The following is a 72,089-nucleotide window of genomic DNA, read 5'->3' as shown; positions in this document are numbered from 1 at the left end:
TCACCTGTTTAGATTCTTCTGTCCCTTACAGATTAAACTCCCTTATCACCACCACCTCCCAAAGGCCTCTGCTAACTCCGCTAGGTTGGAATAGGTGTCCTTCCAACCTGCCATTATAGCATCCTAGGGAAAAGCTCTGTGGTAGCATACTGCACTATGATAATAATATCTTTACATGCTTGTCCCCACTTATAGAAAGTAAACCCATGTAAGGCAGGAATCTTATTTGCCTTTTAATTGCATTTAATAAATACTTTTGGAGGAAAGGAAGATAAAAAAAATCAAATACATTTCCTTTCCTTCACTTCCCCTTTCCTCTTCTTCCTTTCTTTTCTGAACAATTCAGACCATTATTATGTGGGGCAGAACAAGACTGGCATCAAGGTGTAAAACCCAAGCAGGGTGAGGAAGATATCCAGGTAGGAGGGCTCCAAGCCTGAGAGTCAGTGAGGTGAGGAAAGCATTCATGTGAGGGGTTGACTTGGGGCAGGAAGTCGGAAGCCAAGTGGAGTGACACAGGGGTCCCTGCAGGAAGTACACAGTATCAGAGCCACAGCAGAGAAAAGAAGGAGTCCATAGACTGTGGTAGCTCAGTGTGAAGTCAGAGCCCAAAGAGAGTGGAGAGAGCATCCACTGAACTCAGGGCATCAGAGCTCTAGCTGGGAGAGGGGGTGGCCACATGGAGTGGAGTGGCACCCTGGATGGGGTTTCAGAGCCCAGCAGACTGAGGAGGGCATCCCTGCAGAGGGTCTGAGCCTGAGTGGAGTGATGAGGGCATCTATGCAAGAGTGGAGACCCAATGTGGGGATCAGAGTACCTAAGCCAGTGAGGAGGACAAAAGGGGTGACAGTCAGAAGCAGGAGTCTGAGCCTACACAGACAGAGGAAGGGCTTATAGGCCGGGGGCGTGATGTGAGGTGTGTCTGAGCACTGTGAGAAAGGCACTTGCACGGGTGTTAAGGAGACTCTGGCCAGGCCCCTTCAGTGTTGGACACTAAGACCTGGCCTGGGGTGTTGGAACACGGGTTGTGGTGTGAGGCATCCACACAGGAAACAATGACACTGGTTACATACTGGGGGGTTGAACAAGCAAGTAATCCTGAACAAGGACATAGTAATGATAATGGGAGTCAAGTTTCTTACTATGGAGGAAGAGAAACAAGTACAGAAGGGGCCAAAACGAAAATGAATCCTGAGGAATTTTGTTTTGGAATCTAAATTCATCTGCAAGAGCAAATGGGCAAGTATAGTTAAAATTGTTCTAAATTTAAAAATAACATGAAGAATTGATTAATAGCAGCGGTCCCCAACCTTTTTGGCACCAGGGACTGGTTTCGTGGAAGACAATTTTCCACAGAGCGGGATAGCGGGAGGGTGGGGGTAGGGGTGGTTCAGGCAGTAATGCGAGTGATGGGAAGAGGCAGGTGAAGCTTCGCTCACTTGCCTGCCACTCACCTCCTGCTGTGCAGCCTGGTTCCGAACAGGCTGCGGACCAGTACCGGTCCATGGCCCAGGGGTTGGGGATCCCTGATTAATAGCATATTTTAAATATATTGATTATAGTATATTTTAAATAATATTAAAATGTAGATATTATATAGTGTATTAGTCTTAGTATATTTAAACTTTTGATATAAAGCTTCAAAAGTATCAGTGGAGAGAGAGGATAATTCACTAAAGGTGGTAGATCCAAACCCTGGGAGACCTAGGGTGGCTCCACCTTCTTCCCGCTGCCCCTCCTCTCTGGCCACACTCCCTGCCCCCATGGTACAGGATAGGTATATAAAGTGGGTCCCCTCACCACCTCTTGCTGCAGCATTCTCCTCATCCAGGAGAACACCTTCTGATAAGGTACTTAAACCCATTCATCTGGCTTCATGTCCAGTTGTCCCACAGGATGCTCACACATGGCTGCCATTCCTATAAAGCACAGGAGTACAGGCTGACTCCTGCAGCCTCCTGTCTCTGCTCATTGTCTCTCCCCAGTTCTCCTGTTCAAACAGGACAGGGAGTAAATCAGCCAGTCAGCTGCAAGCCAACTGTCCTTGCAGAATCCCCATTCTCTACAAGCAATTCACTTGGGAGCCAAATATAACCTTCCTCTCTCTCGCCCTGCCTTCCTCTCTCCGTAGAGTTCTCTTATATAAACCAGAGGAGCCTATAGTTAGAAGAAGGGGCTAATATATGGTTGGGAGGTGCAGATCTGGTTTGAGTCCTGGAGGGATTGTCTCACTCCAGCTCTCTTTAGAATATGAGATACTGGCTGTCCAATGTGTCCTTGGTTTTGTCCCCTAGTCAAGAGCAACAGAAAAAACCCCACTCAAAATCCTAATACATACACTAATGCAAAGGAAAATGTCACATGAAACTGGTGACCATGGTTAAAATCTAGTAGGGGACTGACTGTCACAGGAAACCATAAAAAAAGGGAACTTACAAGGGTACGTCTGAATCTTTTCCAAGACTATATTCACATATTATTTGTGTAATTTAAAATAAATCAAAAGCAATGAAAAATTTAAAAACTAATTATTAACAGCCAAAAAAAACCATAATAGTGAATATAAATCACAATGGGCTTTGTCACCATAAAATCAATGAAGAAAATTAAAAGATGAATAATTTGCTCATATAAAGTAAATAAATTTATATATGCTTATCTCATATAAATAGATTTATTAAAACCCTAATGGTTAAATGAGCTAGAAACATGAGTTAACTATTCATAAAAGACAAAAAATAATTGTCTATCTAAGTTTGAAAATAAACCAATATCTATTGCTTGCCTCGGGGTATTGGATTACTGGCGGGGTTTCTTCCCTTCTTTTTTCTTATAAAATTTGTACAATAAATATTTATCTCTTTATAATCAAGAGAAAAAAACTTTTAAAAAGCCCCTCTCATGCTATTCCCCCCCCCCAGAAAGTATATATGTGTATATATACCAAATATAAATTTTTGGTAAGAGAGTCCCAGTACTAGTGAAGTAAACAGAGAGCAGTATAGAAACTAAGAGCCCAATATGTAAACCTAATGATTTATCCTTTTCCCAGAGAAGCAAATATTTTAAAACAGTTTTAATCCATCTGATGGATTATAATTGATTTTATACTTTTAAAAAAGTCACTAAATCTTTATTACAGCAGTCTTACAAGAAACATCAACACATACAAAGAAATTTAAAAGTTGTTGAGTTAAACAGTAAGTATGGTTTTTTTATAATTTTACAACTTTCTATAAACTATTTCCTATAGCTTCTTAGTGAGAAAGAAAATTGTTTTCCTCTGGCCTTCAACAACTCTGACACTTAATATACCTTGTTTTTCGCTTTGAAACTTTATGTGCTTTTTCTGCCCTCACTTAATTTCTATATGAGGGGATCAGCTACTAAAACCAAAAATATCAGAAATTCCAAAATTAAAATGTTAATTTGTTTATAGAGTAAGTATAATGAAATCTCAATACATTCATTACAGTCATGAAACATGAATAACTTTACAGAGTATATTTCCCCAAGAATAAGTGAACTATAATTTTTTTTAACTTCTATAATGTACTTTCTTTTAAAAAGAAAAATGCACTAAGCTTGTAGAGCTAGTCTTGTGTCTAAAATTAACCCATGAATTAACTAGCCAAATACAAGAGTATGGCCTATATCCATGTAGAGAATTTTCTTCAAAAAGCTAACCCATAAAGAAATCAAACACCAAGACACTTGCATCAGTCGGGCCAGCTCCCTGCTCTAACCAAGGAAAGCTGAAAATGGAAGCAAGAAGCAGTGATCAAACACAAGACATGGGAGCACTCCTATGAATACTAATGAAGAATCCTGACTTACTCCCAAAAGCATTCTCTGACAATTCAAAGGCATGAAACCTGCCCATCAGTTCAATCTTTCTATCCCTGCAGCTGGTAAAACCCTATCAACTGAAAAAGGAACCATAAATTGTATATTTCTTGAAGCAAAGATAGAATCAAAGGAAGCAATGTAGTTTTATGATACCATTTTAATAGTGTGAACCAATCTTGAGTTATCCTTTTTAATTAAATCAAAAAGAACCAAGATGGTTTTAACCTAACATGAAGTTAAATACTAGGTAACAGATATACTGACACATTTATTTTTTAAAGAGTGGGAAATTTTACTATTTTTTCCACATTTGAAAGTATTGCTTTCATTATTCAAGTGTGGACTCAACTTCATCAAAACTGAAGAGGTTAAACAGGGTAGTATTAAGCAAACTCTTCTTAGTGAACTGAGGAATACCTCATCCAATTCTACTTAGAGCCTGTTAAAGAGGAGTTAGAATTTTAGCAAGCTAAAAATTTGTCACGTAGAAAATAGCAAGCAGTTCTCCCCAGAGACCTGTGGGCACTGGACACTTACTTAATGCGAGTGCGCATCGTGCCCCTGATCGCAGTGGGAAGGCTCACAGACATGACACGTTCAGTGCCAAAGCAAGGGCTCTAATTAGCGAAGGGTTCCGTCTGACAGTCAAGGGCTTAACCTTCATTGGGAAATAATGAGCCAGACGATGTTTGAAGCCTCCATGTAAGATTTAGAGAAGAATGGGGGTGCTGAGAACTGCCTTAAATGTGCTAAACTGACAGGCACAGGTGACCAAACAATGAACAGCACACTTGACAAAGAAGGAGAAAATATTTGGTATATACTGGCGACCTCCAGAGCAGCATTCCTCTTTTGTCCCTGAATTAAGATGAAACAATTTAATAGGCCATATTATTTGGTTGAGTTACTTTAAAGAAAATAGAAGACTTGGTGGAGGAGACATATTTTCTGAAAACGTTTCTCAGATACCAACTTTTATGTAAGGGAACATCTGGGAACTTCTCTGAAGATCAGAGACAAATCTCAGTTTAAAGGCTAAAAGTTCATTAGCAAACACAAACACTCAGTGGTTAGAATTACCTAGAATGACGTTCAAGCCAAGGACCCAAACTCTAAGTAAATGAGAACATATCCTTCTTATCTTCTAATCTAAAAAATTACTACTGCTCCCAAAAGTTTCTTGCATACATGATTTTTAAAATTCTTTTCCATTATAGTTTATTACAGGATACTGAGTATAGTTCCCTGTGCCATACAGTAGGACCTTGTTGTCTATTTTATTTATTTTTTTTAATTTTTAAATAAATTTATTTATTTTTGCCTGCATTGGGTCTTCGTTGCTGTGCGTAGGCTTTCTCTAGTTGTGGCGAATGGGAGCTTACTCTGCGTTGCGGTGCGTGGGCTTCTCATTGCGGTGGCTTCTCTTGTTGTGGAGCATGGGCTCTAGGCATGTGGGCTTCAGTAGTTGTGGCACATGGGCTCAGTAGTTGTGGCTCACGGGCTCTAGAGCGCAGGTCCAGTAGTTTTGGCACATGGGCTTAGTTGCTCCGCGGCATGTGGGATCTTCCCAGACCAGGGCTCGAACCCGTGTCCCCTGCATTGGCAGGTGGTTTCTTAACCACTGTGCCAGTAGGAAAGTCCTGTCTGTCTATTTTATATATAGTAGTTTGTATCTGCTCATCCCAAACTCCTAATTTATCCGTCCCCAACTCCCTTTCCCCTTTGATAATCATAAATTTGTTTTCTATGTCTGTGAGTCTGTTTCCGTTTCATAAATAAGTTCATTTGTGTCATATTTTAGATTCCACATATAAGTGGTATCATATGGTATTTGTCTTCCTCTTTCTGACTTACTTACTTAGGCATACGTGATTTTTTACTCTTAACTGCACAAACTCTTAAAAGAGTAAAAAAAAAAAAATTTACTCTTTTTATTTAATGTAACTGAATCTGGGGGAAAAGTACTCATGTTTGACTGTTCACCAAAACAATACGCATTCTTTGATAAACTAAGTAAATAACTATTAAATTAATCACTGGTTTTTCCTACTTTACCCACTCAATTTGTTATACCTAAATTAGCTAAGCCTTTTAGGATATTTATAAACTGATATATATATTTATAAATTCATATATATGTGTATATATATTCACAAACACACACACATATATATATATACAAGCTACATTATCTGGAAGAAAGCTACTAAATTTGAAAATCAACTGCTTGTAGAGAGTAAATATAAACATTGTAGAGCAACACAAGGTTTCAATTACATATTGAAGGTATAAATGTGTCTATATATATACATATATACTAATGTTTTACAAATTCTAGTAATGCTGAGTTGTCTTCCAGTATTTGTTTAGAAGGTATAAAAACTCATGGCTCAATAGAAAATGCTAATTGAGTTTGCTAAAAGATACCTCTTAAGAATTATAAGCCCCAAGTAAATAAAGTAATAAACCACTAATAATAATCTTAAAGTCCAGTAACTGGGGTTAAAATTTTTAAATGAAGAGCATTGCAAAGCAAATATCTGGCACAGGTACTAAAAAGGCAAAAAAGGCAAAAAAATCTGAATTCTGAAATACATCTGTCCCCAGTGATTTCAACTTTATGGAGCTAAGAGATTACAAATTGTACATTTGTTTTCCCAGTCAAGACACTGAGAATCAGGGTTTTTGTTTTCTCTAATAGAAATATTTCAAAATAGAATGCATACATAGACTCTGAAGAGGAAAAGAGAAATGCAAGACTTGAGTAGAGCTATCCTTGTTTCCTCTTCCTTCCCTTTTTGGACAGGCAAAAATTTTCTCTTGGGGCAGAACAGTAAAGGTTCTGCTGTACCATGACTCCAGGAAAAACAAAGGCACTTTATCTGCCCAATCTCTTGTCAGGTGAAGGGAGAATTATACTTGGTGAATTTTCAAAAGCACCCTGAGCCTTCTACCAGGCCTCAATGTTCAAAGATCTCATGGAACAGAGGTTCAGGTTAACCAGAAGACTGGGCAAATGACTTGGTGATTTTAAAAGGCACACTAATAGATGCAAGCTACATTATTTGGAAGAAAGTTACTAAATTTGAAAATCAATTACTTGTAGGGGGTAAATATAAACATTAAAGAGCATCACAAAGTTTCATTAGCTCATAGTTATAAAATCGGCTGTTGTAAATTTATACCATATATTGTTTGCCAACAGGTTTACCTGGAAAATATAAAGTATGCCTATTCGCGATCAAAGAAGGTGATAGCACTTATCACCTTCTAGCAGGGTGCATTGTTTTCTTATTTATTAACTACATATAATATCTTAAAATTAATAAATTATATATTAATTAATGTAACTATAGTATATTAATATATTATCATATTATTGATCATTATTTGTCTTTGCTAGAATATAAGCGCTACTCTGGCAGAGATATTCATAGTTGTTCACCAAGCATGTAGAACAGTGCCTGGCACACTCCACAAAACTTGTGGAATGAATGAGTAAAATATAAAAGTGAAAATTAAAAGAAGGAAATAACTCTACTGAAGATACTTTACAGTACAACAGAATCAGATAATAATTTTTAAAAATCATCTCCAGGAAGAGTTAATTTGTTCTCATTAAAGAAAAAGTGCCATACCACCAGGACCTCTAGCATCACTCTCAGCTGGAGAAGGCCTTCTCCATCATGGACACGTCTTAGCACAGGGGTCTCCCCTCCCTAAAGACCTTTGGCTCTAGTTCACCACTCTCAGAATAGTAACCCCATACCTGGCTCTGGTACTTTCCATCTGAACTGATTCTACCATAAAATTTATACTGCCACTTATTCAAGGGAATAAACATGGATTAAATGTTTAGCCCCAAGGTCCTGGAAACAGATTTGAATAAGAGTTGGAGCCAAAAAATTAGACATGGATTGAGACTATAAAGATTTCTATGTTCTTTCTGCTTATCCGAGCATTGAATTTTGAGGTAACCACTGAAAAGCACAACTGCAGCTTTTGGTTCAATCAGAATTTGATCATTAAATATCATTTAAGTATGAGCTATAGCTTTCCTGAAATATAAGGATAGCTCAAAATGTTTGGTAAGCTATAGATAACAATTGAGTATATTAGACAACTCAGAAAAGATTGTGATGAATTTTGTGAAGGATAAAATTGAACCCCTTCTCCCTAATTACAACACCTCTCCATCTCAACATATACTGACTGCAACCCACACCCACACCCACAGTGTCACTACAAAAGAAAGTATTGCCTTGAAGATATCAATGACTTCCTTCTTGACAAATCCTCTTCTCAATGATTCTTTGGCCAGCAATCCATAATTTCTATTGTCTTAGTTTAGGTGGCATTCCACAATCCCAGATATTTTCCTGCTTTTACAAAGATCTGAGACATTTAACAGCACTCCTCACTAAAGTCATCCCATGGAGCTAAGTTTTCTCTTTTGCTCTTTTTCTTTTATTTCCATTGACAACTCACACATTTTTATAATATTACCTACTAGAGAGTGTGCTTTCTTAGAACAGTTATCATTCTGATGCTCAGTGAGTGTTCAAATATAGCTTCCTATTCAAAACAAGGTTTTTCCTTTTTTTCAAAAGTTCAAATAAAAACAAAAGTTTAAAAAAATGTATCTATCCTGCATTCTAAATAACTCATCTTAATGATTCTTCTTTTTATTGGCCAGGCTATTCCCTTCTATTCTCACAGCCACCATATTAGGCTAGGTCCATAGCAAACTTGAAGTAAACATGTCTATTATAGGCTGAATCATATCCCCCGCACCCCTGCAAAATTCACATACTGAAGTCTTTACCCCTAGTACCTCACAATGTGTCTGCATTACAAATAGGGCCTTTAAAAAGATGATCAAGGTAAAATGAGGTCATATGGATGGACCCTAATACAATATGACTGGTGTCCTTATATGAAGAGATGAAGACAGACACACACAGAGGAAAGACCATGTGATAACACTGGAAGAAGATGACAAAAGAGAGACCCTCAGAAGAAACCAACCCTGCCCACACCTTGATCTCATACTTCTAGCCTCCAGAACTGTGAGGAAATAAATTTCTATTGTTTAAGACACCGAGTCTGTGGTACTTTGTTACGGCAGTTCTAGCAAACTAATACAACATCCATCTCATTATTTGATTCATTAACTTGGCCAATGACCCCCTTGTTCTCTGACCACAGTAAATACCTAGCATGTTTTTCTCTTGGCTATGGGTTTTTGCCTCTTTATGCAATTTCCCTGATATAAAAGACACACATTAGGGGTCATTTCTGCTCCTCCTCTGCCCTTCCTTTCCATGTTCTCAATTATATCCATTACCATACTTCCCCTCAGTCATGCCACTCAAGATCAATTCACCCTAGATTTCCTCTTTAAATTAAAGCTTCCTCTATAAATCCATCCTTGCAATTAAAAAAAAAAAAAAAAAAACTACTAGGCTCCTCCTAATTCCTATATCAATAATTGATCTTTTTCACTCAACTTGCATTCTACCTCCTCTTATAAGAATAGTCAAATTCCATTTTGAAATTCATATATTTAAAGTATATATCTCTTATGCTGGAAATTTCCTTTGTAGTCTTTCCTTAAGAAATCTAAAAATACCTGATATACCTCATGTACATTTTACTCATCCCCAAATTACTTTTAAGTGTTTATAAAAATAGAAGTATTTTTTGCTATACTCTATTTGAGTCAATTCTAACCTGCTAAGACACTAATATTTAAGATACCTTCCTAGAAGGGCTAGCTCAGCTAGGAAAACCTTAAGACCAGGGAGGTCTGTTATCACAACTACATTCTGGGAAAATTAATGCCTGCAAGTAAAAGACAAGACCTTAAAGTATAAAAAGCAAGTAAACAAATAAATGAAAACCCACCAAGTTTTCAATACACACACACACACACACACACGTTTAAAATACACACATTTCAAAGTACTTTAAATTATTAAAGAGGAACTATTATGCTTGCAATATCACATTTTGTATAACTGACTCTATTCACTTCTGCTAGTAAGACTGTGATTATGAAGAGGCACTGTACTAATTTTAGCAACACAAACCAACTGCTTTCATCTTTACATAGGGCAAATATTAATTATTTTTTTCATGTGCAACTATCTCCAACATGTTTCAGTCAACAGAATTATAATGGAAATTAATGAGAATTGTATGGTTTACATTTTCACTAACTTGAAACATAACCTTTAAACAAAATGGGTTCTACTTTATTGATATAATTTCTAAAAGGACAAGTTTTAGACAAAGCTAATAATAAGTTAATAGTCTTCAAATATGTGTTATGATAGGAATATTATGGGAGCCATAATACTTATTTTCCTGAATTGTTCAATTGGGTTAAAATATAAAAACAATAACTTTATAACATTTTATTATAATTTTTTCACCAATTTCTACCTCTAGGCCTAAAACTAGACAAAGACAAAAGAAAACATATCCAGATGATGAGAGTTTACTAGTCTAGAACATATTCTATGGAAAGATAGAGAAAGGTATCATGACAATCAAAGAGATAATGACTGGTCTATTAATTTAGATTTTTTTCAGTAGCAAGAAACAAGAAACTCTATGTAAATAGGCTTAAACAAAAAAAATTTTTACTGGCCCATATAACTGAATAGTCAAGAATAGATTTATATTCACATACAGCATGACCTCATCCTCAAATCTCATCAGAATCCTTTTCTTAGATTTGCTTCCTCTGGTTTAAGTTTTAGACTGTATATAATAGCCTGTTCAAAACTCCAGGCTCTCCCTTGGAGCTTCAATATCCATAAACCTCAATACTCACATCACCAAGCTCAGAGGAGAAAAGAGAGTATGTGCCCCAACATTCTCACCAAAATCCTCCTCTGTTTTATTCATATGGACCAGTTTAGAACACATGTGCTGTCTTCAGGTGGTATACTCTAAATAGATTAAGCTGAGTCTCACCTCTGAAGTTAGGCATGAAGTCAACCCAATAGGGAATGGTACCAGGAAAAAGGGAGCATGGATTTTGGCCAGCAAACTACCACTATAACAGGGATAGCAGATCTTCAAATGTTGAACACTACTGTTTCAGTATCATATCATATGAGAGCTTCCACTTTTCAAGCCAACTCTGTGAGCACAGTGTTAAAGGAATTTATTTACCTTGACTGTATTAGTTTTCTATTGCTGCATAACAAATTAACACAAACTCAGAGGCTTTAAACAACACCTATTTATTGTCTTGCCATTCTTTAGGTCAGAAGTCTGCACACAGCTTGACTGAGTCCTCTACTCAAGGTCTAATGAAGTTAAAATCAAGGTGTTGTCTTGGCTTCTTTCTCATCCAGAGCTCAGGGTCCACTTCCAAGCTCACGGGGTTGTGGCAGAATTCAGTTTCTTGTGGTTGTAGGACTGAGGCCCTGGTTTTCTTGCTGGCTGTCCACTGGAGACTACTCTCAGCATCTAAAGGATACTTTCAGGTCCTTGCACCATGGACCCCTCCATCTCAAAACCACCAATGGAGAATCTCTCTCAAATTGAATTCCTCTCACATTTCACATCTGTCTGACTTGTCTCTGATCTCTAACCACATATTTAAAGGACTCATATGATTAGGTCAGGCCCACCCAGATAATCCCTCTCTATTTAAGATTAACTGTTTGGGATCTTAATTACATCTGCAAAATCCCTTCACAGCAGTACCTAGATTTGATTGAATAACTAGGTGAAGGTATATATGTACACAGGGGCCAGAAATCTTAAGGACCATCTTAGAGTTCAGTCTACCACACTAATATATTTTGGTTTCACTTTTAAGGAGGGTAGAGTAAGAGTGCGCTAAAGGGGGTGGAGAAGGCTTTTGTTTTCTTAACAAATCCATTTGTTTTGTGGAAATACCACAAAAAAGAAAGCTATGGCACAAGAGGAATAGCCTAAAATTTTAAATAGCATGAAAAACACAAACAGAAAAGTAGAACAAAGAGGAGAGTCTGAGTTTTTAGTTCTAATTTTGGGTTTTTCTTTTTGTTTCATTTGCTTTTTAGCAAGTCAAGTGACAAATCTGGAACCTTAAATCAAAATGTTTTTTTAAGAGGGAAAGAAAGTTTATCTTTTAAAAAAGAGAACTCAATTATATCTAAATTTAGAGTATAGGTCAAGCTTTTTCTAATGCTTTCTTAGAAAATAAAAAAGGAAAGCCAAAGAAATCTTCCCTAAAAATCCAAATCAAATATTAGTTTATGGAAGTTCTAATTATCTTGGATATTTTCTGGTTAAAAGCATGTCTTGTTAAATGTCTCAGCTATACAATGTATTTTAAAAGAGAGAAAATGAGCAAAATGAACCATTTTTGTCTCTTAAGAAAAAAAGCTGTTCTTAAATTTTCCTCTGGATTAGTGATGTAAAAGTGAAGCATTGCCCTCTAGAGGAAAAAGAGCTTTCTAGAGCAGATAACTATTTCATAATAATGTAATGTTGCTATATACATACTGTCCTGCTAATTTCAGGTTTATGTTCTTCTGTAGGGTATAGAAAAGAAATAGAAAATAAGTTTGGTATAAGAAGTGCTAAAAATTTTTTTTAATAAATTTAGAATTTTTCAAGAGTTTGGTAAACTCTTTAATTTTTGGTATATTAATTTGTAAATCTTTAACCAATTATTTGCACTGTAATCATGAAATAAAGGTCTGTCTTAGAAAATGGAAAGTTTTTAGTTTTCTTAAAATGTGTAGATTTAAATCTACCAGACTTCTTCCCAGCTACTAAAACAACAGAACCATGTGTATGTAAAATACATATGATCTTATATTAAATTATAAAGAAAAGTGGCTAACAAAACTGACACATATAATTTTGCTACCATATTCAAACAATACTTAGGGAGTTTAAAAGCAAGTAAGAAATATAAGAGAATTTAAAATTTCAATGGCTATTTTGGCAATCCATGTCAAGAATTTCCCTATTACCAGAAGAGTTTTCAGCCTGCTCACATCATCCCAAGAGTCAAAGTCAGAAGTCGAATCAAGTTGTTTAAACATCCTGGTCTCTGCTTTTAATATAATTAATCAGTTGTTTTCAAATTATTCTCCCCAGAACCACAACCAGGAAGAGTTATGGGCACTGCCTCATCCATGTTTCCACCAGAGCAGACTTTCTCTAATCTTTCTGTTAGGGTTCCATATAAACTTAAACAGTTCCAGCTTTTAAAAAGGAAGAAAGGAAGGAAAAAAGGAAAGAGGAAAGGAAGGGAGGAAAAGAAGGAAGGAAGAAAGAGAAGGAGAGAGGGAGGGAGAGAAGAAGGGAAGGAGAGGAAAAAAGCAGCTTAAAAACCGTTGGTCTCTTTAAATTCCCTTCTTAGATTATATAACTATTTCCTTTGTTTTTCCCTCTCCAGGGTTGGCAGCAACAAAGATCTGGTTGCTTCAGGCTACTTCCTAAAATGAGAGATAACAGGAAGTACAAACCCAAGCCTAAAGCAAATGGATGAAAACAGCATAAAGCATTATATGTTCTTAGCCTAGATTTCGACATTGTAGAAGACTTGTAGAAAATACACAGAAGAATATTTTACAATGTGAGTCTAAACACACTATATGATGCAGAAGATTTCTTTGTGTAACATGGCATTTGTCTTCCTCAACAAATACCTACCAGCTATCTCACATGACTTTCATAATTAGACATGTCCCTCCCACTTCTCTTACTCCAAGGTACCATGGTATATTTACACATTATAAATGTCTTAAATATTTACAGATCTACTAATATGTCACAAGATAGCAGGATGAGAGGTTTTTGGTTTTTTTTTTAATTTATTTATTTATTATTTATTTATTTATTTTTGGCTGTGTGGGGTCTTCGTTTCTGTGCGAGGGCTTTCTCTAGTTGGGGCAAGCGGGGGCCACTCTTCATCGCGGTGCGCGGGCCTCTCACTGGCGCGGCCTCTCCCGTTGCGGAGCACAGGCTCCAGACGCGCAGGCTCAGTAGCTGTGGCTCACGGGCCCAGTTGCTCCGCGGCATGTGGGATCTTCCCAGACCAGGACTCGAACCCGTGTACCCTGCATTGGCAGGCAGACTCTCAACCACTGCACCACCAGGGAAGCCCAGGATGAGAGGTTTTAATGAACTATTAAGGGAAATTGCCAAGAGAAGTTTCTGGTTTGCCTCTCTCTGTTGATTTTCCATAAGCAAAGGATTAAACTACTCTTTGGGAAAGAAACTGGGAACCATAGTTTTTTTTGCATCTTGAGATTCAACCATATTGTAAAATTCTCCGTCACTTGTTTTGAATGCAAAGATTCTTTGACCAGTGCATGAGGAATTTTAGGACACAAACTACTTATACTCATGGAATCATGGAATCCAAATTGGCTAGGCTTACATCAATCCTGGCTTGTTTTCATCCCCTCTTCACCAGCAGCTATCAGATGTGGCAGCACCACCACAGAAGAAATGAAACTCTTCCTGAATAACTCTTAGAACATCCCTTCCACTTTCTCCTGACATTTGCAGAAGTTGCTTACTACTCTAAACTTGCAATTAGCAAGCACTTCAGAAGCCCTTCTATTTTTTAATCCATCCAGTTGAGCCAAATTCCATCACTGCTCTACCTCCAGCCTCTCCCATCCTCTCCTCCAAACCTACCTGGTAAGTGCTAAATCCCTTCTTCCCCCCAACTCAGTCACCTCATTTTTGTCTACTGCCAAATAATTTGTCTTCAAATAACAGGTTTTAAAAATAACTCTCTCACTTAAGAAACTGTCTGATATAACTAAGCAGAAATGCAACTGAATAGACAAATAATTAGAGAAGAATAGGATTTTACACCAGAAATTTCTACAAAAAAACATTTTGGAGCAGAAATGTTTAAAATTAGTCAATGAATAGTGTCAAAACCCAGCTCTCAATCCAAATCCTATCCATGATTTCCTTTCACACAAGCTTGGAAGATGTAATAATGTTATATTAACTATCTTCAATAAATTATTTTCAAAATTAATCGTGCCCTTTAAAGGTCTCCCCAAATATGATCAAATCCTTTATGTGTGACTGACTGCATGACAGGTTAAACAATGTACACAATGGATATCGGTGTTCCAAACATACCCGAAGCATCCTGGAAAGAAAGGAGGCCCGGTACTATCCCCTATTGAGAACAAGAGGTCCCCAAATTATCTATTGTTCTTGAACGATTATAATAATAGCTCACATTTATTGTGTACTTACTGCATGTCGCATACTATGAAAGCACTTTTTTATATATTAACCTATCTTAAGAGTATGATTATTATTGGCATTTTACAGATGAAGAAGAGAGGCATAGACAGGTTAATAATCTGCCAAAATTCACCGTTGGCAGAGCCAGGATTTAAACCCAGGCAGTCTGGCTGTGGGCCCCAACTACCTTGAAAAGCCTCCAAAAAGTCTAGTAAGGAAATGTGTGCTTAGATCCTAAAGATACTGCAGAGATTTCCCCATCTTAGCAAGCTAGCCTAAAAATTGTACAGCACTGCAATAATGTTCTTTAGAATGACAATAAATACTTTATTTAAAGAAATGAAAAGAGACACAGGTGAAATGCAATGGTTAGAAATTCTCTGACTAACAATATAAGAGAAGGAACATTTGAAAGTCATAAATTAATCGTCTATGAATATTCTTAATATGTTTCAAAACAGAGAAAGGATTCTTACACTTGGAACTTGAAGAACTCTGCCTTTTCAAGATGACTAGTTCCTTTGCATTTTGTGAAAACCTTTTACACTCCTAAAGGTTTTCCATTCCTGAAAATTTCTTAAAAATTCAAACTGAAAAAGTAAAATAGGGAGTAAAAGAAGGCGAAGGAACTTAACTTGGAATAAAAACTGAAAATATCACCCTTAATTATCAAAACAAATATCTTACTTTTGGAAAAACAAACAACATATCTATATTAGGAAAAACAGTATACAAACTTGAAGCTGCAATGTGAAATAATTCTTCTGTTTACTTTTCTAAGAAAAGGTATGTGTTTCATGGTGATATCAAAGAGACTGATTTGAAAATGGCCCATCTGGTACTACATTGGACAACTAAAATCCACATAAATTAAACTATTTAAAAATAAATATAGGGCTTCCCTGGTGATGCAGTGGTTAAGAATCTGCCTGCCAATGCAAGGGACACAGGTTCGAGCCCTGGCCTGGGAAGATCCCACATGCCGCAGAGCAACTAAGCCCGTGCATCACAACTACTGAGCCTGCGCTCTAGAGCCCGCGAGCCACAACTACTGAGCCCACGTGCCACAACTTCTGAAGCCTGTGCACCTAGAGCCCGTGCTCCGCAACAAGAGAAGCCACGACAATGAGAAGCCCGCGCACTGCAAGGAAGAGCAGTCCCTGCTCGCCGCAACTAGAGAAAGCCTGTGCGCAGCAGTGAAGACCCAACACAGCCAAAAATAAATAAATAAATAAATAAATAAATAAACAAATAAATTTTTTTAAAAAGTCAAAAGACAACCCATAGAATGGAGAAAAAAATTAAAAATAAATAAATAAATAAATATAACTCATCCTTTGTAAGAATTTGACTTTGAAAATTACATTACTCTTAAATCTATCAACAGCAAAGAGCCTTCTTTGGTCTGAGGGCTTTGGGAGGTCTGAAATTTTACAATATGGGGGCCTCTCTGTAATGAAAACAGCAACAAACATAAAATTTTGTAAAAAAGTAAAAATTTGTTTAAAATTAGAAAAGAAATCACAACAAATTATAGATTTTTAAAAGCTGAAAAATACAACAAAAGCTTCACAAAAATGGAGACAAATATATTTTTATTATCTGTCTATTGCCATAATACATTTTTTCGGCTCTATACTATTTAACCACCTCTTAAAATATCAATCATTTGAAATATCATTTCCTATGAAGACAGGAAAGCTAATTTGGTCTTTTTTTCCAGCATGTCAGCCTTTAAAAAAGCCCACTCAAGCAAGGGTCCCTAAAGCTTAAGCTTCACTATTTTAACCATAAGTTCACCTCTACTTTGAACATATGTTGTCAAATGGCTTTGAAATATATATACATTTTACTGAAATATAATAGTAACTACACATAGCTTCTTACTATGATTTTGATTTTTAATTGAGATATTCCTTTCAACTCTCTCAAATGAATTTCTTCTTGCCTTAAGAACTCAACTTCAGATACAAATTTTTCATACTAAATCATTTCCATTTCTATTCCATGGGAAAATTTTAAAACATAATACATTCTGATCATTGACCTCATACCAGGCTAAATTTTCCAATTCTCATCCTGAAAGGAAAAGCAAACATGGAGCTTTTTACTTCACATTTTCTTAAAAGTATTATAAAGGTTTGAAACAAAAAGGCCTTCTGAACCACAGCTCTTCATAATTACTGCAGAAAAGGTACATACCATATATGTGTTACATTCCAATAATGGTTACCAATGAAAATAAATAAGGATATGTGTCTAATTGTAACTCTTCTGTAAGCATCAACTTCCTGACATGTCTTTAGTTACATAATGAGCCTAAAGGAAAGTTCATCAACTGTGGTTCCTACACAGAATAAAATATTACATGCAAATTTGTTTTGAGGTCTTGAATATGTTGTTATCATCAATATAATTTTAGATTTATGTTATGTTTATATTATTTAATTTTACATCATTTTATTTGTACTTAGTAACTATAGCTACCAACCTTCCCTCCAAATAACTCACCTCCTCATTTTTATGTGAAAAATAACATAAATTTATTTAAGGCAAAAAATATGAAATTTAATTACCATTGAAAATGTCATCTGAAATTCTAATTTCTTCAGTTTTAATGGAAGACTAAAATAATCTATGTATGCCCTGATGTCTACCAAAGGCATACTTCTCATTCCTTTCAATACGTACCCACTAAATATATGTAAAAAACATTCAAGGGCTTCCCTGGTGGTGCAGTGGTTGAGAATCTGCCTGCTAATGCAGGGGACACGGGTTCGAGCCCTGGTCTGGGAAGATCCCACATGCCGCGGAGCAACTGGGCCCGTGAGCCACAACTACTGAGCCTGCGCGTCTGGAGCCTGTGCTCCGCAACAAGAAAGGCCACGATAGTGAGAGGCCCGCGCACCGCGATGAAGAGTGGCCCCCGCTTGCCGCAACTGGAGAAAGCCCTCGCACAGAAACGAAGACCCAACACAGCCAAAAATAAATAAATAAATAAATAAATAAATAGAAATTAAAAAAAAAAAACATTCAAAAAAAAGGGAAAACAACTCTGAGATAAGTGCCACTTGATTAAAGCTCAGGTAATACATTATTTCTATGTAAAAGCTAAAATTATGATTTAGCTGTTTACCTTCACATTTGTAATAATACCTAGAATAGTTTTATATCAAAAGGAAAAAGATCTGAAGTCACTGACAGCCAATTAAAGTTTCTCTCAATATTTAAAAATGTTCTTAACAAGGACAATTAAGCACAAGTTCTGACTTACAAATAAAAGGAATAATAAACAAATAGTTCAAGAAAATTAAGGAATAATGAAAATTATATTTGAAACCAAAAGGTTTTATCTAATTATACAAGAAATAAAATTAGGATTATTCAGTTTTAATTTCAAGAATAATGTAATGGTCAGATACAAAAATGTTGTTTTTGTACATAGTATTCCTCATTACTTTTCCATTTCTACATATTTATTGCACACTTAATACTTAACTTTTTAGTTACACTAAGCAAAGTAAATGACTGTGGTATTCATTTATTTACTGTGTGGTTAATGTAATGAATAAAATGTGCTCTGTGTGCACAAAACCAGATTCAAATATTTAATCAGCAGTTGCCAAAACTAAAGTTATTTTTCTCAAAAAGTGTACAAGTTGAGTAGGACTTTTTTTTTAAAAATGGAAATTTTGTATTCATTAGTTTTCATTACTAATGTAATTTTAAAGTGCAAAGCTCTAAAGCATCTGGTAACTGGAGCCAAGTTTCACAACTCACATTTATCAGTAAACAAATATTGACATTATGGTGTCTATCTCATTTGACTTGTGAAATTCTGCTATTCCTGACTCCCAAGGTACCATGATATAGACTTGTAAAGCTTTCCCGACACTTTTGCCCTTATCATGTAAAAAATCAAATGAGGCACACTTTGCTGCCAGATCAACAGAATAACAGGTTTCTTGGTAAAGATCATGGATATTTTTCCCAGAAAAATTCTAAATAAAAAATAGACCATTCATATTATCCGTAACAGCATCTACCTTTTTTAAATTTACAATACATCAATACACATAAGGTCTACTCTATAAATGTGATCCCAATGTTATTTTCTAGTCTAAACATATCCTCATTAAATTCTGTGACCCTGCAGTTTTTCTGTAACATTAAGTTCTCAATTTCTTATAATACATGAATTTATTATTTACATTTTTAGTAGAGTAAATACTCTTTGCAACTTTGCAAAGCACTAGAAATGAATGGGCTTTATAAAGCACAAATCATAAAACAGAAAATTAGCAAAGTAAATACCCTCTGTTACAAAATGCAGCACAAGAACAAAGCATTTGCCAGGAAAGCACTCTAATATCACCCCTCCCTCCCTCCTTACTTTTCCTTTCTTCACCAAATGTACACAGGCAACAAAGCAATGACAACCAATATCTCTTTTCCACTAACATTATCCTTACTCTCTTTCAACAGTGTATGCAGTATAGGGACTATCATTCTATTTTGTAAGTAGCTGATCACAAGGATCTCAAGAAAGTGGCCAAAGCCTCAAATTTGTCCCCATAATTTCCTCAATAATATCACATGCCAGAACAGCCCTGCAGTGCCCATAGTTCCTTCAAGTAGAAATGTTATCTTAAAATAACCCTGTCCTATACTTTTAGGGGAGAAAATCTATAACTGAATGCTATTAAGATAAAATAAATTAATAAAATAATTAGAACCCAATGAGTTCCAATGATGACTGGTGATATTTAATGCTTGAAATACCATGAATAACACATCTAATACTTTATGATATCACACTTTTGTTTATCATTTGCTCTCATTTGTTTATAATGAACAGTCTATGAGGCTGGGAGATCAAAGTTTACCATAGTTTACAAGTAAGGAAATTGAAGATCAGAGAATTTAAGCAACTTGCTTAAGGTCACACAGCTAGGAAGTAACAGAAAAGAGGTAGAAGCCAAACTTGTTAATGATGCTTTAAGGACTATTTCTACCACCACTGAATCTATATCCTTAGATTTAATTTCACAAAGTATTTATCACGAAACAAGTTCTCAATAAAGCATCCATTATGTGGTTGTACCATACTGAAGACCATGATCAAATCTTCTTTACTATTTTCTTAAAAGAAAGCAACATCTGATGAATTCCCCTAAAATTTTTGAAATTCCATTTGTATTACTTCTATCATATCTAGTTTTTAAACTTTGTTTTATTTTGTATTGAGGAAAGCTACAATGGAATGCTTTGGTCTTCTCTGGCTGTCGTCAAGCTCTATTTTACTGCTAACAGTGAAGGCTAATGCTAATATAAAGTTATAACAGTGTGTTATATAGAAAGGAACTGAGGCTACTATTTTAGACCAGAACTAGGAAACTGTGCACACAGTAACCCCAAATCAGTAACAATGAGAAATTTATTCAGGACTTTCCTCTACAGTTTGAAACCTAAAGAATATCCATTCTTCCGCCCCCTAAAAATATACCCAATTAAATAAAGGTTGGTAGTTACCAACCAACCTCCTGAAGTAAAGGTATTTTATCCTCTGGATAATATCTGAACTTTAAAAAGTATATGTTTTTTAAATAGAATATATTCCATCATAAGGTTGTTAGTCTATTTGTTAAAAGAATGGAGAAAAATATAAGGAGAAAGAGAATCTAAGAAAGAAGCAGAAGCAGAAGTAGCAAAAGCAGGAGGAGGAGGAGGAAGAGGAGAAGAAAAAGAAGCAGCAGCAGCAGCAGGAACTTGCTGCCCCTCTCCATTCCCTCACTTACTTCTCAACTCTTTATAATCTGATTTTTGCTCACGAGACTACAGAATATTCTCTACATCAAATAAACAACTTTACTCAGTAGCTTGTTTTCTGTCCTTATCCCATCTGAACTATCAGCAGCATGTGACATGATTAATTTCTCTATTTGTTAAAACTATCCTCTTGGTTTTTAAGACAATTCTCTTCCCACAGATTTATTCCCTGATGTTTCTTTTATTTCCATTTGCCACCTTAAATGTTCATGTCACCCAGAAAAGATGAAGTTATTTATAATAAACTTAACTGAGTCCCAGAATAAAGCTCAAGACTATTTTAGGTACAGAAATATATAGCACCCAATAAACTAAAATCACAATGTCTGGCAGTTAATGAAAAATTACCAGGCAGGCAAAGAAGCAGAAAAGTACAAGCCATAAAGCAGAGAAATTAATCACTAAAACCAACTCAAAAATGACACAGATGGTACATTTAAGAGACAAGGACATTACAACAGTTACCATCACTATATTCCATACATAAAGAAACTAGAGGAAACTTGAGCATGTTATGTTTAAATGTAAAAGACACACCAAACCCAAATCAAACTTCTAGATGTGAAAACTACAAATGTCTCAAATGAAAAATTCACTGAATATAACTAACAGCAGATTGGAAACTGCAGAAGAAAATAGCAAAGTCAAAACTTGAAGACATGGCAATAGAAACTATCCAAAATGAAACATAAAGAGAAAAAAAGACTGAAAAAAAAATGAATAGAGTATCAGTAAGTTGTGAGGCAACTTCAGATAACCCAATATGTGTGTAATTAGAGTCACCAAAAAGAAGACAGAAAAATATTTGAAGAAATAAAGGCTGAAATGTTTCCAAATTTGATGAAAACTATAAACTCATAGATCTAAGACACTCAATAAACCCTGAGCAGAAGAAACATGAAGAAATTACACACAAGCACATCATAATCAAGCTACTTAAAACTAATGACAAAGAGAACATCTTTAAAGCAGCCAGAAGTATAAATTTTTTAAAATAATAATAAAATATCTTTTCTTGTGGTCATGTTTCCTTTAAAACCAATCTACACTCCTCTTTCTGTAGCTTTTCCAATTAGGACCAATATTTTATTTTTAAGCTAGAAATTTATATATACATATAAACATATATAATTATAAATTATATACTTAATATAAATTAAATATAAAATTCAGAAGCAGTGCTGGGAGTATGGTGAGGCAAAAGAAGAGAAGTTCCTCCAGCATAAAATTTTAAGGACGTACTTACCTGACCCTGAGAGGGACTGCCTCCTTAAATTTTCAGCCTAGGAGTCTTTCTTGCCTCTCCCTAGTTCCGGCCTTATTCTGCAACAATCATCAAAGAACCCCTCTTAATGAGTTTTACTGACAAACACTAGAGCCTCATTAGGAACTAAAGATTCCTAAAGATTCACTTGTATCCTAGAGTTTATATTTTCCAGGAAACATTTAAAATTCATCTCATTTGTCAACAAACAAGCAAAAATTCAGCACTATTTAAGTGTCTGAATCCCCTGAGGATACAACACAAGATCCTTACTTTAAGAAGTTCATGTCTAACTGCCAAATGTAAAATAGATAGCTAGTGGGAAGCAGCTGCATAGCACAGGGAGATCAGCTCGGTGCTTTGTGACCACCTAGAGGGGAGGGATAGGGAGGGTGGGAGGGAGACGCAAGAGGGAGGGGATATGGGGATATATGTATACATATAGCTGATTCACTTTGTCATACAGCAGCAACTAACACAACATTGTAAAGAAATTATACTCCAATAAAGATGTTAAAAAAAAAGTCTAGCAAGGAAAGTTAACAAATGAACACTTACCATGAAAAATGGTAAGTATTAAAAGGAGGTATGGACTAGGAGCTTCTCAGGCACTGGGAAGAGAGAGCCTAACACTAAAGACTGGAAAAGGGTTCCAGGGAAAGGCTCTGCAGGAAGAACAGTCCTTCTGTGGTAGGGGATGCAAACTCATGACTACAGACCAAATATAAGAAAAAGTGACAGTGCATGCACAATGATTACATGTCAGTGTGCAGGGAGAAGAGGGAGTGGTGGGAACTATGGCAAACTGGAGCATGGTCCAAAAGGTGCAGTTACTCAACTCAGCTAATGGTTGCTATGTGGGGAACAGGTTCACCATGGTCAGATATTCCATTTTTCCAGAGGTTAGAAACTTGAATTTTTGTGCAAAAATTCTCAACTGTTATGTACTTGCCATTAATTCACACTTTTAAAAAACACCATGCAAGCCAAATAAAATATTAACTGTAGGCCAGACTCAGCACACAAACTGGCTATTTAAAATCTCCACCTTATAGTTCTCCCTGACCCCAGCACAAGAAATTTAGGAACTCAGGATCCAAGCATTCAGATTAATACAACTTCTTAAAACCACTGAGATGTTTAATTGTATTTTTTCTTAACTCTTGACTTTCCCAGGTTGGAGAACCTTGATGCACGTGCAAAGTAACTTTTCATGACCCCTTATATGGGTTTCCCCCTATTATTTCATGTGGTTCTTAAGGAATATTAAACTAGAAGTGTTTCCAATCTTAAATTATACTAAAAGAGCAAAGATATAAACACTCTATTAGAACATCCAATCAGAATTTGTACCTGGATGATGTCAAAGTCCAAATGCTCAAAATACTCTAGTTTTAAGATCTACATTCTATTAATGAGATTACTTTAAAGTCCTTTTAAAAATGATAATCTCTAAAGCAAATTGAATTTTGAGAAGATTATGATTATGCAAACACAAAGAGAGAGAGAAAAATGGCCAAAGTTATCAGTTATTCAAGAGCTAATGAAGAATGCCTTGGTTTTTCTTTCTGCTACTTATCCTTCATGCATAAGAAAAATAAACAGATGGGGTATTTATGAAATAAAAAAACACCAAGTTATTCTAAAACTAAGGATATCATTTTAGTACGTTGCAACTTGGGAAAATAATACTGGAATGAAAAATCAAGAATTCTTTATTAAATCCTGCATTTCATGATTAACATATTCCTTATTACTCAGAATTCATCTACATGTAGGACTTGGTCACAATCCAGTAAGAATGAAAATATTGACCTTAAAAAGTTTAATGAAAGCAAATTAAATAAGAGATAAAAAACACATTCAAAATTCAATTATTAATAAATTAATTTATCACAAATAGTTTGAACAGACCAATAGGTGAATGACCTAAAAATGACCAGTGTGCCCATTCTATGCTCAATCTGGTATTTCAGAATTAAAATATTTTCAGAAACAGATTATTATAATATAACCAACTTTGCTCTCATCATAACAGAATAAAAGAAAGCATTAAAAACAAACTACTACTGCTGTTACTTGGACTTTTCTTTGTAGATTCAGGGTGTGTGAAGACTCAAGAAAGTAACAATCTTCAGGGTCATCAGACCATATGACCCTGATGATATCTCTTGATAAAATAAAAATTTGACCATGTATTCTGGAAAAACAGAATAAAATCTGAATGTACCAGAATATTTTCTACTGCCAGTGATAATGTGGCAGTGATGGCAGCCGGGGACAAAGGTGGGGGGGTGTAGTTCTGAATCTTTGGTGATACCTCTATCTTCTTCAGAAGTCCACAAGTTCCTTAAGGGCAGGAGCTATGTCTGTTTTATTCATTGTGACATACCCAGCACCTAGTACATGGCAGTACACAAATATTTTAATAAATAAGTGAAATAAGTAAGTATATTGTGTGCTGTCCAATAATTATAATATAAACTTAGCTAAATATTTTATTCAATATGGTCATGGAATGGGATTTCTGATTGATTAATTAATTAATATTGTTAATAGAGAAGTTCCCTTTAAGTTAGAGACGGCTGTAAACACACACACACACATACACACACACAGAGACTTTGAATTCAAGCTGACTTGAGTTTAATTTCTAGATTGGCCATTTAGAATTACTTAACCTCTCTGAGTTTCAGTTTCCTCACTGATAAAATGGGAGTAACACTGTCTACCCACCTCACTAAAGAGGGCAAGAGGACTAGCAGAAAGCACATGTGAAATACGTGGCATAGCATTTGGTCAAAAGTGGTAGCTATTATCATTTTGAAGAAACAATAATTAAAAACAAAACTAAACCATAAAATCCATACCAAACTGAGTTTAAGTGTTTTTGTTCATTCAGGTCATACTTCAATATCTTTCAGAGTTCTTAGTTTGAAGTGATGATGACAACAAAACAATAGCAGAAATGGCAGTTAGCAGAGACCTACGTACTATGATTCTAGACAATTAAAGATTCTTCTAATGCACTGAAGCACTATGCACCAGGCGCCTGCATGACAAGCATATTAAACAGACAAAAATTCCTTAAAGAGTTGATGTTCGGTGGGGGTTGGGGGAAGGAGGTGAGGAGACAGATGATTAATAATAAACATTATAAATATGTATTATGTATCAGCAAGTGATAAGTGCTATTAATAATAGAGAGCACAGACTATGGGAAGATGGGACTACAGGGTTGGTGGAGATGAAATTATAATTTCAAATTGGTTGGTCAGAGCAGGTCCCATTGGGAAGAGAATATTTAGGGGAAGATTTGAAGGAGGGGAAAGACTTGGCTATGTGAATATCATTCCAAAAATAGATGCATAATCAATAATTTTCTTAATTTGTAAATTACTGATTCTCTATTCCAATTAATTCTCTATTAATCCTCTTTTTAGTCATATCAATTTTTTCTTACTCTTTCTTACTCAAAAAATGTTTCAGGTAATTTGTTAGAAACGATCAAAAAGAAAGATCAAAAAGAACACTGTTGGGGTTCCCTGGTGGCACAGTGGTTAAGAATCTGCCTGCCAATTCAGGGGACACGGGTTCGACCCCCTAGTCCGGGAAGATCCCACATGCCGCGGAGCAACTAAACCTGTCTGCCACAACTACTGAGCCTGCACCCTAGAGCCCGCGAGCCACAACTACTGAGCCTCCATGCTGCAACTACTGAAGCACGCACGCCTAGAGCCTGTGCTCCACAACAAGAGAAGCCCCTGCTCGCCGCAACCAGAGAAAGCCCAGGTGCAGCAATGAGGACCCAATGCAGCCAAAAATAAAATGAATAAAATAAATTAATTTTAAAAAAATAATAAAAATAAATAAAATAAAATACTATAATTTAAAAAAAGAACACTGTCATTCAGTGAGCACCCAATGAACATATTTTTAATAAATGTTTTAAGAGGCAAATTAGATTAGCATGTTTAAATTTCAGAGATGATCCTTCAGCTAATTTAAATATCTTTAAAATAATGCATTTAATAGCATTGTCTCTATAAAATCTCAAATAGTTGACCAATATTTTTTAGCACAACATGCAAATATGACTGCCATTCTAAGTAGACCAGCAGATTTCTGTTTCTCGAGAAGCAAGATAACCATAAACTATACAATTTTCTATAGGAAAGCATAATAAAAAGAGCTGATAAATAAGATTCTTGGGAATAATTACCCAGATATTTTAGTAATCAGATCTCTGTGTGTGCTCCAAAAAAGAAGAAATTACACAACCAGACTAACTAAATAACATCACTTCAAGAAAAATAGAGAAATGATAAAAACCATAAAAGATTATAAACGTTTAACAGAGAAAAATGAACCATATAATAGAGCTATGAACTCTCTAACAGTTCTGAAAAATATTCAAGCTGAATTATAAAATAAGTGTTCAAATATATATTTTAATATCCTCCCCAGCACATTTCAGTATTTCCCTGAACCAATTTTATGTACATGTAATTTATGTTCCTGTGTCAAACACCTGCATGTTATAAATGTATTAGCACAAAAACCTATTTTGAGGATTTTATTAAATCAGAAGTATGTACTAGTACGCTTCCATTCAGTTGAAGAAGTTAATACAAGAGCTGTTGGCTAGTTACGGTACAAAACTGAGCCAGGAAAAACATTCATTTATTTATATACTGCAGCACCTGAAAATGTTTCATTTACACTGTGCCCAGAACCACAAAATTTATCAGACTCTCCCATCCAAGCAAAGGCTACATTTCCAAAGACACTGTAAAATTCAGACTAATTTTAAAGTAAAAACTAGCATTACATAATTATATCTAAAAATCAGAAAAAAAGAAAAATAGTATTCTGTAAATGATGAAAAAAGTAATGTACAAAAGATTTTGTAAAATAAAGAATCTTATGCAGAGATTGTGGAAATAATGATCCTAAGAACATTTTATGCAAAAAAATCAAGACTGCATATGATTAAGATGAAAAACCAGGGGGACTCAGGATTAAAATATGTTTATGTTATTACAGGGAGACATACATGTAGAGAGACCTGAAATTTTCTATTTTTAAATTATTATTTATTTATAATACTTACAATCAGCCTTTTAATATAGCATGGAAAAATTATGGTATTTAAATACTCAAATCGAGTCAGCCAGCACCCACAAGGATGGAGCCTAACTAAAAATTCACATTATTCACATATTTCAGTGGGTCACAACTAGAGTCAATTCTGCCCCCCAGGGGTATTTGGCAATGTCTGGAGACATTTTCTGATTATCACAACTGGGAAGGAGGGGAGGTGGCACTACTGGTATCTAGTGGGTAGTCAGGAATGCTGCTAAACATCTTCAATGTACAGACAGCACCCCACATAAAAAATTATCCAGTCCAAAATATCAATAGTGTGCAGACTGAGACACTCTGCTATACAGATACATGCCTTTGTTTAAGAACCCCTCTCTGGGTCAGTCAGCTATGACCAGAATAGCAGAGTCAAATGGAACAATGAATAGTCATCTCCATAAAGAATCTCTCAGAAAAGGGCCATGTTTTAGAAGACAACATGATTGGCCTGTCCAATTTGTCGAGAAAACACAGAGTACCTTCTTTGTGGCCATCACCAAATTGCTCTTCACACCTCTGTCCCGTCTGTCCAGGACCTCTACTTGGCTGAAAGTTAATATGTTCGAATCCTCCATGTGTCTTTCTTTTTCACTTTTTATTATGGAAAATCCACACATACACAAAATAGAATAGTATAATGTAGCCATCACCCAGCTTTAGCAAGTATCAACATTCTTTCATTTTTGATCTTGTCATTTTCATTTTTGGTTCTACCCCTCTTGTTTAGTGGTTTTGCTGGGGCATTTAAAAGCAAATCTCTGTCAACATATTATTTCACCAGTTAATACTTCAGTTTCTTCCTATGTAATTTACCCCTGAAGAAAGATATTCAGGATCAACTGGATATGATCAACCTGGGAAATGGGCAATAGAATGAAACTAGTTTAATAAAGTAAGGAGTTAATGGGAGAGACCAGAACAGACATCCCAGATGTGATAGGGCAAGCCTTCCATGGCTATAAGAAGTGAGCCAAGGGCTGCATACCAAAATGATAGTAAAAACAAAGGCATTTATGGTAGATGCACTCAGACATAGATTCAATAGTTAGGACCTATATGAAGAGTAAGGCAGCAGTGAGATGATATCACATAGTTGCCAGTGATAAACCAAGTGTCTATATCAGGAATGTTAGTAAGTCCTAACGCTCTTGCTAACTCTAACAATTTGATAGCCACCTGGAGTGCTCTTATAGAGATTCTGGCACTCCAAGGAGGGAAAAAAATCCAAGATCAGTGAGGAACAGGGAAATGGTAGCACCTATGCCAAAGAGTTGCCATTTCTTGTCTGGGAGTTAAAGTAATAAACCCTGGAAAGGAAACTTACCTTCCATGTAAAACGCAGGCATTACCTGAGAATCCAGGAGGCCAGAAGGAAGTCAAAAGTACCATGCATCATACTGCAGAGTCACATAAAAGGCTGGCCTGCTCCTTGGCATTCTGCCTATTCTCTACCAAATGTGGGTGGCCCTACACAGACAAACTTGTTCATAAAATACCAACAACATAGGAGCTGCACGACATGCGAGTGTACTATGACTACGTCAGAAGAAGAGAAGCCAAGATTCCTGCTGTAAATTCATGGGAAGGATTTAAAACCACAGGTTTAAATCAGAGACACTCAACTCATAAACATATAGTCCAAAAGAAAGAATATGTACCCGGCTCCTCTAGTTTCCAGTCTCCAAACAGAGGCCTGTATGTTCTTTTCAAAATGCAAATCTGATTATGTCACACCTTACTTAAAATCCTTCAGTGATTCCCACCCTACCCTAGAATAAAGTCCAAAATCCTAACACAGCCTGACCTCACCCTTGCCTACTTTTCCTCCTCCAGTGGCACAGCATTCTGCCTTTCTCCATCCATACTGACCTTCTTTCAGTTTCTCTTCCTTTCTTGGATAAAAAACATTTGCACTTGTTATGCTCCAGGCACCGTATTAAGCACTTTTCATACACATTTCATTTAATCCCCTCAAAACCTTAGATGCAGTTATCATCTCCACAAGAGAAGTTAAGTGCCTTGCCATGGAAGAGCCAAGTACAGTGAGTGCTTAATAAAAGGTACTGTACCTCAACTAAAGCCTTCTGCAATAAAAACTTGCCAAAAATGTAAGAAATTTGTTTTTAGATCATAAGCAAGCACTAGTCTCAAAGTGTTTGGTCATATTTTTTTAAATTAAGTTAAATATAAAAATACAATAATGCCCCCACTTAACTCAGGTCAGACCTCTGACAATCTCAAGTGTCCTCTACAAGTTGGAATAAAAAAAAAAAAAAAAAAGCCAAAAGGCCGGTTGTGAAATCCATGAACTTTTTTATGACAGGACAAGCAGAGTTATGTGTAGACACCAACAATTAAGTAAACCATATCATAATAAATTATACGCGGATACAACAGCCAGCGAGAAGTAAACGCTAGTAGACAATTTAGAAAGAGTAGACCAGATCTTGTCTTCGTTTTGGTTCTTCTATACAATCTAAAGGCATTCAATTTTTTTTTATTCCTTTTTTTTTGGCTGCACCCCGCAGCCTGTGGGATCTTCCCCGACCAGGGAGTGAACCCTGGCCACCGCAGTGAAAGAGCCTGGCATCCTAACCACTAGGCCACCAGAGAAGTCCTAAAGGCATTCGATTTTAATGAATAATAAAACAACATATTCAACATTTTGTCAATGCATCACAGTTTAGTTTAATATTTGAGATTCAAATAGGATTTAAGTCATGGAAGTTAAGCATTGTACAAATATTTTCTTTCTAAATGAGTAAAGCAAAGCTCTGAAATTTAAGCTTCAGTTATTTTAAAAACTCTAAATTATCCTTATGATGCAGGCTAAGTGGGGTGTCATTGTACAATATAATGGCCAGCCAGCCATTAAAAATTTAAAGTATATTGGGACTTCCCTGGTGGCATAGTGGTTAAGAATCCACCTGCCAATGAAGGGGACACGGGTTGGAGCCCTGGTCCGGGAAGATCCCACGTGCTGTGGAGCAACTAAAGCCGTGCGCCACAACTACTGAGCCTGCGCTCGAGAGCCCGCGAGCCACAACTACTGAGCCTGCGTGCCACGGCTACTGAAGCCCGTGTGCCTAGAGCCCGTGCTCTGCAACAAGAGAAGCCACTGCAGTAAGAAGCCTGCACACCACAACAAAGAGTAGCCCTTGCTCACTGCAACTAGAGAAAGCCCATGCGCATCAACGAAGATCCAATGCAGCCAAAAATAAATAAATAAAAATAAACTAATAAATAAATTCAAAAAAATTTTTAAGTATAATTTTTTTTAAGAATTGAGGATTCACTGCACCAAAAACAGGGCGTGAGTCTATTGTGTGAATGGAGACATATACAAGGTTTGCATCTGTGTTCAAATGTGTATGTATTAATTAAAGCACTAAGCATGAACAATTTGTAGCTGTTTTATAAGCCTCAGGAAATGAACAAATCTTGTAAATTTTAGATTAATTTATTCAGGAGAACAAAATACATTGACTTTCTTTTCTCTATGCTATTTCCCACCTCTATCCTATTGTATGTGTGCATGTACATTTATAACATTATGTTTTTCTGATTACAAAAATAATGATATACATTGTACTTTTGAAATGCAGAAAAGGGAAAAGAAAATTTTTAAATACTACAATTCAAAGATAATCATTCCTCTTAAAATTTTGGTATATGTTCTTATAGATTAGATACATATTCTCTTTTACAAAGCTATGAAAATATTGTGGAAACTGTGTAACTTTTTTAATATAACAATTACCTTTCCAGGTGCTTAAATATTTTTCCAAAACATGACTTTTAAATAACTCTGTGTATGTTTTTACTGTAACCTAACTCGAAAACTTTTTGGAAATTGGTAGAATATAAAATATAAATAAATATTAACCCTCATAGCATAATATTAGTTTAATCCGATTTTTATCATTATTGAAAGGCAAAATAATCTACATCATATTGTAAATTAAAATAAATTGAAATATGACACTTGAATTTAAACATGTTAAAATTATTTGATGGATCAACTACTCTATAACATTCGGATTTTTCAACAAAACAATATAATATTCTGGAATCAGAGAAACAAAAGTATATTGTTATAGGTTTTAAAATATAATAATTAGATTGATGAGGATTGTAAAGACTTTCTTTTAAATAAGAATAATAAATAGCCCACAAAATTCAGGGCCAATCACATATTATTTTTAAGTGGATCCTTTTTGAGGAAGGAAGATCATAATCTATCCAATGGAAGAAAAGGAGAAATAACAGAGCATGCAAGTTATAGTAATACTTAAAACTTTATTTTGAAATAATTTTAGGTTTACAGAGCATCATAAAGAAGGTACAGCTTTCTCTAATCTTCCAACCCTAACATCTTACATAAGCATGGTACACTTATAGAAACTAAGAAGTTATAATTGGCGCAACACTATTAACTAAAATTCAGATTCCACCAGTTTTTCTAGCAATGCTCTTTTTCCGTTATATGACCCAAGCCAGGATACCATGTTACATTTAGTCTTGATGACTACTTATTCTCCTCTGGTATCTGTGGGTTCCTTGGTCTTTGTTTTTTCATGACCTTGACACTTTTGAAGAGCATTCTTGTGGTATTTTGTAGAATGTTCCTCAATTTGGGCTTGCTTAATGTTTTCTCATGATAATACCAGGGTTAGGAATTTCTGAGAATACTAGAGAGGTGAAGTGCCCTTACCATCATATCATACCACAAGGTATATGGTATCCACATGACTAAACTAGTGATGGTAACCTTAATCATTTGATTAAGGTAATGTCAGCCAGGTTTCTTACGATAAAATTACTGTTTCCCTCTCCATACTCTATTCATTAGAAATGAGTCACTGAAATCCAGACCACCCAGAAGAGGGAGAATTAAGCTCAACCTCCTAGAGGAAGGAGTATCAAAGCATTTGTGAACATATGTTAAATCATTATAGTAATTAATAAATATTTGGGGGGAGATACTTCCAGGCTATGCAAATATCCTGTTTCTCCTTAAAGTGTTGCCCACTAATTCTAGCATTCATCAGTAGATTTGCCTGCAGCAATTATTACTGTGGTACGTTAATTGTGATTTCCTATTTCCCTTATTCCTTTTACATTTATTATTTGAAATTCTTTTGTAAGGAACATTTGTCCCTTCTCCATTTAGTTATTTACTTAATTATTTATTTATGTCAGTATGGACTCATAGATATTTATTTTACTCTTTGGGTTATAATCCATACTATTGCTATTTATTGTGTTGCTCAGATTATTCAAACTTTGGCTATTGGTTCTTTCAGGTTGGCTTCTTCATTAACAAAGCAGAGTAATTTTTTAAGACTAACATTTAGTGTTTTTTAGATATTTCCAAAGTTGTGAAACATCACTAATATCTAATTCCAAAACATTTCATCATCCCAAAAAGAAACCTGTGTGGTTCTTTCTCCTGACACTTCTTCTGACACGAACTCTGTGGATTTTTTTTCCATACCAACAATAAATTCTCCAACACTAACTGGGTATATCTAGGTTTTTGATACATTTTAAATTAATTTTATATATGACGTGAGGTAGGGGTCCAACTTCATTTTTTGGCATATAGATATCCAGTTGTCCCAGCACATTTCTGGATTCTCAATTATACATCATTGATCTATATATCAGTCTTTATGCCAGTCCCACACTGTTTTCACTACTGTTGCTTTGAGGTAAGTTTTGAAATTCAAAAGTGTGCTCCAACTTTTTTCTTTTTCAAGATTTTCTGGCTATTCTGTGTCCTTTGCCTTACCACATGAATTTTTAAAATCACCTTGTCAATTCCAGCAAAAAAAAAAAAAATGCATTTGGGATTTTGAAAGGGATTGTATTGAATCTGTAAATCAATTTGGAAAGGATTTCCGTCTTAACAATGTTAAGTCTTCCAATCCATTATTTCCATTTATTTAGGCCTTTTTTTCATTTTTTCAATGATGTTTTGTAGTTTTCAGTGTACAAGTCTTACACTTTTGTTAAATTTATTCCTAAATATTTTTTTCATTTTTGATGTTACTACTATAAACAGAATTGTCTTAACTTCATTTTTGGATTATTTATTGGTAGTGAATAGATGCAGAATCGAGCTTTGCATACTGATCATGTACACTGCAATCTTGTTGGACTCATTTATTAGTTCTGATCATTTTTGTGTGTGTGTATTCCTTAGGATATTCTATACACAAGATCATGCCATCTGTGAATGCAGATACTTTTACTTCTTTCTTTCTAATCTGGATGCCTTATATTTGTTTTGCTTGTCTAATTGCCCTAGCTTGATCCTTCAGTACAATGTTGAACAGAAGTGATTAGAGTGCATATCTTTGAGTTGTTCCTAATCTTAGGGGTAAAGCTATCAGTTTTTCACCATTAAGTGAGACGTTAACCTTGAATTTTTCATAGATGCCCTTTATCAGTTTGAAGAAGTTCCCTGTATTCCTAATATGTTAAGTGTTTTTATCATGAAAAGATGTGGATTTTTTTCAAGTGCTTTTTCTGTGTTTTGAGATGATCATGGGTTTTTAGTCTATTGTTACAGTCCATTTTATTGATTGGGTTTTGCATATTGAATCAACTTTGCATTCCTAGGATAAACCCCACTTGATCATAGTGTATAATCCTTTTCCTAAGTTTGCTTGATTCTGTTTGTTAATATTTTGTTGAGAAATTTGGGGCTCTACATTCACAGAGATACTTACCTGTAGTTGTCTTTTCTTGTAATGTCTTCATCTGGTTTTGGTATCAGAGTAATACTGATTTCACAGAATGATTTGAGGAGTTTTCCCTCCTCTTCTAGCTTTTGTAAAAGCAGAGTAATTTTTTAAAAAAAAGATTTATAAGACTTTATGTACTCATTTAACATTAAGATTTTGAGTGAAAAAAAGATAAAAAGATAATTATATAAAGGATTTGCAGGAGCATAGACTTCTGCTTTGGGCCACTGTATGGTAACTAGTATTGGACTTATCAATTATAAAACTGGGCAAAATATATGACTTACTGCTTTTATAAACTGGACAGCCTGTAGTACAAAAGGGAACAAATCAGGTGAGCCTCTGGGGCTCTTTCTGCACCTGGTGCAGTGAAGAGGAGCTCAAGTAAAAACTGTCGTTCTCAAGGAGCTGACAAGGCAAACACTGGAGACTGCAGTATTGCAGCAACTGGAATTTATGGGGCAGGATTCACACAGGAGGGAGTTGTGGTGAGGAGGTAACATAGAATTATGCATAGTAGTTTCCTTCAGGACTTTGGCCACAGCCAGAACCACGCATTTCAAGCTAAGACTCCATGAGAATTAGCAGACAGTTGCTGCCAAGAGTTGAGTGGAAAAAAACAGAAGCTGCACAAAGCTAGAAAATGTTCAGGGCAAAGGGAATGGAAGGATCTTGTAGAATTTCTCAGGTACACAGTTGCAACTCCCAAAAGGGTCTGCCTTAACAGTAAGAACCAAAATCTAAAAGAAGAGACAAACCCTAGGACTAAGGACAAATCTAAAATAGACCTACATTAACAAATCATTACTCTAATTCTGACAAATCAAAAGGATCTTCCAACAATTTTTTTTAATGGGAAAAACATTTTTTTCTTTCTTTTTTTAATTGAAGTATAGTTGACTTACAATGTTATGTTAGTTTCAGGTGTACAGCAAAGTGAATCTGTTATACATATACATATATCCACTCTTTTTTAGATTCTTTTCCCATACAGGCCATTACAGAGTATTGAGTAGAGTTCCCTGTGCTATACAGTTGGTCCTTACTAGTTATGTATTTTATACACAGTGGTGTGTATATGTCAATCCCAATCTTTCAATTTATCCCCCCCCCAACACCCTGGTAATCATAAGTTTATTTTCTACATCTGTAACTGTATTTCTGCTTTGTAGGTAAGTTTATTTGTAGCCTTTTTTTGATTCCACTTATAAGTGATATCATACGATATCTGTCTTTCTCTGTCTGACTTACTTACTCAGTATGGACTTAGACCAATCCATGTTGCTGCAAATGGCGTTATTTAGTTCTTTTTTATGGCTGAGTAATATTCCATTGTATATATGTACAACTTCTTTATTCATTCATCTGTCGATGGACATTTAGGTTGCTTCTATGCCTTGGCTATTGTAAATAGTGCTGCAATGAACATTGGGGTACATGTATCTTTTCAAATTATGGTTTTCTCTGGATATATACCCAGGAGTGGTATTGTAGCATCATATGGTGACCCTATTTTTAGTTTTTTAAGGAACCTCCATATTGTTCTCCATAGTGGCTGTACCAATTTATATTCCCACCAACAGTGTACGAGGGTTCCTTTTTCTCCACACCCTCTTCAGCATTTATTATTTGTAATCTTACAGTAATTTAACTGGCAAATTTAACATGCCACGAAAAAGAAACTCAACATCCAAAGGATAATAATACAATACAGAAATGTAATACAGAATCTTTACACCCTACCATTGAAAAAGTCCACTATATAATTAAAAAATACTATATTGGAGAAAAGAAAGAAAACCTGACCCATATCAAGAGAGAAAGGAGTCAACAGAAATATGTCCCAGATGTTGGGAGTAGCAGAAAATACTTTATAAATATACTCAAACTTAAGAAAAAGAGAGACATGATAAGTGAACAGATGGGGAAGTTCTGCGGGGAAATGGAAACTATTCTTAAAAGTACTCCACTGATAGCCTCATCCACCAGAGGGCAGACACCAGATTGCCAACAAACACATGAAAGAATGCTCAACATCACTAATCATTAGAGAAATGCAAATCAAAACTACAATGAGGTATCACCTCACACTGGTCAGAATGGCCATCATCCGAAAATCTACAAACAATAAATGCTGGAGAGGGTAGGGAGAAAAGGGAACCCTCTTGCACTGTTGGTGGGAATGTAAATTGATACAGCCACTATGGAGAACAGTATGGAGGTTCCTTAAAAAACTAAAAATAGAATTACCATATGACCCAGCAATCCCACTACTGGGCATATACCCAGAGAAAACCGTAATTCAAAAAGACACATGCACCCGAATGTTCATTGCAGCACTATTTACAATAGCCAGGTCATGGAAGCAACCTAAATGCCCATCGACAGATGAATGGATAAAGAAGAAGTGGTACATATATACAATGGAATATTACTCAGCCATAAAAAGGAACGAAACTGAGTCATTTGTTGAGACATGGATGGATCTAGAGACTGTCATACAGAGTGAAGTAAGTCAGAAAGAGAAAAACAAATATCATATATTAACTCATATATGTGGAACCTAGAAAAGTGGTACAGATGAACCGGTTTGCAGGGGAGAAACTGAGACACAGATGTAGAGAACAAACGTATGGACACCAAGGGGCGAAAGCCGCTGGGGGGTGGGGGTGGTTGTGTGATGAATTGGGTGATTGGGATTGACATGTATACACTGATGTGTATAAAATTGATGACTAATAAGAACCTGCTGTATAAAAAAATAAATAAAATTAAATTTAAAAAATTTTTAAAATAGAAAGTACTCAACTGAAAGTTCCAGAAATATAGAGACACACACGTATTTATAGTATTTAAGTCAGTGAGATAACTGTAATAATAAACACTTTAACATATTTCTAAATTATTATTAATGTTAAAATTCTTAAAGATTAAATCAAAGTCAAAAATGATGAAAGATTCAGATGAGTAAGCTAATGTCTCAGTACAAGGTAAATTAGAAATGTCGCTATGTAAAGGACATTTTAAAGGCTAATAAACTACCATCAGCAATATAATATCCAAAAATAAAAAATACCTCATCAAAATTAAATTTTAGATGCCAGGTATATAGACGCTAGAAATACATAATCCACCATTAGCAAGCAATTCAATGGGCAAGAACTGTTGAAATGTTAACCATATATTTGTGTTACATGTTCTTCATCAGAGGTATGAAAAATGGTGGTAGAGACCCCAATGTTGTATTACTTGGTACAGTTAAATATCAAGAGGAGAGGAAAATATTGATTTATGGTTCCTTGCCTAATTAAATTGTGGTTTATGACATATTTATGTGCCATTGTATATGTCTAGATATAAGGCTACCCTTAATATAAAGTGATTTCCTATTTTTTCAAGGGCAAGTCCAATTAAAAAGGTTTTTTTTCCAAAATGAATATATAAACTTTTATGTAAATGGAATCCCCATACACCTATTAATAATATTAAATTAATTAATTTAGATATATACTTAAATTACATATAAGATTACATAGTAATCTAGAAATATTGCTTTGTTCCACTTAGAGTTTGATGAAACAATCTTATTCAAACTCTTCACATACATCTTCAACATCTGCTCCTTCACTATTACCAGGGTCATTCACACCACAATATTTCAAAATAGGTAGCTGAGAAATGGATAGACAAGTCACCTTTATCAAGGCTATAAGGAATTTTGTTGATAAGGATTATGAAAATATTTGCAGAGGATTTCCATTAAGAAAGCTGTAATTCTGACTCACTCCAGAGAGGGTGTGGGTGATATCCTCACTTTACCCCAAGCCTAAAGAGAGGGACTTGACCAAAACCTGGAAAACTTCTCATGTATTCCCTGCAGCTGGTGGACAAAGTCATCTATTGAATGACTTGCTCCTGAGAAAACTAAAGCAGATTATGACAGCAGAACAGACAGGGCCGCATCTGGGAAGTAACTGCACACCCCTCCAATGGCTGACCAAAATTTGTGAATCCTAAACAAAATATGGAATTCATGGTAGGTATGTTGGTCTGGAATCATTCAAACCAAGATCCTATCCAAAAGGAACACTTGGCTCCCTATTGCGTTCTGTCTATAGGGTCACTTGAAGAAAGCTAGAGGAAAGGAAGAGGAGAAAAGAACTGGCCTCTTCCTGTATGCTTCCTATTTCTGTCAGCTTCTCCCAGCAATGATACTTTACCCTCAGCAGAAACAGTTGATCCTAAAGCAGCAGTGGGTTGCAGCTTCACTCCCAAACCCACCTTCATTGTGTCCCTCAGATATGCCAGTACCAGATGACCAGTGGCCCTCACCAGAGTTCTCGGTCCAGCATCCACATTCCTAAAGTACCAGCAATGACCCCACCTCAGAGGTCTGAGTCCCAGATCAAGACCCCTCCTCTAAACCTCTAAGACTTTAAAATACCAACCTCTTCCCTTTTGTACCCCCCGACTTAAAGGAGTTATCTGTTCTCTAATACTTGGTTAATGATTCTTTACATAAAATTTTCCTTTAGGGCTTCCCTGGTGGTGCAGTGGTTGAGAATCTGCCTGCCAATGCAGGGGACACGGGTTCGAGCCCTGGTCTGGGAAGATCCCACATACCGCGGAGCACTAGGCCCGTGAGCCACAACTACTGAGCCTGCGCATCTGGAGCTTGTGCTCCGCAACGAGAGGCTGCGACAGTGAGAGGCCCGTGCACCGCGATAAAGAGTGGCCCCCCACTCGCCGCAACTAGAGAAAGCCCTCGCACAGAAACGAAGACCCAACACAGCCAAAAATAAATAAGTTAATTAATTTAAAAAAATTTTTCCTTTAAAATAATTGATACGGTTCCTGTTTCCTGACTAAACTCTGACTGATTCATAAGTTTCACTGTCTTCAATAAAACCTAATGCACAGCCCATGAATATGACATTATAGAATATGACATTGGGCTTCCCTGGTGGCGCAGTGGTTGAGAATCTGCCTGCCAATGCAGGGGACACGGGTTCGAGCCCTGGTCTGGGAAGATCCCACATGCCGCGGACCAACTGGGCCCGTGAGCCACAACTACTGAGCCTGCGCGTCTGGAGCCTGTGCTCTGCAACAAGAGAGGCCGCGATAGTGAGAGGCCCGCGCACCGCGATGAAGAGTGGCCCCTGCTCTCCGCAACTAGAGAAAGCCCTCGTACAGAAACGAAGACCCAACACAGCCAAAAAATATAAATAAATAAATTAATTAATTAATTAATTAAAAAAAAAAAAAAAAAGAACATGACATTATCCTGAAGCTCATGTTCAGCAAGTGGTGACGACAAAGAGACCCACCTGGCATGATACAGGTGTCCATAAAGGCTTTACACTCAGTCACTTGCTGTAAATGGGCAACATTCTTTAACCCCTTTGACGCCACCCAACCAAACTCTGGAAGCACAGGATGACCTCAATACAACCCTCTCCTTTTGTTTTTTACGAAGACCTCTCCAGCCAACCTTTTGACTTAAGACTCTTAGGAGTGAGACAGTTGCAGGCCCTATATCTTCTAAATTTTCAGTGCCAAATGTGAAGTTCTCTAAATGGGTCTCTTCAAGGCCCCATCACTTTACTTGAGGTAGAGGCCAGCACCACTCTCCTCTCTCTGGGAAAGGTGGGAGAGGAAACATCATTAAACACTGACATCTCTGTCACAAGAAATACTCAATACAGGCCTCCATCTTTCAGCCTTTTTATATCTAGGAAGGTGATAGGTTAATGACAGCAGAAATGAGTTTTGAAAACCCCCTTTTCCAACTATGCACAGATGGACTAGTGCTTAAATTTAGAATGTAGATACTTAGCATTTATGAGCCTTGGCCCCTAGAGCCTCGGCCCCTAGAGCCTCCTTTGAAACTCCAAGTCATCGGAAAATTTTTCACTTAAAATCCTATCTGTATTAGTTACGGTATAGATTAATCTTCTATAACAAAAGACCCCAAAATACAGCAGCTCAAATAAGGTCGAGGTTTATTGCTCTCTCATGTTAAAAGAGCAATAAACTTCGACCTCATGGAAGAATAAACTTTTACCTCATGAGAAGACAGCTTGCTCCATGGGGTCACCTAAGACCAGGGCCCTTCCATTTTGTTTTTCGGACATCCCCTTAAGAGTATTGCCCTCACCTACATAGTCGAAGCTGGCTCACTACTGTGATGGTCGAAGTACAGCCTTCAGGAGAACTGAATGCAATAGACGGATCTACATACCCAATATTTTAAAGGCAAGACTCAGAAATTACGTTTATAATTTCTACTCACATGCCATAGGAAAAAAATTACACATGTAATCACATCTAACTCTAACTAGGCTCAGAAATATAATCTCTAGCTCAGGGGCCATGTACCCAGCTGGAAGTCAGCAGCTTCTATTGCTAAAAGGAAGACATTGGCGATAATTAGCAGATTCTGCTAATAATCACTACTAAATAATTTCAAAATTAAAAATTAATATTGAAAAGGAAATTACTGAAAATTTTAACATGAAATGCTACATTCAGAATATTCTTTTAAAAATAAAAGGTTTTCTTTAAAAATTTAGTCTTAAAATATCTTAAACCTGCATAAATTATAATCTATCTTGACATTTAAGAAACTAATGTTGAGATCATTGAGATCTACTTTCAGTGATCTAGAGAAATAGTGAAAACAACAACAGAAAAGATCGTTAGATGAGCTAGGACCCTCAGTTCAATTCCTTCAAACTCTGAAATATTTCATCAGAGCCAATAAAATTAAAACAATAAAAATAGCATAGTTTTCATTTCACCTCATTTTTTTATCTACCTACCCTGACTTAAACAGGTAGGAAAATGCCTAGAGCAGGAGCTATGAGGAAAAACTCAAGAGAAGCGTTCTGTTCATTCACAAACTAAATAATCAATTCCTCCAGTGACTGTAAAGAGGCCATGTATTAAGTATTAGAAGACACCACCTCTAATATTTTTAGAAATAGTGAAAGTTCTAAAAATTACCAGCCAACAGGTTATTTTTGGCTAAACTACACTATGTGAGCTTTATTCCATATAGGTTTAACATATGTTAAGATGTGTTCAGAAAAACAAATCAGTTCAACATGAACTAATATTCAGGCAGCAACCACAGATCAGTTAAAGCCAACTTCTGACTTCCTTGGCGAGAAATCCCTAGTAGGTTAATAAATGCGTTTGGAGTATCAGAGAATTCGTGACTAGGATTACCATAGTCACTTTTTAAAAAGCTAATTCCAAAGTTTCCAGATGTCCTCTGACTATAGATGGCAGTTTAACAAAGTTACAAATTCCAAGATAACTAAACAATCTTTTACTTGGAAGATGTGTTTGAAAAGGGACACCTGCAGTAATAAAAGTAGAACCATTTGAACATGTCTCAAGACCAGTGGTTTTCCCAAAACTACAATGAAAGAACCCAGTATATGAACTGCCCTGTTCAGGCTGGACTTTGAGAAAGCACGTTGAGGTATTTATAAATTTACCTATGGGAGAGAATTTGCAGTATTTGGGGATCTGGCACAGTTACTGCCTTTCATTAGCTTAACTAGAACTCATTTTCACAATTGGGATCTTAGAGAATGTGTATTTTGGGACAATCAAATTTTAAATAGAAGATAGAAGTTTTAGATATATAATAGCTTAAAGACAAAATATTTTTTAAAGTTTTTCATAGATTATTCTTTATAATAAAGTTTCAACTGATAAATACAAATGACTAAATACATTTTCATGTATGTCAGTTTATGTCAATAGACATTTTTAGGTACTCTTCAGCTAATTAAACAACCACTCCACTTTTGAACACCTCATTTTTAATATTCTATATTTATTTGACCATTTCCTACTGAAAGTTGAGTATCACAATTTATATAAATTCTGCTTTCATGAGAACTCCTTGTGAGCAAATAATGTTTCCATGTTAAAGACTAGCATATTAAGCCACGTTAAAAGAGGAATGGTAAGAATGTTTAACCAAGTTTGGAAGTTCAGCAGTAGCTTAGACTAAAAAAAGCTGTTCTAACAGAGGGCCAGTTAAATACCCCATAGTCTGAAAAATATTTTTAAAGCTCAGATTCATTATTCAAAGAAAAAGTAATAAAACTATGTAAAATTTAATGTGTGGAAATATTTAAAATTCCATCATTTGAAAGAGTAACTTGGAATAATATACCAAGTGTTCTAATTTGGAACCAAGACAATTACACTATTTTAGGTAAACCAAAAGCCCTTATTTAATAAAAATATCTATTAAGATAATGGGATTATTTTTAACTCTTGTAAACAAAAAAACACAACAACAAAAAAAGAACAGGACTAAAGCAAGGACATTCATTAATTCAAGTAAGGCAATGAAATAGAAGATGAAAAATCTGAAACATTTACTCTGTATCAAAGTACATTAAAAAAAAAAAAAAGCAAACCATAAAGATTCTTAATTGAGTATTACCCTGTGGAGGTCTAAGAGGCAGACAAACAGAATTTTAAATCTCAAAAACATCTCAGAGACTGTGCCAGTTATTAAGCTATAGTCTTTTAGAAGTCCAAACCCAGACTTCTACATTATACTTTCTGACACCAGGGCTGGGACCTTGTAAACCACATTTCTGTTTTGCCAGCTGCCTCCATGTTGGATTCTGCTAAAAAGGAATCCTAGAAGGAGAAAGAATCAACTTGTTCCTTCAGTCCGCATTTCATTTGCTTCCTCCAGGCTTCTTCGGTACGCCATTCTTGTTAGCATTGTCCCAACACTTCTTCAGCAGCAGCAAAACCCTTCCATAACAACGTGTGAATGTAGTTTGCAGTTTGTGCAACACCTGCCAAACCAATCCTTATCTTGTCCTCCTGGTAGCTGTGGTGTCTTACTATTCTCCTTTCCCCTTTTCAGTTTTCTATTTAGCTTTATGCCAAATTCATAATTCCTAATATTAAATTCTCTTTTTAAATAACTAATACGGGTTCTGTCCTCTGACTAAACCTGGTCTGACTGATCACCTGTCCAGTAGTTCCAAAGGGGAATGGTGCTATCAAAGTCATCAATATGAAAAAAATATTATTTTCATAAAACAAATCTTAACCAAATATTCTTGGTTCCTAGGCATACACAGAAGAGAGTGATTCTCAACCAGAGCAGAATGGAGATTATGGGGCTGAGATGGTGACTTACATTAACCAAAAGTTTAGAAACACCAAGTCAAGTCCAACCCTCTCATAATATTAAAGAACCTATGAATTTACCCTCTATGGAAAAAAACCCTGCAGATATGGTTAAGAATCTGGGTGGGCCCTAAGTGTAATCGCATGTATTTTTATAAGATACAGACAGCGGGAGACACACACAGAAGTGGAGAAGTCTACGTGACTACAGAGGCAGAGACTGGAGTGATGCAACCACAAGGTAAGAAATGCCAGCAGTCACCAAATGCTGGCAGAAACTGGAAGAGGCAAGAAACAGATTCTCCCTCAGACACTCTGGTTGCAGCATGGTCCAGAACCTTTTGTAAAAGAATGAATTTTGATTGTTTTAAGCAACCAAGTTTGCAGTAATTTGTTAAGCAGCCCTAGGAAACTAATATAAGGATATTAAACAAAAGCTTTATGGAATGCATGGCATTTTAAGAATGGCAGGTAGGATTTACATATACAGTGACTGTAAAGAAAAAAAAAAAGGGGAAGGGAAAGTGAGCATTAGAGATGAAGAGAAAAGGCAGTGAGAGAAAATCAAGGGAGTTGTACAAGGTAAAAACAAAGTAGTTCAATTAAGCAAGTGTATATGCTACTTGGAAGTAATGATACATTACTGAAGATTTTAAATGCCAGCCTAAGATGTCTGAACTTTAAGAAGTTTGAACTTTAATTTCTGGACAGTCAAGATCTCTGCAGCTTGTGAGGACAAGCCCCGTATGTGGAGGGGAGAGGGGTAGGAGACAGAGTCTGGGAGGAAGAAATAATGATGTGATAAATCCTTTGCATACCTCTGTTAGACTATTCTCTAACTTTTTACTCATATCCTTCCACCACAAGGCTTAAGGGTTGGGATTGAGTTTCCCCAAGATCGAGAAAAAATTCTGACATATATGTTTGATAAACGGTAAATGAGTGAATGAAGAATATTGTGCATTTTTTGTTTGTCATTACTAAGCATGGTATGTTAGAGTAGAGCAGAATACTGAACAGTACTTGAATCACTTTTACTCTTCAAAGGTTTGATTAAGATGTTTTAAAATATATATATATTAATATTGAAAGTATAAAATATTTGGGCTCAGTGTGATTATCCCCAGGGAATACGCCAGAACCAGGACAGCAATTCTAGCCAAATCCAATCAATTAGCGGTGGTTGCCTGGAGCAGAGTTAAGAAGTAAGCTAAGGTTTGTGCCACAATAGATTAACAATGTCTGCTAAAGTGTTAGATTATGAATAGACCCCAAATGACTCGTGTTTCCCATCCCATTCTTGCTCCATAAGTTAGTCATTTGGTTTCCTTAAAAACTTTTCATTTTTTAAAATAAATTTATTTATTTTATTCATTTATTTTTGGCTGCAATGGATCCTCGTTGCTGCATGCGGGCTTTCTCTAGTTGCAGTGAGTGAGGGTTACTCTTCGGTGTGGTGCACAGGCTTCTTCTCATTGCAGTGGCTTCTCTTGTTGCAGAGTATGGGCTCTAGGCACGCAGGCTTCAGTAGTTGTGACACACGGGCTCAGTAGTTGTGGCTCATGGGCTCAGTAGTTGTGGCACGCGGGCTCTAGAACGCAGGCTCAGTAGTTGTGGCACACGGGCTTAGTTGCTCCACAGCATGCGGGATCTTCCCGGACCAGGGGTCAAACCCGTGTCCCCTGCATTGGCAGGCTGATTCTTAACCACTGCGCCACCAGGGAAATCCCAAAACTTTTCATTTTTATGTCTTATGTGAGTTACAGAAAGAAAAATTCCATTTCAATGAAGATTTCCATTAGTTGAGCTTGGTTAATCAAAGATTTACTGAATTCAAGTAAAAAAGAAGGCAAAGGTTGTGTCGAGGGAATAGAGGGTTGCTCTGCTTTCTTTATTCTTTATTTCAGAATATTAACTATCCTGGCTGAAAAGATAGGGCAGATTCAACTGCCTGCCTTAGAATTCCAGTGCATGTTTTATTAAAGGACTAGTTCTGTGTCTGGACAGAGCAACATACTCAGTAGGGCCTTGGAGAAGAGGAAAATCAGCACACGCGTCAGTGAAAAACCGGAGGCGGGGGAAGGATAGGAACTCTTTGTAAAGACCGATTTCCACAGTTTACACTAAAAGTTATGAGGCTAGACCCAGGGAGAGGCTGAACAGCAGTGGCCCACAAACCTCCGCAAGCAAATGCAGCACCCTCACCTCACGTGAGTAGCGAACCAAAATAACTGCCTTTTAAAGGTTTAAAATATAGTTCAAGAAACGAGATATAAATGCAAACATTATCATACAAGTTTTGTTATACCTGTTGTAAGAAAAGTATAGTAGAGTACGCACCCTCTTTGTCGGGATGCAAGCTGTTTACGGTCCCGCTCCGGCTACATTTTTGTTGACGTAGGTTGGAGTCCCAGGGCGGGTGTCGGCAGTTCTCCTAAAGCCCTTAAATCGGGTCCTCAATTGACAACCCACGTAAGTCAGCTCGGAAACGTCAAAATGCGCACTTTTTCTGGAAAAGCGCGGGAGAGACGCCGGCTAAAGCCCCGCCCCAACACGTCACTCCAGGCCCCACCCCCAGCAGGCTCAGGGGCAGGCGCACTCCGGAGTCTCGGGGACCAACTTAAACCAAGTACTGAGCAGATGCCAGAGTTCTTTTTAACCACGGTGGCCCCTGTCCTGAGCATGCGCAGTGAGATAGGGGCCTCCTAGTGTGGTTACTCTTTTTATTTCTAACCTCCTGTATTGTCCGGCGTCCGGCTCAGGTTCATTTTCTCCATCTCTTAGTGGAAGTCACTTCGCCTAAAGTAGGAGTTGCTGTTAAACGTGCTCCTCCCATTAAACTACCACTCTGCTCTTAGAGGCGGGTCGCATCTTTTAGGCAGCCGGTCCTGACAGATATGAAAAATAATTGGCGTATGATAGCACTTAGGGTCCGCCGACTAAGCCACATAACAAAATCACTTTACAAAAAAATACTCTGCTTCGTTCCGTACTATATGCTTCATAAGACTCAGAAGACGTTTTATTGCCCCCAAGTCAGTGAGAAAGGTACCTCTTTTTAGTAACAAGGACCTGTAGTATAAGCTGCGCAGGCGCGAGCCGCCCGGCCGCTGTGAGGCGCGGGAGAAGCCGGAGTGCCCGCTTTCCTAGCGTTGTTCCCTTGTTGAAACAGGCTTCTGGCCTGGGTCCGGGGCCGCCATGGGGAAGGTGAATGTGGCCAAGTTGCGTTACATGAGCCGGGATGACTTCAGGGTCCTGACCGCGGTAAGAAGTTCGCCGTTTTTCCCTCTCCCCTGTCCTTTTCCACCGCGCGTGCTCTTCCTCTTCCTCCAAGTTTGCTGGGAGCTGAGCGCGCTTTAGGCCCTGGAACGCGGCCGAGGTTGGGAATGGGGAAAAGACCGGAGAGTCGGGTTTTTCAAAAGCCTTTGTTCAGAAGCTTTTTATCTTCCCCCACGTAAAGCAAAGACCCTTCTTTTCCTTCCTATTTTGCTCCCCTTCTCCAGAGCCACATCGAATCTCTGTAGCCTGGGAAGCTTCTCTGATCCTGGGCTTCTGACCAGCTGAGAAGGGTTTAAGACTCCTGGAGAGTAATTGATAGCATTGAGTTCCCTACTCACAGATTGAGTCACATAGCATTCCGTCAGTTTCATTCAACCCACACATACTTATCGGATATGTAGTAACAGTTTTAGAGAATTCCAGGGGTTACAGGACGAAGGAGGCAAATCATCAAGTAAACGAATAAATAAGGGATAATATTAAGATAATAAGTGCTGTGAAGATGATAAAGCGAATAATGGAATAGAGACCCCTCATGGTGGAGACAGGTAGCCTGTTTAAATTGTTTAGTCAGAGGGCTTCCTTGGTGGCGCAGTGGTTGAGAATCTGCCTGCTACTGCAGGGGACATGGGTTCGAGCCCTGGTCTGGGAAGATCCCACATGCCAAGGAGTAACTAGGCCCGTGAGCCACAAATTACTGAGCCTGCGCGCCTGGAGCCTGTGCTCTGCAACAAGAGAGGCCGCGACAGTGAGAGGCCCGCGCACCGCGATGAAGAGTGGCCCCCGCTCGCCGCAACTAGAGAAAGCCCTCGCACAGAAACGAAGACCCAACACAGCCATAAATAAATAAATAAATAAATTTAAATTGTTTAGTCAGGGAAGACTGCCTGAGTGCAAGAATCTTGTCTGTTTTTATAAAGTTCCTGGTATTTGGTAGGTACTGAATAAATATTTGCTAAGTAAGAGAAAGAATGCGGGGCGGGCAAAACAGCTGAATGAGAAGGAGCCGGTCCAGTGAAGTCCTTGGAAAGAATTGAAGGGAGAGGAAGCAACTGTGGTGAGTGCAAAGGCCCCGAGGCAGGAACAATTTCTGAAGACTAGAAAGGCCAGTGTGGCTAGAGCATAGTGAGCAAGAGGCTGAAGAGTTGGAGATGTAACTGGGAAAGGTGAGAGCCAGATCATGTGCTATAGATAGTCATGCAGGCTTGGTAAAGAATTTGGAATATATTCTAAGTATAGGGGAGCCAGTGAATGTTGTTAAGCAAGGAAGTGACAAAAACGGATTTTATGGTCTTAGTCTTATAGCACAAAGATCAACACATAGATTAGGCATTTGCAGAATAAAACACATTTATTTAGGAGCTGTTATCTTTTGCTTAAATAGGCATTACTTAAGGCATAAACTATCAAATGCAAATTCAGTGTAAAATTTGGAAGGCACTTTTTTCTCCTTCCATAGATTCTGAAATTCAGCCAGACTTTCTCTAAATACCTACTGTCAAAAGATACCTTCCTTCTCTACTTCCTCAGCACATTAACTCACTCCTTAATGCCTCTGACAGAAATAGGGGAATCAAGAGAATGTTAGAGGCTGGGAGAAACAGAACAAAGCATGGAAGATGAGTTAAGTTTAAAGTGTGAGGTTTTGGTTGGGACATCAAAACGATGCCAGATTTATCTTCCAAAACTTTATTTTTGCAATTCTTAAGTTCTTTTTGAAGCTCAACCAAGGAATGGCCTAATTCATTAAATATTTCAGTCTCAGTTGAGTCTCACTAGTCTTGGTATCAGTGGCCACCTTTCCTTGACCATCTTCCCTTTACTTCTCTGGCATCTCCTACATCAATAATCATACTTTGACTGGCTGCCCTTACCTTTCAGTGTGAATTCTCCCCCCACCAAATTCCGTCCCTTATCCCTCCTTTTTCTTCCATTATCTCTCGCTTAATGATCACATCCACTTTATGACTTTATCTCTTACCTCCATCAAGTAATTGACGATTTTTTCCCTGTAGTTATGACTTCATTCCCAAGTGCAGATCAGCCTTTCCAATTTTCCTTAAACATCTTCATCTGAAGTACCTTCCATGAAGGACCTTCCAACACCTCAGACTCAGTGTGCTCATATCGAATTAATCAACTTTGTCTACCCCTTCACTCCTTTCCCAAACTCCATTAAAATAATAATAATTATCACTGTCTTAAAGCCTCTTCTTTCTTTTCACTTCACCTTTGACTCTTCATTCACTTTACCCTCCCACATCCAGTGCCAATCCCTCCCATACTAATTTCTTTAATTCTTTCCCTCCATTACCACCACCTCTTCCCTGTCCTGGCTTCTGTTTCCTCTGGCCTAGACTGTTGTCTTAGGTCTCCAATACAGCACCTCCAGTTTTTGCCTTCTCTAAACCACTTTGCATATTCCTGCTAGATTAACATCCTTAAAACAACCCTTAAGTCTCCCTTGCCTAAGCATCTTCATGAGTTTCCTACTTTCCTCAGTATAAAATCTAAAACTTTTGGTCTACATTTCAGGTCCTTTCATATCTTCTCATTAAATACCTTCTTAATAAATACCTGGAATATCTGTAGTTATTAAACACAAATATTTGGATGTCAATACGTATTTGGTACATACCATATGTTAGTAACTATGTTAAGCACTCACAATTCATACTCTTGAAGTGCATATAGTATAGTAGAGAGAGAGAGAGAGAATATGAATATCAATGATTATATACCAAATTGTGATTAAAAATATGTCTAGAGAAGGTAATAATTATGTCTCACAATTGGTTGGGAAACTGCATGGTCAGGAAAGTTTTACGGAGAAGTTAAGTTTTTCACAAGGTTTTGGTAGACAACAGCTCTATGTTGATTATGATTGCATTTTGATTTCTTCAATTGCAGGTTGAAATGGGCATGAAGAACCATGAAATTGTTCCCTGCAGTTTGGTTGCTTCTATAGCCAGCCTTAAACATGGTGGTTGTAATAAGGTTTTAAGAGAACTAGCAAAACATAAACTTATAGCTTGGGAGCGAACCAAAAGTAAGTATTTGAGGCACCGTTTGTGATTTTCCATGTAACTGGCTTCCCCCAGAGCAGGTATTCCAAAAGGCAGGTGGAAGCTGCCAGACTAGGAAAGCACCAGACATAGAACTGACACAGTACACTTCTACCATGTTCTATTGGTCAGAGCAATCACAGGGCCCACCCAGATCCAGGAGGCTAGAGAAGTAGCCTCCATTTCCTCTTAGGGGATTAGCAAGTTCCAATTGCAGAAGAGCAAGTAGGATTAAGATATTGTTGCTGTCTTTGGCAAGTACAGTCTGCCAAAGGACTCTAGAGCATTACCTCTCAAACCATAGCAGTGAGGGATGAGTTTCTCTTTTTCCACCTATTATGGATCCATACCTTTATAAAATAATAAAAATAATTGCTAGAAAAATGAAATAAAAAACTGACAAAATACAGGCATAAATTCCTTCTTACTAGAATTGAAGACATAAAATAACTTAGTCAAATTGATACAAAAATTTTTGAACCACTTAATTTCAGTTTCTATAACTTGTCACAGACTAGTAACAAACATTTATAGACTGGTGTCAGTCTGTAGGTTACACTTTGAGTAACACTGCTCTAGAGAAGAAATAAAAATTACAGCAAGAAATGCCAAAACTCATAAGCCTGGGTAGCCAGTCTTTTTCCAGCTAAGACTTCCTTTGTTTAAATTTTTCTCTTGACCTGATGTGACTTGATGGTACAGTGTAACTAAAATGTGGTCTTTCTCATTTGATTTTGTCTAGCTGTCCAGGGCTATCGGTTGACAAATGCAGGCTATGATTACCTAGCTTTGAAAACACTTTCTTCTAGACAGGTGGTTGAGTCTGTTGGAAACCAGATGGGTGTTGGCAAAGAATCTGGTAAGTGCTGATAGTACTATTGAGTGCATTTTATTTGCTTTAGTTTATGTTTCCCCTTGAGAAAGGATTCATCTTTTCTATTTTTCTAACTAAACAGTAAATTAAAAAGTTGGCTGAAAGCAATACAGATTTTGAAATTACCCTTAGTTTAGTAAATTACTGTTTTTCCATAAGACTATCACTGAAAGTTCAGTTATACCAAGAATCGGTTTTCCTCTAATAACTGAAATCTTTGGCAAATACTTTATTTGTTCTTATTTTAATATCTGATAAATTGAACATTTGTAATAATTTTTAAAAGTATCACAAGGGGGCTTCCCTGGTGGCGCAGTGGTTGGGAATCTGCCTGCAAATGCAGGGGACATGGGTTCGAGCCCTGGTCCAGGAAGATCCCACATGCCACGGAGCACCTAAGCCCATGTGCCACAACTACTGAGCGTGTGCTCTAGAGACCACGAGCCACAGCTGCTGAGCCCACGTGCACAACTACTGAAGCCTGCGCACCTAGAGTCTGTGCTCCACAACAAGAGAAGCCACCGCAGTGAGAAGCCCATGCACTGTAAACGAAGAGTAGCTCCCACTCACCGCAACTAGAGAAAGCCCGTGTGCAGCAACGAAGATCCAGTGCAGCCAAAAATAATAAATAAATATTAAAAAGAAAAAAAAGTATCACAAGGAAGTTATAAAAACCACACTTTCCATCACAGCAATATGATCAACAGGGCAAAGTTAGATATGTGTAGAACCACAGAAAAAAATTATAAATAGCATTAAACAAATACCTATGTACTGGTTTTTTATGTGTGGTAAAAATAAAGAACAGAGATTTTCTTTATGCCGTGCTCTTTTATACACTGCTTTTTGTCCTACAAAGTTTATGCTGTATAGTTACATAATTTAAACTGAGAGAGCAAAAAAATTAAAATTAGAAGTAAAAGAACTATTAGGAAACCTATTCCAAAGGAGGTTGTTTTGGTACTTCATATGGTTTGTATGTCTACTATATTAATATCCAGAGTATGGTATATATTTAATAAGTAATATTAGAGTTACTAAATACGGGAGTGTGTGTGTGTAAAAATGTATAAAATGATGTAATGAAACACCTCTTTTTCCTCTTAATTTTTTTATGTCCAATTTTTTTCAATTAAAAAAATGGCTTTCTTTTAATTTTTAAGAACTTCATTACTTGCAAAACAGAGTACGGTAAAAAGTGAATCTTAACTCCTAACCCAGGTCTCCATCTCCTGTTACTACTTCCCAAAGCTATCACTATTTATTAATATTGTACATATCCTAGAAATATTCTATGTAAATACAAGTATATAATGTATTGAGGATGTACGTATATACATTCACATATCTTTTTAATCATAGGTGAAAGCAAACAGTACTTACAATTCTACACCTTGATTTTTTTCCACTTGGTACATCCCTGACATCATTTCATATCAGCAGAGGTGTCTTTCTTGTAGTTGCCGAGTATTACAGTCTTAGAAATTAAATTATTAGAGTTAAAGTTATGTACATTCAAAATTTTGATATTACCAAATTTCCTTCCAAATTGTGTCAATTTATAATCTCACGAACATGAGAGGCTGTTTCTCTCATGAGTAATTAGGACATGTTCTGAATGTTAGTATTAAAATAGCAACTTGTTTGATAGAATATTTATGGGAAGATCTCCATTCTGATTATTATAGGATTATATTCGGATACTCAGTATTTATTCATTGAAGCAATTTAAGAATTGAACTTCACATTGTTGAAAAGAAAGGATTTTTTTCTTTTTGGCCCTGCTGTGTGGTATGCAGGATTAGTTCCCCGACCAGGGATCAAACCCATGCCCCCTGCAGTGGAAGCGCAGAGTCTTAACCACTGGACCGCCAGGCAAGTCCCATGTTGAAAAGGAAGATATTATTAATCACTGCTCGTACATGTAGGACACTAAGGAACAATTAGATGTATTCCCACTAAATGGAATTGAGCATTGAGCATCTTTGGAAGCAATAACCTTTGACACCTTTGCATCCCTGTTTTCTTTTGTAGTAGATATTAATATATGTCATCATTTTGTATTGTAATTAAAATTACAATAAAAAGAATTTTGCTGAATGGTAAGTATTTCTGGTTATTAGGAAAGATAAAATTTGGTACAAATAAAACCAAAGTTAGAAAATTGGAATTGTTTAAATTTACTGGAATAAAAATATAATAATGATCCTTTTAAAATTTTGACTCTAGATATTTACATTGTTGCAAATGAAGAAGGGCAGCAATTTGCATTAAAGCTTCACAGACTGGGAAGAACCTCCTTTCGAAATCTGAAAAACAAGCGTGATTATCATAAACACAGGCATAACATGTCTTGGCTTTATTTATCTCGTCTCTCTGCCATGAAAGAATTTGCTTATATGAAGGTATTTTTAATAGTTTTATATTTTTCAGCAAACAGTATGTGTAGTTAAAAGGCTGTAGTGACATGCATCAGCCTGTTGCTTCCACATCTCCCTACTCCCAGTCCCAGTCCTCACAGTCACTTTTAACTCTTTTGACTATTTCTGGTATTTGTTTTTCTCGTGGTTTCCTTCTATGCAAAGATATTTTTAGCTGTTATAAATGCATAAAGGCAACTTGTATTCTACAATATTAACAAGATAGAGTAGCCTGAAATAACTAGTGATGTAATTGCCTCACAAATGTGTATGTGTGAATGTAAATCTATACCTGTCTATACATATGTCTGTCTCTAATTGAAAACACCAGATAATTACCTTCTGTAGAAACCTTAGTCTCTCAGGTAAGTTGACTGGTATTTTTTTTCCCCACAATGGAAGAAATGTCAATTTATGAATTTGTATGTATATTGGAAATGGTAAAAATCTTTAGTTTTTAACCTTTTACCTTCCAAATTAAGTTCAACATAGATTTACTAAATATCTTTAATAATAACCAAATTAATTGTCTTCACTAATAATTTAAATTAGAAAATAACTGCATTCTTATTATTCTCTCTAGTAGGATTTATTTGTTATAACTTATCTTTTTAAAATTTTGAATTATTAAAAGTCACTCCAGTGTATGACCTGTTGTTTCTTGGGAGTTTCAGTTTGATGTTCTTTGAGTAGGTTATTTTAATTCATGTGCTTAAATTTTTAGTAATCCTGAGGGAAGAATCCTCAAGGCAGTATAAGTAAGTGATACCGATACCATACATATTGTGTTTTTTGTGTTATATCAATGGTTTGTATACTGTGATAGTCAGTAAGTAGGCAGTTTGGTAGGAATTGTTACACATTTCCCCCAAACTATATTAAGTGTCTTCTCGGTGTGTTTATATGAAGGCACAGGAATAGAGCCTGGTTGTGGATAAATATGCTTCTTAAATTTATTCTCTCTTTTCCTAAGCGAAAATAAGATAAGATTGAGCTATAACTTAAGGGTTAAGCTATGGTACAAGGGCTAGACCACTATGACAATAGTTAGAGTTGTTGCATACTGTTGAGCTGCCAAAGCATGTTCAAAACCATTTGGATTTAAAAATAACAAATATATGGGCAAGCAGACAATCTTTGGGGAGAGGGAAATAGTTCAGTTCCTGTCCAAAGAAGGTAGGAAGTAGAGTAGACAGCTCTTAAAATTAACCCTGTTAATAAGCATATATTGAGTGTCAGCTGTGTCCCTACCTCTATATTAAGTATTTTGTTGGGGGAGGTGAACAGTGGATACCAAAGAAATAACAAGTGCAGTGTGTGTTTTAAAGTTGGAAAGATAACATGAACACACCTAAAACAAAGAACAGTTTAAATGTCAAATTATATGTTGAATTTAGAGAATCTTCTGTAGAGTAGAATGATCGATGAAGGAGGTTTCATAAGTGAGTGGGAGTTGAGTAGAGTAATGGAGTTGCATATGATTTGTCTGTAAGGAAAAGACAATAAGACAGTGTACTTTGCAAAGGAGCCAGAATGGCAAAGACATGAATATTAGTGTGAGCCCTGTGTGTATGGGGACAGTCACTAAGGTGTCTGTCTTGATCACACTCCAGAGTGTTTATTGGACAGAGTATTGAGAGAACTAGGACTGGATAAGTGGATTAAGGAGTTTTGAAAACTAGGAAAAGTTATTCAAACTGAAGTCGATATTTACAGCCATTGTTGTTTTTTTAAAATGGAGCATTGACACAAGCGTCTTAGTCGGTACTGGTACACTGAAGAAAGGTTTGGTGTGGTAGCAAGAACTAGAACCACTGTTGGCGTGATTCAGGTATCAATGACAAAGGCCTGCTTAGAAATGGTGGCATTCTAAATGGCAGAGGGCATAAATCTAAGATATTTTGAAGAAAGTAATACAACAGGCCTTTGTAAGCAATAAGATAGAAAAAGTTAAACATAGGGTAAAAAATGGATTTATGGATGGTGGGTAGTAACATTTGACTCAGACTACTACAGTGTTTATTTGTGACTACAGTGACTGTTTGTCACATAATAGATTTATATTGTATATTGGGGTCTGAAGAAAAAGGTCAGTGCTGTATAAACTGAAATGCCTAATATATTGGAATGTTTCATTTCCTGATACACCAGAAGACAGAATATTTCCTAAATCACAATTTATTTCCATTTGAATTTTTTAAGCACACTCCCAGTAAATGACAGAAACTTACAAAATAGAAGATATACATATCGTAAGAGACTAAACTTCTTGAAGGCGGAGACATTTTCACACTCATTTTTGTAACCCTAGCACAGTGTATAATATTTAGTAAATGTTCAGTAAATGAATGTTTGGTAAAAAAGTGAATTACAAAAACTGGTTTACAATGTTGTTTTTATGTACAGCTCATTCTGTGCTGTGAATAAGCCATACATAAATAATCATGTGTTAACTGTAATTTTGTAAAGGCTTATATGTTTTTTTTCTGGTTGTGGACAGGTATATTTAATTTTATTGTTCCCTAAAAATTAATGACCTCTTCATTACTTTTTACCTGTTTTGCTATATTTTAGGCATTGTATGAAAGGAAATTTCCAGTTCCAAAGCCAGTTGATTATAATCGCCATGCAGTGGTCATGGAACTCATAAATGGCTATCCTCTGTAAGTATAATTCTTTAAACCTTGAGTCCTAATAAATAATTGTAAGGTTCAGTTTTTAAAAATAAATTTTTTTTCTGTAAATGGAATATTGCTTCTGGGAGGTTAGAAATTAACATAAAGTAGTAGACTTAAAGGCAAATTGAAAATTCAGTTTCATTCTGACAATATGGATTTTATACTCTCTGACTCAGTCAGTAAATAAACAGTCTAGTATGTGCCAAGCGCTGTTCTAGGCTCCCCAGTAAACAAAACAAAGTCCCTGCCCTCATAGAGCTTACATTCTGATGGAAGGAAACTTGCAGGAAATAGCTAAACAAGGAAATATTTGATACATCAGATGGTGGTAAATGCCATGCATAAAAATAAAGTGGGGTAAGGGGGACAGGAAGTGTTGAGGTGGGTGGGTGTAGGAGGCTGCTATTTTACATGGGGTGACCAGGAAAAGTCTCCTTCATAAGGGGATTTTTGAGCAGAATCCTGAAAGAAGTGTGAGAGGAAATCATGCAGATTCTAACATCTAGGAACATTTCAGGCAGAGGCAAGAGCAAATGCGTAAATCCTGGAATGGGAGTATGCCTGCATGTTCAGGAAACAGAAGGCCACTGTGGCTGGAGCTGAGTGAGTAAGGGAAGAAATTGTAAGTGATGAGATCACAGGGGCAGCAGACGATTTGTAAGCCATTGCAAGGATGTTTTATTTATTTATTTTGGTGGGGAGGATATATTTGACATATAACATTCAGTAACTTTAAGGTTGATTTGATACATTCATATTTCCTAATGTGATTGCCATTGTAGCAATAGTATAAGGACTATTTTGATTGAGACAGGAAACCACTGGAGGATTTTTTTTTTTTGGTGGCAGTGAAAATTCCAGGTCCTAACCACTGGACTGCCAAGGAACTCCCTGCCATTGGAGGATTTTGAATTGAGAAGAGACATGATCTGACTAATGTTTTAATGGGATCACTCTGGCTGCTGTATTGAAAATAGACTAAAAGGAGACTAGGACAGGATTAGGATGAAAAGTTAGGAAATTATTGTAATAATGCAAGCAAGAGATGATGGTAGTTTAGATCAGAGTGGTAGATGTGAAGGTGATGAAAAGTGGTCAGATTTTGGATATGTTTTACAGTCGGGACCTACATGATTTGTTTGGGATTGGATATTGATATAAAGGAAGGGGCAGGTAAGGATAACACCAAGATCTGGGGCCTGAATAACTGGACGGATAAAGTTGCCATTTACAGAAATGGGAAAGACTACAGGAAGACAGTTTGGAGTTAGAGGGTGGGGCAGAATCAGAGGTTCAGTTTGGGACATGGTAAGCTAGAGATGCCCAGAAGCTCAGAGAAGTCTAGATTAAAGTCTGTATATGAGCCTGTATGAGATCACCAAGAATGGTTAAGATAATAGGTCTTAGGATTAACCTTTGAGGAGCTCCAAAATATATACGTCAGGGAAAAGCTGAAGAACTAGCTAAAGAAACTAAGAAGGAATGAACAGTGCAGAAAGAGGACAGCCTGAAGAGTTAGTGTACCAAGGGTCAAGTGAAAGGAGCTGCTTCAAGGAGGGGGAAGAGGTTAACTGACAGACCAGATAATGATGAAGGTAGAGAATTGACCATTGGGTATAGCAACATGTAAGTCATTGGTAGTTTTGACGAGAGCTATTTCATTGGAACAAGGTTGAATGAAAGCTTGTTTGAAATGGGCTCATTAGAGTGCTCATTAAATTGGAGAAAGCACAAGTAGAGGAGTTTGGCTGTTAAGATGAAAGAAAGAATGTGGTGTACTGGAAAGAAGATACAGAATTGAATGGGTTGTGGCTTTTTTTTTTTTTTTTTTTTTTAAAGCTGTTATGTCTGTATGCTGATAGGATTGAAGAGAAAACTGCTAGGGAGACGTGATGAAATGGAAATAATATTTAAATGTAAATACACACATGCTTGCTCATTAAAATCATAAATGAGGACAAATAACCATTTTCATACTTACACTTTCAGATGTCAGATACACCATGTTGAAGATCCTGCATCAGTATATGATGAAGCTATGGAACTAATTGTTAAACTTGCAAATCATGGGCTGATTCATGGAGATTTCAATGAATTCAATCTCATTTTGGATAAAGATGACCACATCACCATGATCGATTTTCCACAGATGGTTTCAACTTCTCATACCAATGCTGAATGGTATATTCTGGATGTAACTGTGTTTATGTGTGATGCAGTCATTTTTTATTTATTAATAATTTTTCAGCTTTGTCATACTGTCACTGGGGTTAATAACTGGTTTGAAGTGGCTGATCTTAAGAGTCTAAAAATTTGGGGTTTTATTTAAGGATATCAAAATGCTCTGATTTTCCCCCTAAGAATTTTTCTTACTCCTCGGTATTTTATAAGTGAAAAAAAATGCACTTTGATACAGTTTTTAAAACCTATTCATTAAAATAATGCTATATATTAGAAATCTGAAGAAACTGCCTACTTTTATAATCATCAAAAGAATTTGAATTACTCTTGTAACCTGACAGACTTTCGAAAGTCAAACTTTCTCAGCCATGGAACTCTTTATTCAAACAAACGTTTAGGTGGAAGCTCTTTTTTTTTTTTTTTTTTTTTTTTTTATTTTTGAGTTGGGATCCGAATGTTATTTTAGGGCTATTCAATACCATCGTAGTTTATTTTATTTATTTATTTATTTATGGCTGTGTTGGGTCTTCGTTTCTGTGCGAGGGCTTTCTCTAGTTGTGGCAAGCGGGGGCCACTCTTCATCGCGCTGCGCGGGCCTCTCACTATCGTGGCTTCTCTTGTTGCAGAGCACAGGCTCCAGACGCGCAGGCTCAGTAATTGTGGCTCACGGGCCCAGTTGCTCCGCGGCATGTGGGATCTTCCCAGACCAGGGCTCGAACCCGTGTCCCCTGCACTGGCAGGCAGATTCTCAACCACTGCGCCACCAGGGAAGGCCCAGAAGCCCAATTTTTAAAACAAAAGCCTGCTCAGAAGAAGTAGGGACATGGAAGGAGGAACCCTAGAACCACATCCTCTCTGCCTTTCCCCTTTTCTCTCTGCTTCATGGTTGCCTCCAAGAGGGCTTCACCAGGCATAACTTAATAATTTTTTATGGCCTTGATGAAGTTGTGGTTTTGTACTGAACTCGGTTACCAGACCGGTAATATCTCTCATGTTGTTTTTAGCTTTTATTTTGTTAAGAGAAAGGAATTCACGTAAAACCTCATCCCTGACACAGGGCAGAATCACTTCATATACTGTGATAATCTTATTTCTCATATTACTTGACCATTTAAACAGCCAAATTGTGAAATATGACAGGATATTTTCCTTCATGTGTTTGTATTCTATGATGCAATTGAGTGTAATCAAATTAAGATTGAGTATTTTTTTCTCCTGTTCTCTCAATTCCATGTCATCCTGTCTCTTAATTCTCCCTTTCTGGAAACCTTCTAGAGAATTCAATCTGTTCTGGCTGCTTTATGGTAGCCTAAAAAGCAACCTGATATTCAAAGGTCCTTCTACTCTCGGTCCAGATTAACATGTCTCCAGATAACCATTTATAAGCCACAGCATTACTTATCTCCTATAGATGTTTACTGCGTATTAGTTAATGGGTAATAAAGATAATATAAACATAACATTAGTCCCCAAACTTTTACTTATGAGTCACTAGTTTATTTTTATCTTCAGCTTTCCCAGTTGACTAGAGGTTCTAGTGCACATAGCTGAAGCTGATGGGAACTATAACCAGACAGACTGGAAACTAGAGAAGGAAAGTAGAAATCTGCCCCCAAACTGCAGGCCCTTATCTTTTTTACTGGGATTCATATATATGTCTGTCACAGTATGGGAAAACCTTGAGTTTTCTAACTATAAGAACTGTATGCAGGCTTCCCTGGTGGCGCAGTGGTTAGGAATCTGCCTGCCAATGCAGGGGACACGGGTTCAAGCCCTGGTCTGGGAAGATCCCACATGCCGTGGAGCAACTGCGCCCGTGAGCCACAACTACTGAGCCTGCACGTCTGGAGCCTGTGTTCTGCAACAAGAGAGGCTGCAATAGCGAGAGGCCTGCGCAGCACGATGAAGAGTGGCCCCCGCTCGCCGCAACTAGAGAAAGCCCTCGCACAGCAACGAAGACCCAACGCACCCAAAAATAAATAAATAAAAATAAATAAATTTATAAAAAAAAAAAAAAAAGATACTTCTTTAAAATTTAAAAAAAAAAAAAGAACTGTATGCCATTGACAGCTTATAGTCCTTGTTCCTGGGCTTTTAATTTTTCAAACACCAACAGCTGATTTGTTTCTTTTTTCTTTTGAGTAACATCCTTTTCTCTTTCATGTTAACAATAAGAATGTCATAACAAATAACAAGGATGTTGTCATTGGCTAATAAGGAAAAAGATGAACAACAAAGGCTATAAAAAATGATTCTTGCTTTTGCAGGTATTTTGACAGAGATGTTAAATGCATCAGAGATTTCTTCATGAAACGTTTCAGCTATGAAAGTGAGCTTTTCCCAACATTTAGTGATATCAGGTTTGTATACTATGTTGCATAAAATGATAGAATTCTGAATACCAGATTTATTTAGTTCCAAAAGTTAACACTTTCATCTAAAAAATTTTCATTATTATTGTTGTTCAGTATCATTGCTGTATAATATACAAATGAAACTTAAAAACTGCCTGCCTGTGGTCCATTAACCTTACTGAATTTGGAGGAGGAACCTACTTAGTTTCTTATAAATTCAAGAACTCTTACTCAATATAGGATGCTATGTGAATAAACCATTTTTAAGGAATCAAGCCAAGTGTTTATCAGAAATTGTGTTTTTCCTTTATTCACTATAGGAGCTATCTTTAATTGATTCATGGAACATAATTATACGTAAATTCTCACAGCCAAATGTTCTCATTTTGTATACATAGTTAAGATATTTTCTGGTTTGGGATGATTGACATAACTTAAAATCTTTAGCCTCCTCTGAAAGTTAATTTATTAAGTCAGTAGCAACTGAAGTTTGTAACTTTTCTACTAATATCTGTTGCTCTTCACAGTCATTTTATTCCTTTTTTTTTAAGATTTATTATTTATTTATTTATTTAATTTATTTTTGGCTGCATCAGGTCTTAGTTGCGGCACACAGGATCTTTGTTGAGGCATGAGGGATCTTTCCTTGTGGCGTGCAGGCTTCTCTCTAGTTGTGGCGTGCGGGTTTTCTCTTCTCTAGTTGTGGCGCTCAGTCTCCAGGGCGTGTGGGCTCTGTAGTTGAGGCGCATGGGTTCCAGGGTGGGTGGGCTCTATAGTTTGCCGCACACAGGCTCTCTAGTTGAGGCGCGAGAGCTAGTAGTTGTGGTGTGCGGGCTTAGTTGCCCTGTGGCATGTGGGATCTTAGTTCCCCGACCAGGGACTGAACCCACATCCCCTGCATTGTAAGGCAGATTCTCTACCACTGGACCACCAGGGAAGTCCCTCACAGTCATTTTATTCTTAAATGACAACCAGCATATGTCCTTCACATTTCTGTAGTTAAGTGATTTAAGTATTACGTTTTAGGCAGAGAAAAACCTTTGAAATATATAAACTGTTAAACTCATTTGAGAGTCGTAATTTATCAGAACACTAAATACTTAATTCATGTCAGGTGGATTTTTTTTCTCTAAATGCATAACATTCTTTTTTTTTCCTAGGAGGGAGGACTCTCTTGATGTAGAGGTTTCTGCCAGTGGCTACACAAAGGAAATGCAGGCAGATGATGAACTACTTCATCCAGTAGGTCCAGATGATAAAAATATTGAAACAGAGGAGGAATCTGAATTCTCATTTTGTGATGAAGAGATATCAGAAAAAGCAAAGGACTGTAGATCAGATAATGAAAGTGGACAAAACTCTGTAGGTGAATCAGTTGACTGCTGTTACAGATCATCTGGAGACCGTGAACAAATAAAGGAAGACAGTTTGTCAGAGAACAGTGCTGATGCACATAGTTTTGAAATGACTGAATTCAATCAACCTTTAGAAGAAATAAAAGGGCAGGTTGTTAAAAACAATTCTGTAACTGAGTTTTCTGAGGAGAGTAGCAGAACTGAACATGACACCAGGCAAGATGATAAGACAGGTCAAGGTGGAATCCTCACGGGCTCTGAGGAGTATGAAGATGAGTGCCCTCATAGGATTGCCTTGTCATCAGTAAACAAAGAATTCAGGCCTTTCAGGTATAGACTTCTGTTGATTGGTTTTTTACTTTAATCTGGAGACCTATACTTTGATTCTGGTAAATGAGTGTTTTTTTCAAATGACATGACAGCTATATTCTGCATCATTATGTGCAAAATGAAAGCAAATAACCCTTTTATAGTTAAAAAATAACCCTCTACAATTGAGTTGATGCTAGACAGCCTATTTATTCAATTTTAAGCAGTTCTGCTTTCAAATTCGAACTGATTACTTTCAAATAGTTAATAAGATCTCTTGTTAAGTTGATGAGGTTTTAGATGGATGAATTATTTGTATTTTTTAATAATTATTCATCTAATATATGTTTGGTTAATGTATAGTCCAATAAACATGTAGTAAGTGTGCTCTCTTAAAATATCTACTTACAGTGATTTTTCCCTCGTGCTTTGAACCTTCTGTACTTATTTGTTAATGTACAATTAAAATTACTGTTATTTTTCTTTTAAGATTTTTTTTTTTTTTTGACAAGTATTAGTGAATCAGCCTCAGCTTAGATTAGCAAAAGATCTAAAATTTTACTTTTAGATTTGGGGTAGTTTGATGAAATATGGCTTTATGTATTTCAGAGTAGTAATATGATATAAATTAATCAAGCATAATTAACTATTAAAAATTAACTAGATTTTGATTTTAATTTTAGAGATGAAGAAAATATGGAAGATACTAATCAACATAGAACAAGAACTCTGAGTGTTACTTCTAGTGTGTTAAGCTGTTCAACAGTTCCTCCGGTAACTATTCATTCAACATTTCCCAGGTGTTATTAGCACTACTGTGGACAGATTATTAAGCTAAGACGCTCTGAGGATTAGATGATGTACAGGACCACCTTGGCCATTTGGACTTCACATGTTGATAGTATAAAATTGATAACAAGTGCAAATTTAGTAAATAGAGAGGGTTCACTTCACTTTTAGCTGGAACGATCAGAGCCTTCAGGGAAAACACAGCATGTAAGTTGGCTTGAATTTGAAAGATGAAAATCATAAAAATTTAAATCCAAGGGGGACTTTGTAGATTCTCATGTGATCTTGTCCCTTCATTTTAACAATTAGGAAATTGAGGCTCAGACAAGTTACATGACTTGGCTCAAGATTACTCAGCTAGTGACAGCACTGCACCTTAAATGTGAAAATGCACGAGCTTCGCTAGCTAGCTTGTTCTTAAATTTTGAAAGAGGAAAATAGATAATTGTAAAACTTTCAGTGTCTCAAGCTTTTGTTGGACATTTAGCAACAAATGTCCAAAAGAATTTCATAAAGGACATTTTCTGGACAGGATAATGAATGCATAGTCCAGCTCCTACTGATGAGCTTTTATGCCTGCTGGCCATTTCTCCTGGCTACCCGGAAGGAAGAATCAGTTTGTTTCCTTTGTAGATTTTAAGCAGAGATAAAATTACGTAATTGATGTGGTAGGTTTTTTCCTTCTGGTTGAAGGTACTAAGTTGAATACCATTGAAACTAGTTTTTAGTGATAACTTTACTTAAAATGAGCAAAAGAAGAAAATCAGTTTAGAAGGTAGAAAGGGGGAAATCAAATTATTATTTAGAAAGTGAATTCACAAGGAAAGAACTTTGTTTTTTCCTGAACTCATTTTTTAAGTTCAAATATATTGTTAACAAGTTAAAATGTACACCCTGTGGTGGGTAATATGGGACATTTACAAAATTAAATCAGTTATCAAAAAACAAGCTAAAAATAACAGTACTCTGTTTTATTAATATAGTGCACTTTTAGTAGTACTGGTATCTTTACTCTATAATAGAAACATTTGGAACTTGTGAGATCAAAATAAAAGAATAAAATTCTATAAATGCATTGATTTTATATACTCTTTTCTGATGGCCTCATAATTTACCTGATTTTCTGAACATAAAATTTAAGTCTGTGAAATCTTTGAAACATCTTTTAATTATGATGGAAGATAATATCTCCCTTTAAGTATTATCACCTGTCTTGGTTAAGAATTCTCTCACTTTATGATTGCCTGTCCATTCTTGGCTTTGATATTTTTCTGTACTTATTGAGATGTGTTCACCCTCCTTTCTTTGATTTATCAGATTCAAAACATAAGTGCATTTATATATAATTATTGGATTGGCCAAGAAGTTCATTAGGATTTTCCTGTAAGATGTTACAGAAAAACCCGAATGAACTTTTTGGCCAACCCAATACAGTGGTGTAAAATTGGCAATTGCATATAAAGAAAAGTTAGATTACTCCTGCTACTTCCTTAAATTCTAAGTTATGCTCTCTTCTGTATATAAAGATGATGACACTAACATTGTCTTTAGGTCTTGTCTTTATGCCATTTAACTTACAGCTAACACAAGGAACTTATATTTCAGATGGGGTCAAGCCTATAATAAACTGCATCCATTATAAGATACAAATTTGCCTTTAGTCTAAGGGGGAGAAAGATCTCTCTAGCCTGCTTAATCACAAAGGTTTCTCTCTAATCACTGGAAACAAATTGACCATGTTAATTAACTTCTAATTCTTTTGGAAATTTGGTCATACTGTTTTCCTTGAGGTCGTATTCCATTTTTTTTTTAAGGGTCAGGAGAAAACAAACTTTTATTACCTTCGTTAATTTGATGATTGTTGTTTTCGTGTCTGCAAAACTAAAAGATTTGCTCTGTGTTCTTTGAAATTGTAAAATCTGTTTTCCTCTTTAAAATACTTTTTTTAAAAAATTTTGTTTATTTATTTATTATTTATGGCTGTGTTGGGTCTTCGTTTCTTTGCAAGGGCTTTCTCTAGTTGTGGCAAGTGGGGGCCACTCTTCATCGCGGTGCGCGGGCCTCTCTCTATCGCGGCCTCTCTTGTTGCGGAGCACAGGCTCCAGAAGCACAGGCTCAGCAATTGTGGCTCACGGGCCCAGTTGCTCTGCGGCATGTGGGGTCTTCCCAGACCAGGACTCAAACCCGTGTCCCCTGCATTGGCAGGCAGATTCTCAACCACTGCGCCACCAGGGAAGCCCTAAAATACTTTTATAGTTCCCTATTTATTGGCAAAGTTGCCATTTATGGATGCTGTTCTTTCTAATATGTAACAGAATTAAATTCCAGCTAAACATTAAGGTATATTGATTTTAAATAAATACATACACGGCCACCATCAACAGCAACAAACAACAAAACAACAACAAAGTACATGATTTTCATTCATTTTTTCATGTACTCCTTGAAATAATACAGAAGTACAGTTGACCCTTGAACAACACTGGTTTGAATATATGGGGTTTTTTAATAGTAAATGCTACAGTACTATATGATCTGTGGTTGGTTGAATCTGCAGGTGCAGAGGAACCTCTGATACAGATAGCTGACTCTAAGTTATACTCAGATTTTTGACTGCGCAGTGGGTCAATGCCCCTAACACCCTCGTTGTTCAAGGGTCAACCGTATTTTATTTCGCATTTCACCATTTTTTTAAAAAAATATACTAATGTGGATTTTTCTCCCACTTTTTTTAACATGAAAATTAACCTTGTAGGATTTGTAAATTGTTGTGAATTAGGAGGTATATGCATAGTAATTCATTACCTCCTTATCCTTATTTTTTTTAGCTGCTTGATATGATTATCTTATGGTCTCATTGAAGTAAAGAACGAAGGGGAAGTTCAAGCAGAATATTTAGAAAAGAAATTGATTTTTTTTTTCTTGGAACTATCCCTGAGGCCTCTGTCTGAACTCAAGTTTAAATGTGGGGCATGTTCTACTGTTGCCTCAGTCTCCTGTTGGGTACCTTCTTTCCTAGTTTTATCTCTTTTTCTCACTGAGTTTACTTCTTTATGTGGCAGAATGGATTTTAGTAGTTTTTTGAGTGAATTTGGGTGGGGGAGAGAACTTTTTATTACTAAAAATGTCTTTTTATCGTGTCCTCACACCTGATTGAGAATTTAAGTATTAGAGTTGTGGTTTGGAAATAATTGACCTTCAGAATTCTGAAGGTATTGCTTTGTTTTCTTGGTGATAGTTAAGACGATGCTGATCTGATTCAGGTTTCTGGTCTCCTGCTGGGGTGAGGAGGCTGTGATAGTCGCCTGGCTTCCTGGGGTAGAGAAAAGTCCTAGAGGCCAGTCACTCCTGTGTTAAACTTTCAGCCAATCTTAATGCTTTCAGTAATGAAATTTCTGGGATAGCAACCAGGCTTCTAAGACTCTGGCCTTCCTGGAACTGCATCTCCTGGGATATCAGCCTCTGCAGGAACTTGCATTTTTATTCTTCTGTTTTGCTTTCTCTTCTTTTACCTTTCCTCCCACTGAGAATCATTGGACTAAAATAAAGAGGGATAACTTGTTAAAGCCTGTCTGCCTAACTATGTAAAATATCCGAAGTCTGCATTTAACTTATCTGATCCAGAGTTTTATATTATACATATACAGTCCAAGAAACAGTGCGTTAGGCAGACTAGTTTTTCTAGCTCCTTTTTACCTCTCAAATCCATTAATCTTTAATTTTTTAACTTGACAGATTTTTAATAAATGCTTCTTTGTGCCTAGCATAGGTTGGGGCATATTAAGAAGAGACCCTTGCTTCAACCCTTTCAGCGTTCAACTTCTTTTTTTAGGAGAGAGGTTGGATGATGTAAGATTATACACAATTAAACAACAGGCTGCTTCAGAGGAAAAAAAATTATGTGAACGGAATATTCAGATTTTTTTCTTCATCTTGTAAGTCATTTGACATTGGCAGCCTGTGTCTTAAGTGATAAGAAATAATTTGAATTTATGATCATTCACCGTGTGAAAACATACTGTTTCTCCCAGAAACTGTATGAGGACTTTTCCATGAGTAACTGCTGCCATCAGGTCATCTCTACACCTGAAGTTATGGAGGCACTCTTGCGTATATTTGACCAGTAGTAAATGCTTTCAAACATAATTTTCCACTACAAAACCATGCCTCCCTTTACCTAGAAAGCAAAGGAATAAGCAGGTTTTTTTGGTTTTGTTTGTTTGTTTTTGTTTTCTTTCCATCTTGCTGGGTTTGGGTTTTGGGGTTATGGTTGGTTGGTTTTTCCCAGTGTTCCTGATAGACACTAGGTGGCACTATGATGATTTGTTATTTAAAGAAATGTGACTATTCACTACTATATGCTACTTTTTGCTGTAATCTGTATTTCTGTTAGGAATTTAATTCCTCCTATTTTATAACAGTTTGGTGTTTTATTTTATTGCTGTTTAATATAGTACTGTCAGCATTTGGAATTTTTAAAACTCATGCTTTTAACAGAAATTTGAAAAATATTAGCAATGTAAGTAAGTCTTTGTTTTATTGAATATTTACTCCTTATCAAAATGGTCAGTTATCAGTGATACTAATTCATGAAATCTTTCCAGGAATTGGTGAAACAGAAGGTGAAGCGTCAGTTGACAAAACAGCAAAAATCAGCTGTGAGACGACGATTACAGAAAGGAGAAGCAAATATATTTACAAAGCAACGGAGAGAAAGCATGCAAAATATTAAATCAAGTTTGGAAGCCGCTAGCTTTTGGGGAGAGTAATATATTTAAGAACTTAAATATTTTTCAAAAAGTTACTATGATCCCTTTTTAAGCCACCTTTAGTAGTTTTTGGACCAAGGCAGATATATATATATAAATAGATAAGTAAACCCTCTTTCATCAATAAATTTGACTCATTCAGTACATGTCTTCTAAAGAATAACTATAGTAATTCTGCTAAAGCAACCCAGTTTTCCAAGTAATTTTTTGTTAGGAATATTTGAGTATTTTTTAAAATCTAAATATCACTGTTTTTGCTGGGTTTTGTTCTCTACCACAAACAGGTAGATTGCTTGGTTTCATATTCCAGGTTTTCCACTTACTAGTGGAAACAACCTTAGGCAAGTCTTATTTCTCTCTCCCTCTTTCTCTCCTTCTCTGCCTCAGTTTTCTTAGTGTTAAAATTGGGTTTATAACTACTTTGTAGCCTTGTTTTGAGGATTATATGAGACAATGCACAGAAAACACTTAGAACAATGCCTAGCACTTTAAAGTGTAGCTATTGGAATGGTAATTATAATGATGTTTATCTTTCAGAAAATCTGCTAATGACTTGGTTGCATTTTATTTAGCCACAGGCAGAATTCACTGCCATATATTTTTTTCAGTCTCTAGTATTACGGATAAGCCAGCAATGTCGCCTTTTATTTTCTGCTACTTAAGTTGGTAGTGTGGTCATGGGAACAGAAACTTGAGATAGTCACACCATGACTTTTACAGTTTCCAGTTTTTATGCAGCCTGAACAGAAGTAGAAGACTTAAGGGTGGGGGGAAGTAGAAGGGATGAGAAGTGAACAGTTCTTTCTGATATTCTTAACTGGGTGGGTCAAGAACATATTTCACGTCAAAGATAACAAATATAGTTGACCCTTGAACAACGTGGGTTTGAACTGCGAGGGTCCACTATACACGGATTTTTTTTCAATAAATACATACTACAGTACTGCATGCTCTGAGGTTGGCTGAATCTGTGGATGTGGGAGGGCTGATTGTAAAGTTATAGGTGGATTTTCAACTGGATTGGGGGTCATCGTCCCTAATTAGGCCCCGCGTTCAGCTGTACTCACTTCACTGGGTGCAGGAAAAAAGAAAATACGTAAGGCATGGTTTCTCCCTCAAAGACTTTATAATCTAGTGAGATGTGAAAGTGGGTTCTTAGGTACATGTACCTGATGATAATCCAGTCTCTTCAACAACAGCATGGCCCGGAAGAGGGATGTCACCTGCAGTGGAAAATGGCCACTAGATGGCAGTGTCACCCCACAGTCACCAGCCAGGATGTCTTTGAATTACTTGCATCTGTAGTTAGCATTGGCCAGGAGATACAACAGCAGATTCTTTTCCAAGATTGACAAAGACAGCAGATTCCCTTTAACCTTTGCAAAATTAATTCTGCTGTTCCTTCACAAGACCTATCTAATAAATTCACTGTAATAATACAGATGCAAGAAAATGTCAAATCTAATTCCCTTGAAAATTATACTAATTTTGAAAGTACATAGCTTTGAATTTTAGGTATGTCTTTAAATTCAGATATTCATTTTTTATAATTACTTTAAAGCATTTTAATAACAATGTTGAAGACAGCATAATATAACCACAGAATATTTATTTTGGAATACATTTTCTTATATTAAAAGTTTCAAAAGCAATTTGGGAAACTATATGACTTCACCCTACTCAGCTTTGTTCAGTTGACTCAGTCCACTTTTTGGGTACCTATTACATAAAAAGCTTAACTACTAGTTGAGGAACTTAGAAGGCAAATAAACATAGTGCTTACCCTTAATAGCCTAAGATTTCCTGTGAGTTACAGAACAAATTAGTCAAATGTACAAACCTAAACAAATTATTCTGGGTCCAATCACAGTGATTTTTTTTTTTTTTTTTTTTTTTTTTTTTTTTTTTTAGTTAATTTATCTATTTAATTTTGGCTGTGTTGGGTCTTCGTTTCTGTGCGAGAGCTTTCTCTAGTTGCGGCAAGCGGAGGCCACTCTTCATCGCGGTGCGCGGGCCTCTCATTGTCGCAGCCTCTCTTGTTGCGGAGCACAAGCTCCAGACGCGCAGGCTCAGTAGTTGCGGCTCACGGGCCTAGTTGCTCCGCGGTATGTGGGATCTTCCCAGACCAGGGCTTGAACCCGTGTCCCCTGCATTAGCAGGCAGATTCTCAACCACTGCGCCACCAGGGAAGCCCAATCACAGTGATTTTTAAAAGATGTTTTTGAGTAGCCATCATTTAGAAATTAGAGACTTTGCCTTAATCAGACAAGATGTAACCCTCACATTTTAAAACATCCATAATAATAAGAAAAATTTTTAAGTCTACTACTAATATAGTAAAACTGTATTGTGACTCAAAACACTTGTTGAATCTGGGAGTTTCAAATTTAAATCCTGGTTCTACCACTTCTCAGGTACCTTATGTAGCCTCTGTAACCTCGCTTTTTTGATTTGTAAATGAATACATTTAATGGTCCCTGTCGCAAGGTTGTTCTGAAGATTAAATGAAATAACACCTTACAGGAGCTTAGCACAGTGCTTGATGCTGGTCCCTCAGTATCCCCTGGGGTTTGGTTCCAGGACCACCTGTGGGTATCAAAATCCTCTCATGCTCAAGTCCCTTAAATAAAAGCACAGACGGTGGGTCCTCCATCTCAGCGGGTTCTGCATCTAAGGATACAGAGGGCTGACTGTATGTTTAGTGTATGTATTGTTCAAATGACTTAAGGTTACCAAAAGGGAGATTCCAGAGGAATCTTTCCATTTTTCAAGGTATTTCAACTATGATTTTATCAAGACATACAGATACTTTGCAGCTTTCCATTGTCTACTTGATGTTCCCTTGAAATAAGCTTTTCCTGCAAGGTATGCAGTTTGTATTTGCGCCAAGTTTGCGGTGTTGGTAACCATCAGTCTGTTCTTTGGCGTACAGATGGCTTCTGAGCTTTCTCCAGAATCATAAAGATCTTTAAAGGGTACTAACTGGAAGGTTAGTGCAGTTCAAGATAATCCTTCTTTTAGTTAAGTGCACTGTAAATTTTCTGACAAAACACATAGTTGCCTAATTAAAAAACTTAGCAGGTAAACCTGCTGCCTCACAGTTTTATCAGCCATTTCCACAGGATAAGGGGTTGAGTTCATTAGGTTCTCACGGAGAGCACTTCCCTGAGGTGTAGGTTTGTTTCATGTCACGTTCAGTGCTCTGGGTAGGCTAAGGCTCACCATCTTCATTGTTCTTCATCCTTCCTCAGAACAACTCCCTAGAGAGCATCAGGCCATATCTTAGTTTGTCCTTGATGTGCTTTATGAAGTACTATGCAACTGTAATGGCTGGGGATGAGGTAAAGTTCAGATAGTCATGAGCTGCACAGTTGCATAATAACCGGGAGTGGGGGAATCACTCCAAAGCCTACAACACTCAAAAAGACTAACATTGATATGTTTTAAAGATCTTAACTTTTTCTTTTACCTTAGTATTATAAATCCTGATGACATTAAAATTAACTTTATGTAACATTTAGAATCAAAGTATTGTAGGTTTAATCCCATAAATAGGAGCATGCTCATAAATATGTTATTTAGGACATTTGTCACAGTATTATGTGCTTCCATTTAGAAAAAAAATAACCACTTGAAATAAATGAATCAAAAAAAAAACCCTGCTTACTATAACTCTGCTGTTGGTAGAAGAGGTTTGGCCTGCATTAGGAAGGAAAAAACATGTCCACATCAGTTTTCCAAGTGGTTTGGTGTTGTGTAAAGTGGTATCTGGGGAAGGAGTACACAGGTTTTTAAATTTTTGTTGACCGAAGGTCTCTTGGAGAGACAGGAACAAACACACAACAGTTACATGACAATACAGAGACTACACTAAAGAGCCTGATAACCACTCATCTAGTGCTGAGGAAATTCCAAGGATAGTAGATAAGTGAAAGGCCAGAGTGCTTTGGTGAGTTGGGCAAGGGGGATTTGGTTGAATAGGTAGACTGAAAGAGCTTGCTAAGAGGAAATCATGCAGAAAATTCACAAGTCAGAAATCAATGTAGTATGCTTATTATACTGTACATGGGGAAAAGTGTGGCAAAGGTCCAAATTAAAGATTTTGAAAAAATATATTTTTTTTATTTTATTGAAGTATAGTTGATTTACAGTGTTGTGTTAATTTCTGCTGTACAGCAAAGTGACCCAGTTATATATATTTTTTCATATTCTTTTCCATTCTTATTTATCACAGGATATTGAATATAGTACCCTGTGCTATACAGTAGGACCGTTGTTTATCCATCCTATATATGAAAAATTTTAAGTTTAACTTGACGTATTAGGAAAAAGAGTGATTGTAGATTTTAAGCAGTGCAATTATTTGATTTTAAAGGGAGGAGGCAGTAGAACTAAGGGAACTTTGTCAATGTTAGACAATGGATTGGAGGAAAACTAGTATCTAAAGTGTTATCCTGTTGTCTTGTCAGCCTAAGTATTCCAATTAAGACAACCTGGAATAGAATCCTATTCTGTCATACTAGAGTTATAGTCTTTATTGCCTTGTTCTTATTTTAGAGATGGGAAAACATCTTTAGATGTAAAATTACTTTTCCAAAGTCACATAGACTGAATAAGGTTGGGAGTGAGAGAAAAGATGGAATTCATGCTACCGGCAAGGTGAATGGTTGGAAAACCAGTGTACTCGGGTTGTTTAGACCTTTGTTTCCGGCCCAGGGGTCTAAATTCTACAAGTCACTAAGATCCACAGACTGTGACTTGT

The 72,089-nt window shown here is 36.5% G+C and overlaps 1 protein-coding gene across 3 annotated transcripts; it reads left to right on the top strand.

Annotated features, from left to right (window-relative positions):
- Nucleotides 1-46,355: 46,355 nt before the first annotated feature.
- On the top strand, nt 46,356-69,188 carry RIOK2 (RIO kinase 2). Of its 3 annotated transcripts, none has more exons than XM_036848281.1 (10): nt 46,356-46,518; nt 49,444-49,582; nt 50,341-50,457; nt 52,702-52,877; nt 55,467-55,555; nt 57,560-57,751; nt 60,019-60,111; nt 61,266-61,790; nt 62,453-62,543; nt 67,163-67,446. In XM_036848281.1, the coding sequence occupies exons 1-10, from the start codon at nt 46,453-46,455 to the stop codon at nt 67,325-67,327; spliced, it is 1,653 nt and encodes a 550-aa protein (XP_036704176.1). In that variant the 5' UTR covers nt 46,356-46,452; the 3' UTR covers nt 67,328-67,446. The 3 variants fall into 3 exon arrangements, with proteins under 3 accessions (XP_036704176.1, XP_036704177.1, XP_036704178.1); XM_036848282.1 differs by lacking the exon at nt 67,163-67,446 and adding an exon at nt 66,391-66,990 and having other exon boundaries at nt 46,364-46,518; XM_036848283.1 differs by lacking the exon at nt 46,356-46,518 and having other exon boundaries at nt 49,503-49,582; nt 50,408-50,457; nt 67,163-69,188.
- Nucleotides 69,189-72,089: the final 2,901 nt, after the last annotated feature.

Source organism: Balaenoptera musculus, chromosome 3 (genome assembly GCF_009873245.2).
Source record: "Balaenoptera musculus isolate JJ_BM4_2016_0621 chromosome 3, mBalMus1.pri.v3, whole genome shotgun sequence".
NCBI classification, from domain to species: Eukaryota; Metazoa; Chordata; class Mammalia; order Artiodactyla; family Balaenopteridae; genus Balaenoptera; species Balaenoptera musculus.
This window is presented reverse-complemented; position numbering and strand designations above follow the sequence as displayed.

What these genes read in the sequence shown, in the direction of transcription:
- RIOK2 (XM_036848281.1), top strand. Translation starts at nt 46,453, where the DNA reads ATGGGGAAGGTGAATGTGGCCAAGTTGCGTTACATGAGCCGGGATGAC. An exon ending in CTCATAAATGGCTATCCTCT is followed by an intron (nt 55,556 to 57,559) that starts GTAAGTATAATT and finishes TTACACTTTCAG; the next exon opens with ATGTCAGATACACCATGTTG. An exon ending in AAAGAATTCAGGCCTTTCAG is followed by an intron (nt 61,791 to 62,452) that starts GTATAGACTTCT and finishes TTTTAATTTTAG; the next exon opens with AGATGAAGAAAATATGGAAG.